The sequence below is a fragment of the Benincasa hispida genome, chromosome 11, assembly GCF_009727055.1.
Source record: "Benincasa hispida cultivar B227 chromosome 11, ASM972705v1, whole genome shotgun sequence".
Taxonomy (NCBI): Eukaryota; Viridiplantae; Streptophyta; class Magnoliopsida; order Cucurbitales; family Cucurbitaceae; genus Benincasa; species Benincasa hispida.
Genome location: NC_052359.1, coordinates 58,335,891 through 58,407,979, shown reverse-complemented (window position 1 = coordinate 58,407,979; position 72,089 = coordinate 58,335,891). Strand labels below are relative to the sequence as shown.

General features: G+C 32.0%; 5 protein-coding genes across 6 annotated transcripts; 3 read left to right on the top strand and 2 right to left on the bottom strand.

Annotated features, from left to right (window-relative positions):
* The first annotated feature begins 28,170 nt into the window (after window positions 1-28,170).
* Window positions 28,171-29,289, top strand: LOC120091500 (zinc finger protein ZAT5-like). The gene has a single exon (XM_039049567.1). The coding sequence runs from the start codon at window positions 28,390-28,392 to the stop codon at window positions 29,128-29,130; it is 741 nt and encodes a 246-aa protein (XP_038905495.1). The 5' UTR covers window positions 28,171-28,389; the 3' UTR covers window positions 29,131-29,289.
* A 2,854-nt stretch (window positions 29,290-32,143) lies between these two features.
* On the top strand, window positions 32,144-34,983 carry LOC120091366 (poly [ADP-ribose] polymerase tankyrase). The gene is made up of 6 exons (XM_039049366.1): window positions 32,144-32,417; window positions 32,972-33,066; window positions 33,156-33,234; window positions 33,349-33,443; window positions 34,491-34,586; window positions 34,672-34,983. Exons 1-6 carry the CDS (start codon window positions 32,243-32,245, stop codon window positions 34,756-34,758), a joined length of 627 nt encoding a protein of 208 aa, XP_038905294.1. The 5' UTR covers window positions 32,144-32,242; the 3' UTR covers window positions 34,759-34,983.
* A 1,430-nt stretch (window positions 34,984-36,413) lies between these two features.
* On the bottom strand, window positions 36,414-38,671 carry LOC120091236 (ras-related protein RABC2a-like). Its single transcript, XM_039049175.1, has 6 exons — window positions 38,305-38,671; window positions 37,981-38,049; window positions 37,689-37,754; window positions 37,262-37,383; window positions 36,896-37,024; window positions 36,414-36,805 (listed from the first exon to the last, which is right to left on the bottom strand). Exons 1-6 carry the CDS (start codon window positions 38,441-38,443, stop codon window positions 36,698-36,700), a joined length of 633 nt encoding a protein of 210 aa, XP_038905103.1. The 5' UTR covers window positions 38,444-38,671; the 3' UTR covers window positions 36,414-36,697.
* Window positions 38,672-50,431: 11,760 nt separating this feature from the next.
* LOC120091860 (splicing factor 3A subunit 2) lies at window positions 50,432-53,437 on the top strand. Its single transcript, XM_039050010.1, has 7 exons — window positions 50,432-50,696; window positions 50,788-50,957; window positions 51,437-51,513; window positions 51,648-51,713; window positions 51,821-51,895; window positions 51,985-52,059; window positions 52,822-53,437. Exons 1-7 carry the CDS (start codon window positions 50,545-50,547, stop codon window positions 53,230-53,232), a joined length of 1,026 nt encoding a protein of 341 aa, XP_038905938.1. The 5' UTR covers window positions 50,432-50,544; the 3' UTR covers window positions 53,233-53,437.
* Window positions 53,438-53,869: 432 nt separating this feature from the next.
* On the bottom strand, window positions 53,870-61,768 carry LOC120091859 (phosphatidylinositol 4-phosphate 5-kinase 9). 2 transcript variants are annotated; one of them, XM_039050009.1, is made up of 10 exons: window positions 61,409-61,768; window positions 60,967-61,119; window positions 59,316-60,718; window positions 58,711-58,878; window positions 57,236-57,401; window positions 56,991-57,101; window positions 56,552-56,739; window positions 55,725-55,882; window positions 54,818-54,983; window positions 53,870-54,545 (listed from the first exon to the last, which is right to left on the bottom strand). In XM_039050009.1, the coding sequence occupies exons 3-10, from the start codon at window positions 60,575-60,577 to the stop codon at window positions 54,266-54,268; spliced, it is 2,499 nt and encodes an 832-aa protein (XP_038905937.1). In that variant the 5' UTR covers window positions 60,578-60,718; window positions 60,967-61,119; window positions 61,409-61,768; the 3' UTR covers window positions 53,870-54,265. The 2 variants fall into 2 exon arrangements, with proteins under 2 accessions (XP_038905937.1, XP_038905936.1); XM_039050008.1 differs by lacking the exon at window positions 60,967-61,119.
* Window positions 61,769-72,089: the final 10,321 nt, after the last annotated feature.

Genomic DNA, 72,089 nt, shown 5'->3' with positions numbered 1-72,089 from the left:
GTACATTTATCGAGCAACTCCACATTTTCTTACTTTCCTACTTTTTACATCTATGGAGGAATTCATATTCCATTTTATCTCCACTTTTCATATTTATCAATTTTTTTTTTGTTTACATTGATTGAGAAACTTCATCTAACAACCTTACACCCCAAACACAAATTTATCAACTCAACACATTAACTCCATTAAGTGGGTACGCAACCGTTTAGTCTCTAAAATTTGGGATAATTTTTTTTTTTTTTTTTTGGTCCCTATTGTGAACAGTTTTGCCACACCAACAACTTAAAAGAACCAAATATTATAACCCTATTAGCTTAATAATAATAATAAAAAATTAACTTAGTTAAGGACCAAATGTGTTAAAACAAAAAGAGTGATTTTTTTTTTTTTTTTAAAAAAAAGATATTTATTAATTTAAATAAAAGAATATACCCTGACCTAAATGAGGTTCAAAAGATCCTTTCATCCCACCATGTTGTTGATGAGGTGAGGGTAGTAGGTATATATTCAATGGATCATTATTATATTTTCTGACAGCTAAGAAAGAGCAATCCAGAAAAGGAGAGTGAGCTCTAATCTTTCGTTCTTTCTTATGGATGTTTCTTACTTATGTAGCCCAGTATGAAGTTTCTATTAAAGTCCTCTTTCTAGAAGCAATTCTTTTGGTTATTAATGAAACTTGACTGTTTTTGGTTCGATTATCATGCTATTGTGAATGTGAAGGAAGTTTGTAGAAAAATCCATAGCGACTGCCTTGTTCCAACATTCTCAAGAAGTTGTGTTAAAAAAGAGGATTGAAAAAAACATATCATCACAACATCGAACATCAAGTGTCCACCATTGTGATGTCGGATCTTTACAATAATGTCACTCGAATTTCCTTTTTAAGAAAATTTTGTGCGAAATTTATCTTCGTAAACTTTTTTTTCTAATGCCAGTCGACCATCTACTATTTTAAAAAATATGTTCACATGAAAAATAATTTATAGGAAGCCCAATTCCAATTCAATGGACCATCCTATCTCACTCCTTAACTAATATATTTGGGCCCATCTGGCTCTAATTCATGGGACCTCTCCCTCTAATCACTAATAACTTATTAATAAACCTATCTACCTTTTTTTTTTTTTTTTTAATTTTATTCTATTTTAGTCTGATTTAGTTCATATACTTTCAATAAATATCATATTTAGTATCTACTATTATTTTGTTATTGTTTTTTTTTTCAAAAATAAAAATATAAATTAAAATATTTACCATGTATTAATATTTCCTTTATAAATTTTGAAAATATATTTCATTGTCTTTTTTTTCACCAATTTTTGATAGAAATTAACTTCAAATGACTAACTTTAATGTTTATTTAAAGTAGGTGGAATTAATTTTGAGATTTATTGAAAGTACGGATACTAAAATACAAAAAGAGCTCTAAATATATGCACTAAAATAGTATTTTATTTTAGTTATAATATTTTATTAATGTTATAAATTATATTAAAAAAAATGTTTAAATCTTATTTTGGCCCCTCGACTTTAAGATTTATTTTATTTTATATTTAAATGATATTAAAATTTCTACTTTGGTCTTTGAACTTTTATTGTTATTCCTTTTTTATCCATGAACTCAATCAAAAAGTTGTCATTTTGGTCTTTATATAATGATAAAAGTAGCTGTTAAAAAAAAACAAAAACCAAGGAACTAAATTAATAGTTGTTATAAAAGTTGAGAAACCAAATGAAATAAATATGGTTTTTGAACCAAAATAAACAAGTCTAAGGTTTAGAGACTCAAATATAATGGTTTTATCCATCCTTAGGCCATTTATTCCCTGGTTGGTTAACAGAAAATATCAAATACCTTAACAAGTATAGCTTCTAACATCACAGGAAAGACAAAACATGGGATAACTTATCAACAATAACAATAAGATGAAAGGGGAAGAAAAGGATCAAAAGTAGAAGTTTTCCATCTCTCCCTCTCACCCTAACATAATTGAACCTCTTCTTTTCTAACTTAACAATCTTTTATGTCTAACAAATTTGTAAGATCAGGAATCAACATAGAATTTGTACTCAAAATAAAAAATGTGGGTATAATTTTAACACATGTGTTTGTGCCAGGTTTCTAAAGAAACGTGATTCGTGGAGTTGAACTTGAATTTATGTAGATTTATCCATATATGATTTATTCTCAACTACTTGATCATCTGATTCTCTCTCGTGAATATGTGTACACTTCATAATTTGAATGAATAATCTTAAAGTTGAAGTTTTGGAAGAAAGCTTAGGGGGTGTTTGGCTCACTAACATGAGTTAAGTTGAGTTGGTATATTATACAACTCATTGTTTGGCCTATCAACTTTAAATATTGGTAGAGTTGAGTTGGTATATTTTACTAACTCGCCCAACTCACTCCAACTCATCTCAACTCACCCCAACTCTCCATTCTTCCCATGTTTTCAATGACTCCACCCATCGACCACTATCACACTCCGAGAACTAACTCTGGGCTCTGACAACCACCTCTGATGACAATTCCAGCGACCAACCTTGAGCTTCGACAACCACCTCCAATGACAACTCCAACGACTAACTCCGAGTTTCGAAAATCACCTCCAATGACAATTCCGACAACCAAAATCTAGATTTCGATAACCACCTCTGATGACAGCTCCGACGACCAACTCTGAGCTCTAACAACCTTTGCACGCCAACTCTGACAACCAATTTTGACCTCCGACAACCACATTTGGTGACCCAACTCCAACGACCACCTTTACGTTACCAACACCGACGACCAATTGGCCCCGACAACTACCTTCGTAGGCTCCCAACAACCACCTCCGACTACAAACTTCGATGAAAATCATCTTCGATGATCACTTTTGAGTGAGCAACTCCGATGGTTAGCTCGAGGCTTCGACAACCACCTTTGACGACAAACTCCAACAACCAACTCTAATACAACCTTCATGCGACTAACTTCGGACTCCGACAGTCACCTCCGACTATAATATCCAACGAAAATCATATCAGATGATCAAGTTCGATGACCACTTTCGCTGACCAACTCAGGATTTGAAAACCACCTCCGATGACAAACTTCGACAACCAACTCCAATACATCTCCATGTGACCAACTTTAGGCTCCAACAACTACCCCTGACTACAAAATCCAGCAAAAATCATCTTCGATAATCAATTTCGACAACCACTTCCGACTACTATAAAATTGATGACTGTTAAAGTATGTTGTAGGGTTGTTGATTATATAAAAAATACTTTTTTTGTCTACATTAAGTATAATATTTATACGTAATGAATTCACATATCAAACAAGTGTTAAGAATATTTAGACGAAAAGTATGTATATAGTTGAAAAGTATGTAATATATAACAAAAAAAAAAATCATAAAATAAAAATTTTTTCCTGGAACATTTTTCAGCAAGAATTAGTGAAAAATAGAGATTTGTTCTCTGATGATCCTCTAAATTTAGAGGAAATGAAAGTGAAACTGTTGAAGAAACATGGTGACATTCCATTGGTTGTTGCGATGATGAGGGAGATTTAATTAAAAAAATCATGACGTAGTAAAAATATAGAGTAACAATAAGAAGAAGAAGAAGATAATAATGAAATTCATGGAGAAAAATGAGCTAGAATAAAAAAAAATTATTTCGCTTTAGTTTTTTATTTTATTTAACCATATTTCTACCAGAAATGTAATGAGTTAATTGTTGTTCATAGTCCCAAAAAAGAAAGAAAAAAAGAAAGGAAAGTTTAAATTAAAAGGAAAAAAAATTATATTCCATATTTTATCCAAATAAAGATGGGCAGAATTATTACATAAAAAAGTTTCAAAACAAAAATAGTAATCATAAAAGCATATTATTTAGAGTTCAAAAAACTGCATCAGATACTCAGATATATGAACTCAACTCTATACCCCAAACATAGACATATAAACTCAGACCAAATAACTCTGTATCTCAAACACATACATATGAACTCTACGGATACATGAACTCCACATACATATGAACTTCATACATTCTTTCTCAAATCAGCACCCCAAACAGCCCTTTAGTGTCTTCAAAAGACTTAAGGCTTCAAGGATTGTTCAGTCTTATGGAGTTTAGTGTCAAACGCAATCATACTTCCAATGGTCACATCTTCATGAAATTGTAATTCTTCCACATAATCACTTGCCAACAACAACTTTACTAGTAAAATCAACTTTGCTCTTTCTCACCTTGAAGGAAGTCCATTGTTGTATACATCCATAAGTTTCTAATGACCCTCATCGACTGCTCGTCATCTTCCCTTGCATAAAGGACCATATTGAGTGGTTTTTAAATTTGCTTCTGGAATGTTTAGATACCATGTATTTGTGGTTCTAGAATGTCTAGGTAGAGTGTATTTGTGTTATTCAAGTTGTTTTTTAAGCAATATATCTTTGTATTTTCATTTGTACTTAATTTTTTTGTTTTAGGGTAGTTTTGTCATTTACTAATTAGTATTTTTTATTATATGAATTCTTTTTGCTATTTTTGTAATTTTGAAACTTTTTGTCATTTTTCAAATGAAACTTTAAAACTTGTTGTTTCTCTTGTCAGCCCTAAATTTTTTAACACCAAAAATGAGGAGGAACTCTTCTATTTATGGAGTTCACATGAGGTCATGTGTGGGTTTGGACTTGATTTGTCCATGTACTTGACCATTAGGCCCAACTAATTAGATTTTGGGCTTAGCCTATCTTTAAGACAAAAGAACCTATTTTTTAGTTCAATTGAACTTAATATTATTGTTTTGTACTATGGTTGACTGATTTTTTACAAGCAAAAACTTGGGTACATGTCTTGTATTGTATGTGTTACTCTTTGTTGAGCAACTTGTGTTGTGTCGCAGATTTTGTCTTGAGATGTTTTTCTTATTGGTTGGAGTATTTAGCACGAACTCGTTGATTTTCTTTCTTATTCTTGCATAAGATATTTTCTTTCTTTGAAAGTCTTTTTCAAGGATGTTTTGATGAGCATATATTGTGCTTTTCGTTTAGTTTAGGGTTAGCCATTTTGAATTAAGAAGGGTGTGTATAGTAAGGGACATTTAGAGGTTATTCAAACCTCAACTCTTATGCAACTTCATATACTTTGTTGGTGGGCATGCTACCAACGATCGATTATATATAATAGTGAATTTAGTAAATCACTTAGGGAGTAAGTGAGAAATCGGTATGAGTAGTTGATGTTATATTGAAGAGATCTCATTCAACTCGAGAGAAGTATGTGTGTATGGAAGTGAGGATAGCTTAAACTTAAAGGAACCTAAGTTGAAACTAAAGAGGGGGCTTTACAAGAGAGGCTGGAGAGGGAGTCTATCGGTTAAATTCTTTATGTAATTGTTTAGCTCTTTATCTAGTGAAGTATCTTTCCGTCGGACATATAACCCCCAGAGTATGCGACATTATACTAAACTGGGTTATCAATCTTTGTGTCTCTCTAATCCTGTTGTTATTGTTTGTTACTAAGTTACTTGGTTTTATCAATTATTGTTACAACATCGTGTTTGACTTATGTATGTTTCGTGTTAGATTCACTTTAAAAGTTAAATTATGACTCAACTGGATCCAAATAGCTTATTCAATCAAATGGTCGTGAGGAAGGCACATGGTACTATTGGTAATTTTTATCTTCGATTTCAATTTGGTACACATATTGACTTTTAATTAGTCTCAAATTTAATGATTAGTAATTTCGTCTTTGATTTGAGAAATGATAAGACAATTTGTGATTTGTCCAAAATTTTTTATTCAACGATATTCTGGTAATTAAACCCATATAAACTTTTGCCATCAAAGAAAAAAAAATCACGTTAGATCAAAATGTCCACTACAAGAATTTTTGGCTTTAGTGTCAGTTTAAAACCGACATTAAAGTCCTTTAATGTCGATTTTAAAACGACATTAAAGCTCAGAATTATTGTCTGTTTTTTGTAAATACCATATTCGTTTTTTGTAAATACCATGTCCGTTTTTCAATTATTGTGCAAAATTATTGTCCATGTATTCGATATAATTATTGTCCAATCCATTTTAAACGTCGGTCACAAAATTAAAAACAACATGTCCCTAAAACCAAGGTAACCAACCTGTACATGCACAAAATAAATTTTTAATTGTTTTCACAAATCCATAATAATAAGTTACAAAAGAGGAATTGGAGATGATAATTTAACTCTAAAACCAAGGTATTCTACAAATTACCAAAACTCATATTGTCATTATATAGTGTTTTCCAAACAATCTTTCAATTGCTCATTCATTATGTTCTCTCCACCATCCACCACAATTAGTACAAAGTCACAATGGTCAAAATCCAACACACAACAAGAAAAAGAAAGAATTCCAAAGTTTATATTAGAATTAAACAAGATTGACCAAACAAGCTGAAACAAGCAAACAACAATGATTATTCAAATCTCAAAAGTTGTATATCAATAAGCAAATTTATACCTCAAAAAACAGAATATTCAAGAATACATATATCAATAAGCAAACTTAGCTCACAATGTACTTCAAATCCCAAAAGTTGTCACAAAAACAACAATGATTTACAAAAACTCTCCTTGTAGATTTGTTCAGACATTCAAACATAAACAACAATGATTTAAAAAAACTCAGATCTGATTACTCACTTGACTTCAAATCTCAAAAGTCGAAACATGATCAGGCTTTCAATCTTATATCTCCAGATTCATGGACTTAGTTCCTATCAATGAAAAGAAAAGCCAAAAACAAAAACTTAACAAAGTTCAAAATTCTATCAATCCAAACAAATATCACAATAAACCACCAAATCTACAGAAAGAAGTGATTTCAAAAGCCAACAAACACAAGTAGTTAGCATAAGAAAGGAGAACTCTTAAGAACCATCTATCAAATAAGAAATGAGAACTCTAAAAATTAATTTCGAGATATATTTCGAGACTTGTGTCCTTAGAGTTAGACTTTTTCTATAAATACTTCAAGAAAAGCTAACAATGAATAAAATACCTAACATATAGAAACATATCACAAATCTAACATGTAGTTCTTTGGAGCAATAACAAAATCTAAACATCCAACAATCAATCAATAGATCAGGATTTACACATAACTAAATTAAGAAAATACCTCTCTCTTCTTGCATTTCTCATAAACATCAAAATGATGTTCTTGACATTTGCTCTTCTTCGAGCGATGTTTTTCAAGACCTATAGTATTTGGAAAAAGAGATTTTCTCTAATACGAAATTAAATTTTGTTGCTTCTTCAAGTTCATAAATTGTTCTGAAACAATAATAGAAACAATAACATTACACTTCTATTTCTCAAAAATTACGAAATGATTCTACAAATCCCTACACTACTCTACGTGAAGAATGTCTGAAGAAACCTACAAGGAGAGTTTTGAAGTACTAAATTAGAACAAAAATCTTGAAGTAAACAAACCCAAATACCCATTTTGCCTCTTTCTTCTTCACTTGTTCAAAGTGTCCCTTATAGAAACAACCTGGAAACAACAATACAATAGCAAAAGTATGAGTACAATCTTAAATCATATAACATTTCAGTTTTAGGTTCTGAAAGTTGCTCCCAAGTGAAATATTGTGTTTGGAATAACTTATAGAAAAAAAAACCTTCAAATTAGATAATTTTTCTACAAGTATCTATCAAAAAATCAATAGATAAAACATTACTAATCTAGTTGGATGGCTCATATCAAAAGATTGGGAGTAGAGACCATGTAGAAAAATGGCTAAAAGCTAGCATATCGAGTAAAAACTTATATCTTATATATAAAATACCGACAATGATATGATTTACCATATTCTACATTTACATGGAGACAACCAAGTAGCAATCTAGACATTCAGCGACTTTATAATGATATAGAAAGCCCATGAAGCTAGCGAGATTAACAATGTATAACATTCAAGAAAAACGATAATTCAAGAAACATATTCAAAATCTTGACTGAGTTCAAAGTGAAGAAAACAGAAACACAAAGTTTGATAACATTAATCTAATACTTCGAATAACGCCACAAGAAATATCAAAATTAATTTGGAAACAAAATCATAAACTAAAAGTTACCCAATAATCTAAGCCAACTTTACTGAAGTAATCGGGATGGTATTTCATCTTTCATCTTTCATCTTTTCTTTTTCTTTCCTTTTTCCTCTCCACTACTCTCGTTTTTCTTTTTTTTCTTTCTTTTTTTAATGCAACAGACGAGATCCACCCACGAATGATGGTAGCACGACAAGAAATATCAAAACGGAACAAGCAGCGGGTTGCACGATGGAACGAGTAGCATATCTGGGCAAAGAACGACACATTCAAGAAATATGACATGGCCTCCGAGCATTTTGATTTGGGCCCAGATCCACAAGAAACCCGCTGCTCGACAAGAAATATTACCAGATCTGAACGAGTAGCAGAAATCTCGTATTTCTTCAAAATCTTGGTGGAACGAGCAGCAGATCCGGGTGACTGGGTGCGGCGCGCAGGTTGCATAATGAAAAGACCTACACGGAGGCCAGATCTGTACCACGACAGACTCTTCACCCACAATTGACGGACAAATGGCAAGGGTTTGGAAGAGAGAAGTGAGAAAGAAGAGGGTCTGAAGAGGAAAGTGTGAGAATGAGAGGATAAAGAAAATATTGAGAGAGTGAAGAGGGCAATGAAAAAAATGGGAGGAAAATAGAAAGTGGGATAAATTAAGTTGGTCTTTAATGTCGGTTTATCTACTTTTTTTAAAAAAAACAAAATTGACATTATACATCCGATTTCATTTTTTCCAACCAACATTAAATTCCAAAATTCTTGTAATGGTCACATATTTTTTCAGAGAAATAAATAATAATAATAATAATTTTTTTTTTATACATATTCTTCAACATGCCATCAATTCCTCAAACGCTGTTGTTTAATTTTTTTTAATAAACGAAAATTTATCCCTACACATGACAATGCAATTCAAATTTCAAAAGCAGTCTGTGAGATAATCTTAAGTTCTGAACATAAGGAATTTGAAAGCTGTTAGCATTATAAAACTCGGTCGTTTTGATAGATTTGGATGAGGCAGTGTGTGAACAATTTTAATTAATCAATTAATTAGTTAATCGATTAAGCATTGGAGTTTTAGCCAGGTTGGATTAATTAGAATAATCAAACCAACAATAATGTCACACTTAACGCAACATTATTTAACCTATGACCTACTCACACGCTACTTGAGTCAGTGGAGATTAGATGTAGACTTTGCTTTTATATATGTAAAAAAAGAAAAGAAAAAAAAAATTATACATTTTATGAACATTAATAAAACTTAATTCAATAAATAGAGTAAAATATACATGCATTTAAATTCTCCATCTTCCCTAAACTTTTAAAAGTTTATACACTTGAATAGAATTTTGGGGACGAATTAAAATGATATAAACTTAATTATATGGCAAGAAAAATGGGAGATCTAGACTTAAAATATATATCAAGGAATATTACCTTTTTAGTTCTCAAGTTTTTGAAGAACACATGCGTTTGATCTCTTAATTTTAAAAATGTACCTTTTTAGTCCTCGGGTTTATAAGAGTAGACCCATTTAGTCTTTAAGTTTTCAAAACGTACCTTTTTAATCTCTGAGTTTTTAAATAGGTTTAGAAAATCTCTCAAATAACTCTATACTATTATTTTGAATAATTATGTTACATTTTAAATTGTGTTATTAAGCCAGCTACGATCACGATTGTGTTATCTATGGTTATTTCGTTTGGTTGGAGTGTTAGACAGCTAGATGTGCAAAGTGCTTTTCTTCATGGCGACCTACAGGAAAAAGTTTTTATGAAGTAACTAGCTGGTTTTGTGAGTATACTCAGCCTAACCATGTCCTTTGTCTTCATAAATCTCTCTAGGGTTTCAAACAAAGCTCACGTGCTTGGTTTTCCAAGCTTAGTTCTTTCTTGCTTAGTTGGGATTTCTATGGTTCCAAAGTTGACACATCTATGTATATTTATAAGGATGCCTCTTCATTGATTATTTTCCTTATATGCATTGATGACATCTTAGTTACTGGAAACAACACAATACTTTTTCTCTTAAAAACCTGAGTAGTTTATCTTATTTTCTGGTTATTAAAGTTGTTTACCAAACTGGATTTATGCATTTGCCCCAAAGCAAGTACATTAAGGATCTGCTACAAAGAGCTGAGTTGACAAATTATTGCAAGCCAAATAACTTGCCTATGATGATTGGTGAGCAGTTGTCAATCAGTGATGTGCAACCTTTGGAGGAACACTCTTCCTATCAGAGTCTTGTTGGTGCATTGAGATATTGTATACTAATGAGACCATGAAAGACACACGAACATAAAAACGGAAGTGAATAGAATCAAGAACACTCTAATTACAATTAATTTCATGGATTTTGCATGCAAGTTCATGATAAACATAATTAGGGTTTATGGCATAATCTTTGAAGATTCCCTAGATTATTCCAATCCTTTGCAAAGTGCTTCAAGTAACCTTTACGTAGACAACCACAAGAGCTTCTCAACAGGAACCCAAATTGAGAAGAATTTGGAGGAGTTTTGAGCTTGAAGAGAATTGGAGAGAAAAACCCTTTTTCTTTGCAAATTTTATATTTGCATGAACCTAAAAAATAAATTAAAATTAGTTACTTATACAATGAGATCATGTAAATTAAAATAACCACAAAATGACACCTAGTCAAATAGTGGGATTATAGGTGTTTTAATATAATAACTAAAAATTTAAAATAGGAAAAGTTGGATTTTTCCAATTTCTCTTATTTTTAATTATTTAAAAAATGATTTTAAATAAAATCAATTGTTACTTTAAAATCAAATTTTAGCTTAAATAAAATTTACATTAATTAATTTTATTTAAATAATTATTTAATTTAATATCTAATATTGTATTAATAAAACACTCATTCCAAAAAATAATCATTTATTCATAAAATTTTTAAATCAAATTTAAATATTTTAACTCTCCAATTTTTGTTTACTTCGATAACTAAACATTAATTATATCAAATATAATAATCCAACTCCTAATCCGAATTCAAAAATTTCAAACTCTCTCAATACGTTATTCTAAGGTTTAATCCATTTATGAGCTAATAGAGGAACCTAATGAACCTACAGATCATGAGCTCTAACGATTTGAGATTTAATTGGCTAAACTCTTTTAACTGATTTAATCAATATTTGTTAACTACCGAGACACTCCATTAAAGTCCAATAGTCGTACTATCCTCACCGTAAATATATTTTTGTCCACTTGATATAATTATAGTCAGTAAGTCGATCCTTCACAGATTGTTCGTATTTACAGCCAGATCAAAATTATCGTTTTACCCCTGTAATATATCTTGCTTCTTAAGTCTCCACCGATCTACTAATGAACAATTAGTTTATGATCCTACCAATAAACTGAGTCCTTCGTAGACATAGAGAGGATAGAGCCCCTTGTTCAATACTAGGAGTTAGTACTTAAGGGAACAACTTATCTACTATTCTTGAAGTCGGGTATTAGTGAATCTGAATTCTATCTTGCAGGACTATATTTCCAGCTATCTACCCGCTCTTACCCCTAAAATGGGAGGTTTATCGAGTGGTGATGATGAACGACTCTCAGCCATGCAGATTAAAGGATAATTCCGAATAAACAGAAGTTCATAGTTAGCTCAGGATTGAGATCAAGTTACGTTAGGTTATCAGATTGAAATAATCAGTTTTAACAGTAAAGGGCGTCATAAAGAAAAGTGATCACTTCTTGGTCTAGTCTTATGCAAACATCTTTTGCATAAGATGCTCCCACTTGCATTTCTCTACATGAGCGATTTAGGATCACATCGTTTTTTTATATACAAAGTGGATCGCATCCATAGTGTTTCCAGGTTAACGTACTCAACTCTAACCTTATACTTATCATTACAAGAAAAAAAAGCTCCCTCGACACCTAAATCAGCCGTCAGGAGATCAGTCGTGTTAGGATTGGTGTCCTAGTTCTCCCGGAGTCTCGTAGTTTGTAATATATACACATTGTTATGAATAAAATAAGAGTTATTTTATCCGACATTTACTCATATCCAATAAACAAAGCTCCATGGTTATTGTATGCAAACTTAAGCATGTATATGAGATATACAAGTGATCATGCCTTAGTGATAACCTAAATAGGTCTGTAGTATATGGATTAAGGAGGGATTCCTAAACCTGGTGACACTATAGATACGACCCGCTTTGTAGAGGTTTGCAAGTGTTATGAACTACTACAGATGGTAGATCTTGACCATTCGTGGAGACATGTGAGTGAGGGTGTCCTATACAAAGAGTTTGTATAAGACCGGACCACGAGATGATTAGTTTCTGTATATAATACTGTTGATACTAGAGACTTACATCTCACCTAAACGACCATAAGTGACATGACCTCAATCCTGAGTGTTTTGGAAACTCCTGCCTTTGAGGGTGGTCATTTGATCAGTATGGGTGAGAGTGGCCAAATTTCCAACTCAACATGCCTACCTTTTTAGGGACTTGTATGATTTGGGAGCTGAGAACTCAGTTACACAAGATGGAATTTACTCCTTCCACGAAGCAGGGGTAAGTAGATAGATTGCTCCCTTAAGGGCTGATTCCGGGGCTCGAACATAGTGGCCACAATTTCTCTTTGAAAGAGAGGACTCAGTCATAGTAGAACTATGACTTATGTTCATTAGAGGGATCAGTGGTACTTAAGGAGTTGGATATAACTATAGGGCATAACGGTTATTGGCCCAACTATACATACGAGCGATATGTGAAGGGTTATCACACTATTGATTGGTTGGTATGGAGACATAATATAACTGTAGTAAGGAAAGTTCAGCTGTTGGTCTTTAGTGGAGTGCCTGACAGTCAACGGATGGTGAATCCCATGACTAAAGAGTTTAGTCAGTTATTCACGTATCGTTGGAGCTTCAAGCTACAGGTCCATAAGGTCCCCTTAGTAGCTCAATGGATTCAAGTTGAGGATCAGTTCTTGGTGTTGATTTAAAATGTTCAAATTGACAAGAGGTAATTCGATTATATGATATGATTGGTGTGATGTATGAGATACATCAAGTGGAGGATTAATGTAAATGAGATTTACATTAAATACCATGAAATAGAAAAAGAGCTATGGTTTATATGTTTCATGAGATGAAATATTAAAATTATAGGTAATAAATATACTATGGTAAGTTGATTATCATATATATTTATAATAATATTAATTATTGGATAATTATCTCTTTTTCTCTAATAACAAATTGAGAGGGAGGTTATCGGTAGTTTCATGGTAACCGTGAGATAAAAGGAAAAATGTTTTTCCTAAATTTAGTAGTTGATGATTGAGAGTTTCTATTCTCGGAAATGACTCACGATGGCTGTCAAGTGAATAGGATTCACTAAACGATAGCTGAAGAGAGACTAGACGATTGTGGAGTGACTCTACACGAAGTCACTTAGCTGGCCGGCTAACGATCGTGCAGCTTTTGCTAAACGATCATGGAGCTTCTTCTAGACGATTGGGCATCGTTTATACGATAGATCTTGTCATCTCCTACTTGCTCAATCGTTTACACAGTTGTTAATCCGGTCTCATCCTCTAACCAAATCCACATAGAGCCCATAGTTATGGATTCTCCAGAATACCAAGGTAGCCATTGTGGTGGTGTCGTACTCAACTCGACATAATCGAGGTTTCTTTTAAGGTCGTTTGCTGCGTTCGTGGTCTTGGAGATTGTTGTGTTCGTGGTCGTTGTGATCGTGTGTGGCAGTCTTGCTGATAGATCAAGCGTTCGTAATCAAGGGTGTTGAAGATGATTCTTTAAAGATATGTATAATTCTTCCCTTGATTTTAGTAAAGCATACGGTAATTTCATTTTATGCATAGCCTGTATGTTTCCATTGCTCGATTCTAATTGTTAATGTTTATATACCAATGAAATTTGGAACTATCATTCCACTGCTCATAGAAATCCTCATGTCTGATTTCCTTCAGGTTGTCGAGAGATAGGATATCTCCTGACGACATAAGGGACCATCGGGAGATAGGTCCATCGTTGATAACCGTCGAGAGCTCAGATCTGGTATAACACCCAGATCGGGCGGAAGCCTTTCTTCTTCCCCAATAACCCCAATCTGAAAAACCCTAGCTGACACTCCCCTCTCGATCCGTTTGTCACTCGCTTACCGTTCATCGCTCGCTTGTCATTCGCTGCTTGCCTGTCGTTCGTCGCTCCCCTCTCGTTCGCCGCTTCTGTGTCCTTCGTCGCTCCGATGTCCTTCGCAAGCTTCAAAAGGTTTTCCCACATCTCTTTCATTTAGTTATCATTTTCAGTTCAAAAGTTTCAAAAGGTTCTCCCACATCCGGTGTTCTTCGCCGCTCGGTGTCCTTCACAACCCAGGCTTCACTCTTATTCCTATAGTCGTTTAGTTATCATTTTCAGTCAACATCTTTACTAACAACTTAGTAATTCTTATCAGTGTAACCCGCTATTTTCAGATCCTATAGGACGGTATGAATTTGCCTCCGAAATAGAAGAAAACATCCAAGACGGAACTATAAGACCCTATTCATTTTACTGAAGTCTGGGTTGTTCCGAATCCTATGTTACAGCCCTCCGTGGGGATAGCCATCGCTAAACGACTAGCAAAAGGCGCTTAAAGCTAACCAGCAGACGCAACATAGGAATCTCACGGTTCAGACTAATGGAGGAGGTTGCAGGATATATTGACATATATCTTTCACCCACTTACCATGAACTACTTTCCATAGGGAGGTCACTCTCAGGGTGACACGAAGCGTCATATGAATCTCACGATGTAAACTATAACGAGACGTGGTAGTTGAAATCTATTTATCGTATAATAGACTTATATTTGAACAACTTCCTCTTATTCACCAAAATCTAGAATTAAGCTAAAAAATACTCTCCGTAGGGAGGTCACTCCTAGGGTGACACGAAGTACTGCTTAAATCTGGATTGTGAACTCTTAGAGACGTGAGAGCTAAAAATAACGTATCGTATATGTTATTAATCTCCCACTAAAGTTTTCTAACAACTCTATCATATAGAAGTTATTAAACTGCCACTGAAGTGTTCTATTTTTGGTAGATTTATACTTAGGTTCTTTTCGGCTAATAAAACAACCCTAAGTCTATGTGGTTTGTCCAAGTATAACTCTTATAATTGGATTTTAACCTACGATGTCTAGGTGATAAATCATTTTATTACCTTACATCACTCACGTATGCTCATAAAACCGGTTATCAACGCTAAATAATTCGACCATAATCCCCAGGTAGGAGGTGTTCCGTAAATCGTCAACTCAAAAACCCCCAGCCTTAGACAAGATTATATACCGGTTGAGTTTTGTAACCTTGGTTTTATAAATTTTAATAATTAAAACAAGTGGTCAACCTACGTGAGCATGGAACTGTTGTTTATGGATTTTAAATGTCTAACCCAATTTTATAACAACTTATAAAACTTTAGACATGCTAAACACCCACAACATACATGAGGCATTCAAATTTAATATAACATTTATATTAAATACAATAAACCTTAACATGCATACTATATATTATAACAATTATCACATACTTTTAATGCATGTTACATGCTTCCTATGGTGGGATTTAAAATCTAAATGGCATACTATATGCACATACAAGACTTATTTAATTATAACATACATCAAATGCATAAATAATTAAACACAGACTAATATGGTTTTAGTTTTGGCAAAAACAAGCAAACAAAACCTAATTATTACAAAACAGCTTCCAAACCACTCCTAGACCGCTCGAACCGCTCCAAAACGAACTCAAGTAGCTTGTTGTCTAAACCAGACCAGCCAAGAACCATTCGAAGTTGAACCAGACCAGACCACAAGAGAACCGGTCAAACCGGCAACCCTTGCACATGTTCAGCATCTCGCTAAGTCTCATCGTTTAGCAATGACGACCATCGTCTAGCATTTTGCCAAATCGTTTAGTAAATGCTTGATCGTTTAGCACGTGAAAAGGTAAACGATCGTTTAATGCCATCGTATAGCATTCAACGCATCGCCTAGCTCTAACATAAAGGTAAATGATCGCGTAGTGCTATCGCATAGCAACTCGACGCATCGTTTAGCTCCCGATCAAAGATAAACGATCAAAGTAAGCGACCGCTCAAGGCTATCGTATAGCTCTTTATCACTACCGCTTAGTTCTATCGTATAGAACCAAACGATAACACAATCGTCTAGCGTTGCATATCATCATTCAGTATCAGTCGTGTAGCTGAACGATCGTTTAGCTCCATTGTATAGAACATCGTTGCGTCGTTCAGCATCGTAGGTAAGCAATTTGTTTAGTTCTATCGCATAGAAACTTCAACGCATCGCTTAGCACTTCGTCTATACGATCGCTTAGCTACGCATCTAAACAATCGTTCAGCACTTTCACGTAGCACTTCATCGCATCGCTTAGTATTCATCGTTGCTAAACGATCACATAGTACCATCGTATAGTAAATTCAACGTATCGTTTAGTGCCCACGTCAAAACTAAACGATCGCTTAATGCTATCGTATAGCAAATTGAACCCATCGTTGAGCTCCCACAGGTACACGATCGTCTAGTGTTCAACATCACAATGACCAACGCTCATTGCCATACGATCGTGTAACTTTTCTTCACATCGTGTAGCATTTGGAGCTAGACGATCGTTTAGCAACTGGAACCTCAGCGACGACAAGAATAGAGGCTGATTTTTCTGGAACTGCAACTCGGCCTTTTCGCTTGTTTCTTCGATTTACAGCTTAATTTCAACTTTAATGACTCTACATAAATTACAAACTCTTGGGAACACATTAAAGCTCATCAAGAAAAAGCCAATTACAAATTTAAATGAGAAATTAAAGAGAATCAAACAACTAAAACTCAAAAACCCATATGAGTGCACGAGTTTCATATTTCTCATATAAAACACCCACCAAACCAAAATTAAACCGAATTGAATGCTTATTTGATGTTCTAATACCAATTGTAGGATTGTATCAATTGCATCAAAAGTACAAGGATCATCTAAGCATTCAAATTCACTAATTTTGGCATAATATAAAGCATGCTTCTACAGAAAAATGGGTTTCAAGACATACCTCTTGTAGAACTTCTTCAAAGCTTCTTCTCCAACTGCAATCTTCTCCATATCTTGTTGTAGACCACCAAGATCTTCCCCACTATTCTCTTGGTGCTCTAGATTTGAGTTGTGGGACTCAAACAAGCTTGGAATCAAGGGATGAAGAAGAAAAGCTCACTGCAACAACCTTTGTTGAAGAACCTTTCTTCAAATTGAATTTTCTCTCAAAATTCTGTAGAATTACATGTTCGATTTTCACTCCAATCTTCTCACTATATTGCAGATCAAATGCAAAGAGAAGAGTTGCATGAGTTGCAGCTCATGCTTTGGAGAAGACAAGGCAAATATATTGCTTCATGAGTGAGCCAGTTCAAAGATGGATAATGGGAAAAAAAACCCATTTTTCATTAAGGTGTTTTAGTTTTTCCAATTTTCCTTTTTCAATTTTATCTAAAAAGCAAATTTTGATTTAAAAAATCTATTTGATTTTAGAAATGAAAAATTACTTAATTTCATAAATTAATTAATGAATAAATTAATTAATTTAATATCAAATATTAAATTAATTTTAACACATATCCATCTTTATATATTTAAATCATATTTAAATATATATAAATTCTCCTATTCTGTTTAATTCTAAAATTAATTATAATTATATCTCATATAATTACAACTTCCCTTAATTCTAATTTGAACATTTCAAATTAACTTATCACGCTATTCTAGAGCTAGCCCGTTACGAGCTAGTAGGGGGACCTCGCGGACCTACGGATCATGGGCTCCAACGATTCGAGATTAATTGGCTAAACTCATTAGACTAGATTAATCTTCATTCGTTAACTAATGGGTCATTCCACTAAAACTCATAGTTACACTCCCTTCACTGTAGATATATTATGTCCACATGATTTAACCATAATCAGCAAGTTGACAAGGTTGTTTGTAATAACGCTGGGTCAAATATCTGTTTTATCCCCGAGATTACGTCTTATTCCTCAAGTCCTCACTGATCCTCTAATCAACAACTGGTTTGTGATCCAATCACCAAATCAAACTCTCTCAGTCCAGTGAGAGAGTGGGGCCCCTTGTTCAAGACCTGGATTCAGTACTTGAGAGAACAACCTTTCTCCTATCCCTAAATCGGGTAGGTGTGAACTTCGTCTTGCACTCTATGTCCCCAGCTATCTATCCGGTCTTACCCCTAAAATGGGAGTCATATTGAACCGGCGCTGTTGAGCCAACCCTCAATTATGCAAATCTATGGGTAATCCCGAATAAACAGGAGTTCATAGTTAGCTCAAGATTAAGATCGAGTTATGTAGGTCATCTAGGTGAAATAGTCAGTCTTAAACAGTAAACAACATTATAAACTCATTGCATAGGATACCCCCACTCCTCATGTCATAATATGTACGGATTAGGATCACATCGTATGTAGCACTTTACAACTCTTTGTAACTACAGAGTAGGTCGTATCCAACGGTGTTACCAGAATAAGGTACCCAACCTCATTCATGTACCATAGATCATTTGACTATTTACTCGAACCCGATCCACTCTTATGTCTCCACATAAGGTTCAAGTACTCATACAATAGTCATGAGTCTTAGTTTATTGGATTTAGACTTTCATACAATTTATGAGATCAATAACAAGTATATTGATAATAGAAAATGTTTATGATTTTACAAATTGCGAGTTTTTAAGACATAAAACCCAACAACCATTTTATAGAACATCAAATGCAAAACTCCTTCAAAGAATTTAGAGCAGATTTGCACAAACATTACAGGAAATGTGGCAATCTTCAGCAAGCATGTACCAACTTGCCTGGCTGGCTTAAAAATAGACCAGAAGATTGGTATTTTTTGTGTGACCGCTTTAAGAGTGAAGCGTTTCACATTAGAATAATTTAGAGTGTGTATCATTTACTTCATTTACTATTATAGAATAGTTGTTTTTTTAAAAAAAAAAAAAAAAAATTGTTCGAATGTTGGAAATGTCGGAGACAAACAGGAAGAATAGAGAGATTATCGTTCTACTACGTAGGTGGGTCAAGTCGTTCCTGCAAATTCAATCAGAGTTGGAGGCAAAGGAAGGTCGAGAAATAGGACATGTTGACCTATTTGAGGAAACACACTCTAAGGTTAGCAGCTCATTGTGTTCATCATCTACTCAAGGACTGGAGAGGGAGGTGAGGGAATTGAGAGCCAATTTTGAACAATCTCAGTCGAGGATTAAGGAACTTGAAGATGTTAAAAAACAAATAAGAGAGGATCATGTAAGATAAATGGAAAAATGAAAAAAAAATAATTGAAGACATGATACGATCATAGTGAAGAGGGCCATCGAATTAAGTATGATTACTTCATTCTTTAGTTGTCTAATATGTTGTTATCCTGCAGTTATGGTAGAAAATTAGTTATGTCTTAGTAGCTTTATGATAAAGAATTATTGGCTATCCTGCAGTTATGGTAGCCAAACAACTATATTTTGATGTGTTTTTTGTCGTTATTGTGTGTGGGGGTGGGTCAAACTCGAAGTTTTTGTATGTTTATGTATGTTTATGAAGTTTGAACATGTTGTGGGGGGTGGGTCGAGTTTGGTTTAGATTGTTTTGGGGAAAAAGTTGTTTTATGTGTATTCATTCTTGTTTATGAAGTTTGAATATGTTGTGGGGTTGGGTAGAGTTCGGTTATAATTGTTTTGGAGTTGAACTTGTAGGTTTTTGTGTGTGTTTTGATGTTTATGAGAAGTTTCATGTTTGCCATGGAGGGTGGGTAGAGTTTGATTATACTCATTTTGCTTGTTTTGTCGTTGAACTTTGAGTTTTTGTGTGTTTATGAATGTTTATAAAGTTTAAACGTATTATGGGGGGTGGGTCAAGTTTGGTTTAGATCATTTTGGGGAGAAAGTTTGAGTTTTATGTGTGTTCCTTCTTGTTTATGAAGTTTGAATATGTTGTGGGGGTGAGTAGAGATCGGTTATAATCGTTTCGGAGTTGAATTTGTAGGTTTTTGTGTGTTTTTTTTATGTTTATGAGAAGTTTCATGTTTGTCGTGGGGGGTGGGTAGAATTTGATTATACTCGTTTTGCTCGTTCTATCGTTGAACTTGGAGTTTTTGTGTGTTTATGAATGTTTATGAAGTTTGAACGTGTCGTGGGGGGGTGGGTCGAGTTTGGTTTAGATTGTTTTGAGGAGAAAATTTGAGTTTTATGTGTGTTCATTCTTGTTTATGAAGTTTGAATATGTTGTGAGGGTGGGTAGAGTTTAGTTATAATCGTTTTGGAGTTGAACTTCTAGGTTTTTATGTGTTTTTTTTAATGTTTATGAGTGTCGGGAATGTCGTGGGGGTGGGTAGAGTTTGATTATACTCGTTTTGCCATTCAACTTAGAGTTTTTGTGTATTTATGGATGTTTATGAAGTTTGAACGTGTTGTGAGGGGTGTGTTCGTTTGGTTATAATCGTTCTTGTTTATAAAAGATTATGACATGTGAATGTTTTTTTTTTTTTTTGTTTTCTTTTCTGTATTTATTGGCATTGTTTTCATTTTATTTCTTCCATGTATTTTTGAAAACAAATTTCTTTTATTTAGTATCGACTTTGTTTTATTGTAGGATCTTGTAACTTTTCATTTATTTGTTATATTATGGACTTTGTTTTATTTATTTTATTTATTATGTGAATCTGTTTGAGTTGATTAATGATGTTTTACAAGTTATTCAGATCAAATTTTAAAAAAATTACAAATTAAAAAAATTTAAAAGTCAATATTCAACCAATGAAGAAACTCCCTATGCATATTTTAGCGTGTCGGGAATTTCCCTAACTCCCGATGAATAAAAAAGGCCATCGGACGACGCATAGAAGAACGCGTCGGGAGTTCCTAGAACTCCCGATGCATAGAAGAGAGCGTCGGGAGTTTTTAGAACTCTCGACAACGTATACTAACCATCGAACTCCCAACGTGCTCTTCTATGCGTCGGGAGTTCTGGAAACAACTCCCGACGGACCTGAAAATGTGTTGGGAGTTCCTCTCCCGACGGATTTTTCCCAACCAAACTCCTGACGATCCGTTTGTCGTCGAGAGAGGATCTCCCAATGCATTTTTCAGCATTTCCCAACGATTTGGGGCATTGAGAGAAGTGTGATTTCTTGTAGTATATAGACTGTTTTGGTTATATACTCAAACTTGATATATTTTTATGTCTATATAAAGTTCAAGTATTTAGATTATAGCCAAAGGTTTGTTTAGTTTATCGGATTTAGGCTATATACAAGTACAATTTACATGTTCAATAACAACTTTAATGAATAAACCTCAACAACTTTATTAAAAAATAGAATAAATTTAAATATTACAAACTACAAATTTTAGGATATATAACCCAACAGACTGGACATAAATTTTGTGGTCAACAAGCTTTGTAAGTTTTTTACATGCCCCAAGATCTTCACACATGCGGCAACTACGTTATCTAAAGGGTACTTCTTCCCTTGGTATCTCTTTTTCATCTTGTTCTTACATGTTACACAGATACTGATTGGGTTAATTGCTCTAGTGATTGTCGAAGCACCAGCGGGTTTTGTATGTTTCTTGGTTAAAATTTGGTTTCTTGGAAATCATCCAAACAGCAAGTTGTGTCTCGTTCCAGTACAAAATTTGAGTATTGAGGGATGTTTAATGTTGTAGCTGAGTTGATTTGGGTACACTCGGTTCTCTCTGAGATTGGTCTATGTATTCGTGCGCCTCTCACATTGCTCTATGATAATATCAGTGCCACATACAACGTTGCCAACTTAGTGCTCCATAATCAAACAAAACACATTGAAATCGATCATCATTTCATCAGAGAATGTGTGGCTCGAAATCAATTGATTGTTTGCTATGTCCCTTCGGATGATCAGCTGGCTGACATATTGACCAAGCCTTTGCCTAATGCTTGTTTTTCAAGCTTAAGAACCAAGCTCAGAGTTCTTGCCAAGGCCTATTCACTTGTGGGGGAATGCTAGAAGATACTGGCCTATTATGTTTTTACTATTTTATCCTCTCTTTTATTGGCTTTATAATTCTGTTGTGGTTGTTACTTTGTACCCATTTCCGGACACCTGTCTATCTTTTGGCAATTTATTGAATACTCTGCCTTTGTATCGGAGCTGAGAAAAGACTTCACAAAATTATTTTTCTTACTGTGCTTTATAGAAGCATAATTTTGAAAAATCACATCCTATCTAAAATTACTTTTCTCTACTTTTAAATATCATATAATTATTTTTAAAAAATCAAATAAAAAAAATACTTCAATGACCTTTTAAACTTGTTTTTATAAATTTGAGGACTAAAAAGTTATATTTTGAAAATTCATGGACCAAGTAGATTTATTTTTATAAACTTGAAGACTAAAAAGATACATTTTAAAAATTTAAGGACCAAATGTACATATTATTCAAAACTTGGAGACTAAAAGATTAATTTTCCCTTGTATTATTACAAGATGATATTGTTTTACATTCAAATATGTCGGTGTGTTGATTTTGTGTTTAGACTTAATTTTCATATTCTACTAAAGGTAGCCCTTGGATGAGGGGAACAACAACTGGAATTTTGACCCTTATCAAGGTCGTGTTCAACATTTTGCACATAAAAAGTCTATGCTCAAAGTTATTAGAAATACCCCAAAGACAAAACAATTAAATTATTGAAAAGAAAGAAATGTTAATTACGAAACCACAAAAAGTATTTAAAATTCATTAAAAAAATTTTAAAGCATTTTATGCCACATGAGCTGTGTATCATATTAATTACTTTCTAATTCGAAGATAGGTTAAAAATTAAAATATCATTTTAGTTTTTATGTTTCGATATTTGTTTAATTTTAGTTCATGTGCTTTTAAATGTCAAATTTTAGTCTTCTTATTAGTTTATTATTATTTTTTCAAGAATCTTTTGTTATCTGTTTACATTTTTCGTATAAATTTTGAAAATATATTCATATATTATATTTCTTTGCATTAAAATTATTTAATTGATTTGAATAAAAATTAACTTTAAAAAATTAAATTTAATATTTATTAGAAATATATGAACTAAAATTGAGTTATCAAAGATACGTGAATTAAAATTGAATAAACCTAGTTTGAGACCGAAATAATAGTATTTTAAGCCCAAAGAAATTAGTTTGGATCTTGACTTTGATTGGTTTGCTATGAATTTTTGCTCATCTGATCCCTTCTCCAGCTTGTGCTTATTGGGGGCAAAAAAGTCTAACAACTTAGCTTATGTAACTTCATGTTATGTTGATCAATTCAATACATGAATACATATATTTACAAAATGGAATGTATTGATTTATTACATATAATGAATGACAATTAATGATAATGAAGTTGGTTACTTTTCTTAAAAGGAGTTTTACTTTTTATTGTTATTATTTCTTTTACTCTTAAACGTAGTTCATTGGCTACAAATGTAATTTTAAAATTTTGAGAGCAAATGAGATCTAAAAAAATATATAAATTGGGATACATGGAGATACTTTTATCTCCCAATTTTGTCTATTTCTTTTTTACTTTTTTTCTTAACTATTTTTAATCCCTAAACTTGTATAAAAGCAATAATTTAGTCCCTAAACTTTGATTGTAACGATTTAGTCCACGAACTCTACTATGTAACAATTTAGTCTATTTACTTTAAGATTTATAACAATTTAGTCCCTATTGTAGAAATTGGTGTGAAGATATGGTGAGATTTCTGGTCTAAATAAATCGATAAACTAATTAGAGACTTGATTTTTTTTTTATAAAATACAAAGTCTACGTCATAAAATAATAAAAATTCACATCTAATTTTAATAAATTTATTTATATAAGGGACTAAATTGTTATGAATTTAAAAGAACAAGGACTAAATTATTGCATACAAAAGATTAGAGACTAAATTGTTACAAAATTGAAAGTTCAGAAATTAAATCGTTACCGACCAAAATTTATGAACTAAATTGTTACTTTCATAAATATTTAGGGATGAAAAATGGCTTTTAACCTACCATTTATTATTCAAAAAGTTAATTCGAAGCATGAATGTGATGCAATATGAATGAACCTAATACTTTAACTTTCACAAACACTATTATACTATACCCTAACTTAAATGTAAAAAATTAATTGGAACTCTTCCACAACCATTCTTTTATTACCATAACTTGAATGCAAATTTACCTTAATCAACTTCAATAAATCTTTTTTTTTAATAAAGGTATTAGGTTAATGCACGCAGTGGAAAAATCAAACCTTTGACCTTGAGATTGAAGTTGATAGTATAAATACTATGTCAGTTAATTTTAACTTTACTTAAATTATTGGAAAAATAAAATATATTATTCGATCAAATCATATAATCTCCACATCTAATTAAAAAGAAAAAAATAAAAAAAAAAACTATATTGGATAATGGTGTGACTGTGGTTGGTAGTGTACTACTGCAGCAAAGTATATAGGTTAATTCTACCATAAAGGGGAAGAGAAACATACCAAATTTGACTCCCAAATAATGGAAAATTGGATAGAAAGAATGAAAAGGTAAAATAATGGGTGTGGAAATTAAAAAAGATGGAGTTGAAGGAAAGGATGAAAAGTAGATTTTAGGTTTTTTTTTTTTTTTTTTTTTTTTTTTTTTTTTTTTTCTTTCTCTTTTCTTATTAATTCTAAATAGGGGGATTAAGATTTACTTTAGTTTTATTTATTTATTTATCTTCATTCTAATTTATTTTTAGTAAAATAGAGGTGGGGATTCGAACAATATATATATTCGTGACTAACATATCTTATGCATTTTTTTAGTATAATTAGATGTATAGAGATTTGAAGTTCAAATTTCGTTGTTACTAATATACTATCGTATGTGTCAATTGAACTATGCTCGATTTGATCACCAATATATCAGTTGAACCATATTCGTTTTGACATTTTCCTTATATTTGATATATCAAACTTTGAATTATTTCTTTATGTTTCTTTTAGAAAGAGATACAAGAAAGAAAAATGTCCCCTTTCATTTTTTTCTACTTTGAATTATTTCAATTATTAAAGTAATGACCGTTAACTATTTCATTTTTTATTTTTGAAAACTAGACTTATTTCTTCTCCATTTCTTGTAATTATTTACATTTTTAAGTTTGAATTCTTAGTTGAATTTCAAAAATAAAAACAAAATATCAAAAACTTTTTTTTTTTGTTTTTTAAATTTGGTTTGATTTTTGAAAATTTTGATAATAAATAGATAAAAAAAAAGTAAAAAAAGAGAAAAAAGAAATTAAGATTGAAGAAGTGTTTATAGACATCATTTTAAAAAACTAAATGAATACTAAATTAGATTTAAATAATTTTTTATGACGGTTGCATGCAACACGTTAAAAAATTTTAGGATAATCTTTATGATAAGATTAAAATTTGAAAACACTTCATTGTTTTCTTTAAATTAAACCCAATTAACCTGGAAAATTCCAATACCAAAATGAGATTCAAATCAACGGATGATTTATTAAATTTAACAAATATACTTATTAAATTTATTAAATTTCATACACGTTAAATTGTCGGTGTTAATTTTTTTTATGAATATTTATTATAATTCTTTGCGCTTCAAAGTTTAGTACTCTAAATTGTACACTGACATGCCCTCAGTAAAGGGAAATAATATAGTTATGCTATATATATATATATATTTTAAATAAAGGCATGTTCAACCTTTTATGCTTTTTTCAGGTAACATCATGCTGGTGTAATCCAAACTTGTATAATATATATGTATGTTTAATGTGGGTTTTTTTAAAAAAAAATCTTAGGTACAAATTAATTAATCTCGTTAACTATTTAAATCTATTAATCGAATATTGAAGATTCTACGTAATAAAAAAGAGAGATTTCACTTGTTTGTAAGATGGTTGAGTTACTCATATTTGAGATGAAATCTTACGTTGCCTAAAATGAAATCGAAGAATCACTTTGAAAGGCATGTTAAGGATCCTACATTAGAAAAATCAAAGGGACCTCATACTTTTTTATTAGATAGATAAGTCACTCTTCTCATTATAGATTGATTAATTTTGAGATGAAAACTCATATTATTTAATATTAAACTAAACTCACATTCGCTCTAGTTGGTTAGGTAGTGTGATTTTCCTTCTTCCTTGTCAACCAATCTCTATTGATCAAAAAACTTAAATCTAGCTCACAAAAGTCCATCTCATAAATCTTGAAACCAAACATTGCACACACACATATATTTTAAAATAAACTTCATTAAAACCAGAAACCAACAACAAGAAAAGTCCTCATTAAGGATATAGGACATACAATTAAGGTAGACATTATCCCAACGAGCATCATAACCTTCCTTCTCAGATGAAGGCCCTTGAGAATCAAAAAGATTTATACCAGCATGCACCAGATGATGGCTGACACAAAAACCAAAAGAATACATTATCTAGATACTTGAAAACCACAACATTGTTATCCACCACGTTTTTTATTTAAGAAAAATCAACTTCCAAATCGTTTAGGGCTTGAATAATATTTGTTGAGTCTGATCCACCAATAAAGATCGACACTTCTTCCTTTTCAGTCAAAGAAGGGAATAAAGACCAACCTGAATAGTCTTCCCTTCTAACGCCTTGATAGGTCACTCCTACCGAACCTTTTGAATTCAATCTAGATAGGAGAGTCATGAAAGTCACAAACTACCCACTTCAACCTATAAATCATTAGTTCACATATTCGCTCAAGCAAGTTTTTAAGTGTACAATTCAAATGCAAAATTTTACAAATTAAGGTTTTAAATTCAAAACTTCATATGATATAGAGTTATTAAAATCATAAGCCAAAAACATCCTTCCATACAAAAGTTGTAAAAAATTGAAAATTTTGAATTCCAAAAACCAGAAAAAGAGCTCATTCACAACTAACCAATCAATCAATACCCAAATCATTATCAATTTGATATTAAAAAGACCGTTGGAAAATAAAATTGATAGCTCTAAATTTTAATAATACAATATTTTGTCCAAATTCACAATATAGAAAACAAACCCCCCATAATATATTATATAAACTTCTCGAATACACAATTTCTTTCTTGGAAGTATTTGTTAAAGGAAGTGAAGAGAAAGAAAAAGGTACGTAGTGGAGAAGTAGTAGTAGACAGCAAAGTCAATTTAAAAATCAAATTAAATTAAAAAAAAAACTATATATTAAAGAAAAAAAGAGTTGGAAAATGAATGGGATGCTTTACTTAGTGATGCTGGTGCGCCACACACCCTTACGTGCCATCGCCACCAGGCCACCGCCCTCCCACCGCAGACTCTCACGCCAAGTATAATCCTTATCTTTCCCTAACTCTTCCTCTTCTCTCTGTTTTCTTCCAACTAAAAAGATTGAAACTTTCTCATCTTTTCCACTTTTTAATCACAACCCATTTCTTAAACTAGGGTAATTTTGTTAATTTCAGCGTCTTTTTTCAAAAATTAAAATAAATCAGAGGAATTAAATCACCCAACCCACGTTGTGTAGTGTGTACTAGTATACCCCAATCATTGGGTGGACCGTGAAAAGATGCTTAGTTAATAATTGGGTTTGGAATTACATTTTTTTGTTTAAGTATAGTAGCCGCAGCCGGCGGGATTCAAGTGGGTGGGGTCTTCTTTTTTTTGGGTCAACCTTCATCCCATCGAGAAATTATCCACTTTGAGTAGTTATTAAAGGGATCGAACACATTGTTTCATGTGGTTAATTTACCATTTCAACCCAAATTAAGAAATTACTCAAATGGGTCAGTTACAAAAAAAGGGCTTGATAACTTGATATGAGTTACTATAAATCACATAAATAAGTAGTAAGTAAATTATAAAGAGGGGTTAAGGGAATAGCGCAAATTCTGTGGTTCCAGGCTTGCAAACTAATCCTACAGAAAGGAATCGTGGGAAAAAAGTAATGGGTGGGGTTTGCTTCAAAGCCAACCGAATCTCACTCGTTTTCTAGCCTCCTCTTACTTACATTGCATCTTCTTCTTCCTCCTCTTTCTATATATAACTTCCAATCTTGGGAAAGCTTTTTCATAATCAAATCAAATTCCACTTTTCTTAACTTCTTTCAAGAAATGGCTGAAACCCCAGATGAAAACCAGGCTCAAATCATCAAGGGGAAACGAACAAAGCGGTTAAGACCACTCTCTGTTTCTTCCACATCTTCAAGTGCTGATTGTTCTAGCTCCTCTGCTGGTTTAACCGAAGAAGAAGAAGAAGATCAAGATTTGGCTAATTGTTTGATTCTTTTGGCGCAGGGTAGAAGTAGAATAACGGGGGATTGTTCCTCTGTTTTGGTTGAACAGAAATTGGTTGCTAATGATGCTCTGTGTCTTTATCAGTGTAAAACTTGCGATCGTTGTTTTCCTTCTTTTCAAGCCTTGGGTGGTCATAGAGCTAGCCATAAAAAGCCCAAATTCAACAACATTGTTACTAATTCCGTTGAACAACAGCAACAGGAAGACCCCCATTTTACAAACTCCAATTCTATTCAACTCTCCTTGCAATTGTCCACCACCAACCGTTCTCCGCCGCCACCGCCCTCCGCCGGTGACCTCATCAAACCCAAGGTTCATGAATGTTCAATTTGTGGAGCGGAATTCTCCTCCGGCCAAGCCCTCGGCGGCCATATGAGAAGACACAGAGCGTTGACGGCCACCACGACTAGAGCTATTACTACGACTCCGCAATTCATAAAGAAAGAGAGGAATATGTTGGAGTTGGATCTTAATCTTCCGGCGCCAGAGGATGACCGGCACCGGCCACCGGTGGCTGTGTTCTCCGCCGCATCGCCGTTGGTGGATTGCCATTACTGATTTTTTTTTTTTTTTTTTTAAACTATTAATTGTTGCAAACGTCGCATCATTTGCACCAAATTAGAACTCCCCAATTGGAACTTAATTAATTCCTTTTGTGGGGTTTCAATTTGAATTATTATTCATTTTATAACCACCCAACAAAAACGATTCGATTTTTATTGTCTCTCTATTAATTTGTCTAACTTCAAATTCATCAATTCATCAATTCAATTCAACTCAAAGTTACCAATATAAATTCTCTTCTTCAATTATTTTTCTAGAATAATGTTACATCTCTACCTAATGTTGTAAGTTTAACAAATGAATCCTGCATCAATTCTTGATGGTAGTATAAGTCTTGTTTGTGTGGGGGGAAAAGTGAAAATTTGGGTTTGGGTTGGTTTCTTGTTAGGTTATGGATTAAACCATTTATGTGTAAAAAAGCCTGTGAGAAGTAGAAAGAGGAAATTAGATTAGGTTTTCTTGGTTTCTTTTCCCGCCTTTTAACTTAATCTTAAGATTAAGACTTTTTTCTCTCATAACTGACTGTTCTGCATCATTGAATGTATGAGAAAGAAACTGTAAGAAAATACTTCGAACTTGTATCAAGTGGTTATTAGGAGACATGTAGAGATCGATAACAATCACACGGAATAATTTGATAAGAAATTATTAATTAAAAAAAAGGAGAAAGAAAAACGGGCGGCAAAGGGAGTGGACTAACTGCCCTGTTTTTATGGATCTAACTTTAATGGAGAAGGAGAAGAGAAGAAATAAAAGGCAATGGGCAAATGGGATTTGTTTGTTCATTCATGGAGTCTCCACCTCTAAACTTGAACCGTATGTTACCAATTTGCAGGTTCAATGTTTTATCTAAAATTTTGGTTAAGTATGGGTAAATGCATGTGTTGGGAACCCAAACTTCTTCCCGTGTTAACAGAATATTTTCACACACGTTTTCTCTCTTTAACAATAATGTTACTTTTAATACAACGTTACATGTGATGAGACATTGACATCATATTTACCAGCTCCTAATTTTATAATGCACTCTAAGTTTTTATGTAGTCTATCCAATCTCTCAACATAGATTTTGTTCATTTCCATCGTTTTTAAGATAGTTTGACGATCTTCCTTCACTTTGAAATTCTTGATTTTAAAATATATATAATTTAAATAAGATTTTTTTTTAGTGAAAAAAAAAAAGAGAAATTTTCACAAATAAAAAAAAAATCAAACTATTTACAAAAATTGTAAACAAAAAACACTAGTAAATGTTGATAGACGGTTATCCACGTCAAACAATGACTTAGAAAAAAAATTAAATTGATAGACATTTATAGACTTTTATCGAGCTTTATCATCCTCTATCAAAGAAGATTAAAATTTTGTTATTTTGTGTAAATAGTTTCCCTTATTTTTCTATTTTTAAAAATTCTCCATTTATAAATGTTACAAAGTTATCCTTGAAATACAAATATATTAGAACTCTAGATAGGATTGGGGATTTGAAAACATGTAGTGCAGATGACTTGAATGGTGTAGTGATTCTCAATTTAGTTCTAAGTCATTGTCATATCATTTTAAGTCTCATTTTCTATTTTAATGGTAGTTTGAAATGTTCATGAAATATTGGAAATATTGTAACTTTTAAAAGAATATGAATATTTTGTAAATCAAGTGTAAAATTTAAATACATTTTCTCCGACTTAATTTTAATATTTTTCTTAAAAAAAAAAATACAACATTAAAAAGACGAGAATGAAAAGTATATCTTGCTTGACAAGAGCAAGTAACCATAAAGTAATTTCATCATTCTCTAGTGTGCGATCAAAATATAATCATACATAAGTTCTAAGCAACTTTTCAATTTATTATTTTAAAAAATATATATATATATATCTTTGCAATTTACATGAGGAAAAAAAGAGAGAAAAACTTAGTGCATTTATCAATTATGTTATATGGCAGAGAAAGGAGGGAGCAAGGAAAACAAATTAAGAGAAAATATAATTTATTTGTGTAGGAAAAAAATGTGCTGCCAAATCAAATCAAGAAATTTTAGTAGATGAGATAGTTCTTTCTCTAGTTGTAACTTGTAAAAATTGAATAATGTTGTAAACAAATTGTACCTATGTGTAAAATTAAACATCAACAATTTCAAAATGAAATATTTAAGAGAAGACTTCAATTGAGTTGCTTTATAATGTTTAGGCTTATTTTTAATGATACTAGTCCATAACTTGTGTGATACACTTATATTTTATAATTTTTTTAGTACATAGAGGAAAAAAGTTTCAAAATAGTATGATTAATATATCAAATTATTTTTCACATTATTTTATTCGAATAATTGTAACCATTGAAGAGAAAAAAACAAACTAGGAATTTATATGAAATTTTAAAATGCAAAAGAAGTGATTGTCCATTCAAACGTATCCCCATCATTAGATATTAGTATTTCATATCTATGGTCTAAATCACACTTGTATATGAGATATATTACTTTTGACTTGAATAATTATGATGTGCTTAAGGACGTGATTGTCTATTCATACACATCTCGACCGTTAGATCATGATTTTTTATATATATCTATGGTCAACAACACACTCCTAACGAAAAGGTATACCATTTCGACCCAAATAGTTGTAACCGAAAAATGGTGACGATTATTCAAACATGTCTCAACCATTAGATTGCAGTGTTTCAAATTTATAGTATAAATTACATTTGTACCTAAAAGAATATACCACTTTATGTATAAACTATCTTGACCCGAATAGTTATGATGGAGGAAAAAAATAAAAAACTATAAATAGGTGTAAGAGCAAAATGAGATGTAAAGTTCTAATGGATTCAATATAGAAAGTTGAAATTACCCAATTGTCCTTCGAGACTAAAAAACTGAGCATAGATTGCCCATGGTCCATTATGCGTAGGCCCAATACGTAGTATGGCCCAATCAACTTCTCCAGTAATGAAGTCGATGTTCATAGCTGGGCCGGCCGACTTTTATAGGTGAAGAAGAAGAAGAAGAAACAGAAATAAGCATGGTGTTTGTATTTTCTTTTGGGAATCTCCGCATCTTTCTCTGACCTAGAGACCTTCGGAAAAAGCTTGAACGTCGATGGCGGTTCCCGGCAGGCGCAACGGCATGGTAGACGAAGACGACTACGAGGAAGATAATGCCCTCTTTGAAGAGGATGGTGTCATTGAATTCGATTCCGATACGCCCCCTCACCTCCGCGCCCTAGCTACCGCCGCCCAGCTTGGCGACGTTGATGGCCTTCGCACCGCTCTAGGTTCAACTTCTTCCATCTACTCTCGCACTGCGATTCTTTACCAGTTCTGTTGCTACACTTTTCTGTTAATCGTACTGGGGTATTCACTGTCCTGATTAGGTCGAGATCATCTTTTTTAGATATTTCGATTCAATTTATAATGTGATTCTGCTTATTTATCTTCTCATTACTCAACTACTCTACTCTGTAAAGTTGGTAGTCAGTCTTAAGGAATGCATTGTTGGGTTTCTTGTTCATCTCAATTGTGGTGAGAAGGAGCTGTCTTAATGGGAATTCCTCTTTTGGTTTATGAAAATTTGCATCTCAGTTAGTTAATATTTGTATCTCTTATGTTTGAATTGATGCAGAACCAGTTGCATGTAGAGGAAACTACTTGTAATTCATTTCATGGAGTGGTTTGCGTTTTATGATATTCTGATTTCATACCATTCTCTTTACTCTAAGCTATGTGAATGAAGGCCTCTGGTTTGAATTTTGTTGGAGCCCTTTTCTAGTTTTGAGTTTAATGTTCATGTTTTAACCAAATGTTGCCCCACTTCTCGGCTTTCTTGCAGATAACTTAACGGTGGGAAGTATAAATGACGCTGTGGAAGATGGGGATACTGCTCTCCACCTTACCTGTCTCTATGGCCATCTGCCATGTGTCCAGGTTGGCCCCCCTATGCACACTTTAGCGTATTTTATTTTGAATTTTCTATGATTTGTGACTTACTTTAAAATAAATCAATCTTGATATAGTTGCTGCTTGAAAGAGGAGCAGCCTTGGAGGTTCAAGATGAAGATGGTGCCATTCCTTTGCACGATGCTTGTGCAGGGGGTGAGTAGGCTGTTAGAAGTAATTTGCCCTTTTCAGCACACAGTATTAAAAAATTTATCTCTTCGAAATTTTGTTAAGTCATTTTTTTTTCTCCTCCTCCAATGATCTGTGCAGGTTTTGTAGAGATTGTTCAACTCCTTATAAACAGTGCTAATGACACAGAGTGCGTGAAGAGGATGCTAGAATCAGTAGATGCGGAAGGTGACACTGTAAGTAGTTGGTCATCTTCAATGTCTAAATTGTATCTTTTTCCATAAGAGATAGCTGAAGCCTCTTTTAATAACCATATAGACCCTTTGATAACTATCTAGTTTTTCTTTTTTCCTTTTTAACAATTAAGTTTCTTTATTTTGTTATCCATTTTTTTACCAATACTTTTAAAAACCAAACCAAAAAACAGTTTTCAAAAACTTGTTTTTGTTTTTAAAATTTAAACAGTTTTCAAAAACTTGTTTTTGTTTTTAAAATTTGACTAAGAATAATCATAGTACTGAATTGTGGAAAAAACATACTTAGATTTATAAAACTAAAAACTAAAAATGGGATCGTCATCAAATGGGGCCTTATTTATTTATTTTTTTTTTTTGAAAATTAAGTGTATTAACACATCTTCCTAATGTTTTTTTTGTTTTGAACATATGGGTTTTTTCCCCTACATTTTGGGTGTTTTCAAAATTCAAACTGTATAAACATTCTATTTGTTTGGTTTTTTGAAGCTTATAAACATTGCGTTTTTTCCCCTACATTTTGGGTGTTTTCAAAATTCAAACTGTATAAACATTCTATTTGTTTGGTTTTTTGAAGCTTATAAACATTGCGTTTTTTCCCCTACATTTTGGGTGTTTTCAAAATTCAAACTGTATAAACATTCTATTTGTTTGGTTTTTTGAAGCTTATAAACATTGCTTCCTCTATTGATTTTTCTCTGTTTTCTTATCTTACTTTTTAGGAGCGTTTTAAAAAACTTGAGAACTTAAAAATAATGGTTTTTAAAAAACTTATTTTTTGGGGAATTTGGCTAAAATTTAAAATATTTAGTTAGAAAAGAAAAAAGTGGTAAAGAAGTGGTTAAAAAACTAGCACAATTTTCAAAAATTAATAACCATGATATTTAAATACAAAAAATCAAATGATTAATCTTAATCTTTGAAAACTTATTAGAATCTAGAGAAAACTTATAAAACAGTTATATGGAGTAGTAATCAGTTCCATTAATCTCATTGCTACCGAGTTGATCTTGAACATTATTTGTACAGCCTCTTCATCATGCTGCAAGAGGCGAGCATGCCGCAGTTGTAAGGTTACTCCTAGCTTCAGGGGCATCTCCCACGAAGGAAAATGTATACGGGAAGGTTTGCATTATGAGTGGATTCTGAAATTTCATCTTCCTGTATTTGGCGGTGCCCATTTTATAAGTATTGGTTTGTGTGTTAACAGGCCCCAACTGAGCTTCCCGATCCAGGGACAGAGGCCAGAATGATTTTGGAAGCTGCTTCTGCCCACATGGCGGTGGGGTGTCAGTAGGCTCCATCTGATAGGTTCTTCAAAATGACAAATAATTTTTTGGACCTTGCAGTTTTGGTTTTAGTTTGTAGCTTTGTTGATAATGTTTCAGTTTTCTTTGTCTCAACCTTGTTCTACTATAATATAGAGTTGCTTTAATGTTTAGATTATGAAATTATTTATCATACTGATGAAGTAGACCTTGTTATTTTACAACCTCTATGAAACTTCTTTAATATTTGTTTCCTTCCTCTCTCAATTCTTGTTAAGTTCTCTTTGAACTCTTCGTCTTACGCCGCCCTCCCTCCTCTCTCTTCTTTTTCTTCGATGGCTGCAACAATGTGCAGACCCTTTGCTATTAGAGTTTTCTTTTCTTTGGTGTCGTCTCTTCTTTTCTTTGGCTCATCACATTTTTTGACAGTTCACGACGATTAGTGGCAATGTGGAAGTCTGATGAATCCGGTGTAGGAGTGAGAGTGTAAGCGTGAAAGGGGAAAAGTAGAAAGAAAATTAGACTGGGTAAAAGGATAGAAAACTTTGTTTTGAAAAAGTTGATCAAATTTTATTAGACCATAAAATTTTTAGGTCATCTGTCAAAAAAAAATTCAAATAGTTAAATTTAGACTATAAGATTTCAATGATGTCATTGATTGACTTCAAGTTCAACATCAGTTCACTTGATACCAAATGTTGGTTGTTTATGAAGATTGTTCGACATTGTTCAACAACCTTAAAGTTAATCTTCATTCAAAAACATGAAATGATCGTCTCCTTGAAGCCTCATGCCATTCCATAATAACCATGGTAAATCCTAAATTCTGATCTTTTAAACTTTATGGAACTACTATTTTGTAAAAAAGAAAAAGAAAACAATAAAATCAAAGATCTTGTATGACAAATATGCCTTTTTTATCTTATTTATCTCTATAGCCAAAGTGTCTAAAATCAAAAACAAAATATTAATGAAAAAGATCTTTTTTTTGTGGGGGCCACATCTGTCTTTGTTAAAATTAGAGAAAATGACTAGGAAAAAGAATGGTTGTTAAACTAGCAAGCATGATAGTGAATATTACTAAGATCATGTCCTTCTATAATATGTCAAAAATTAAATGAACAACATACATTAAAAAAACAATTCAAAATTATCCCATAATATCAAAAAACAGATCATTGCTGGTTGGTAGTGAAACTAATAAGAAGCAGTGGATGGGTAACCATTAACCTTCTTTATGAAGCAATGTTGTGGTTGGGGGAGGAGTTTCTTGTCATTGCATTTCCAACATGAAGGGGCCAAGCACTTCCATTTCTCAATTTGGTTGCTTGTGTATTTTTGTAATTTCACCCCCTTTTTTAGTTTCTTTTTCGAAAAATCTTTCTATATCCTTCACCATTACAATCACTTTCACTAACACTGTTCGTGCTGGGAATCCATTGAACACAATACAAAAGGACAGAAAATTATTGTGAATGAAGCTTTTCTTTCAAAAAATTTTAAAAAGATATAATGTGAAAGACAAAAACCAAAACTTGGTTCAAAGTGGGTTCTTTTTACTCTTTTTTTTCCACCCTCAATATTTCATTTTATTCAAATTTGTAACAGTTATTCCAGAATCACAATTTCCTAGTTCGAAATCGATGCAGATTTTTGCTTCTTTAGGCACGAGAATTGTGATACATTGAATGAGTAATGTGTTGATCATATGATACAAGCCGAATTTGTTAGTATAGATAGGTACAATACAATGCCAAACAATCCAAAAGATAGGGAAAAAAACTGGAAGAAAGAAAAAAATTACACAAGTGGATGGATGGATGTATTTGATTTTCTTTTTCAACTCCCAATTACAGTCATTTAAGCAAACAAACAACTCAATGACAAGGAGGAGCAGTAGGAGACATGTACAGGAACTGTCGATAAAGGAGAATCGTGCTATCGTATCGATGTTTCGTACTGGAGTTTTCAGAGGCAGCAACTTGGAGATGCTGCAGGCTGGAATTCCTGCTGCTTCAGAATGTTTCTTTTTACAACAGTGGAACCCTCTTCAATTAGACTAGGAGCCTCCATTATCTGTGGACACAAAAGAAAAAGGTTCATACAACGAATGAGTCGAACGGTTTTTCGAGGCTAGTACTTGAAATTGATTTGATAGGAATCTACCTTCAATGCCAACTCTTCAAAGCATTTCTCCACATTCTCTCTGGTTTTAGCACTGCATTCAAGAAAATAGGATCCAAGCTCCTTTGCTAGAGCAATACCCTCCTCTCTGCTCACAACCCTTTCAGATTCCTATTGTTTAACACACATTAAGTTCTATCATTTTTCAAGACTACTCAGAAGTATGTGAAAAATCCTGTGATGGGGAATGGTAGAACAAAACTTCAAGCTGTATAACATAGATGTTAGAAACATTCCCTAAATGATTATTGCTATTTGCTAAGACGCTCCTGTCAACAAATCATTCAGACATTCAATTTATAGATCTTGAGGACTGTTCTTGAAAATACCAGAGAGAAGGAAACTTACTCTGTCAACTTTATTTCCAATAAGCATCTTGACACAGTCTTTATTTGTCGAGTAGAGTTCCACTTCTTTAGCCCATACATCGGATAAGTTTGCGAACGTTTCTCTCCGTGTGACATCATAGACTACAACAAGATAATAAGCATAACTCAGCTGAATATACTGATTGACAAATGAAACAAACAAAATGTTGATGAACAAAACCAATTGTAACTGCTGTTTTAGGTTGCAGCACAATTCAAATTTGAATCAAACTTATATTCCCCCCCACAAATTGTCCCCCATTTGGGTTCAAGTTAAAAGTAGAGCATTTCAGGATGAATGGAAACCACAAAACCCAGAGAAATATTAGCTCAAAAGACAACAAAATACTAGTGAAACATCCTTCAGCATCAGGTTTTGAAAGATGAGATCAAAGTTTGAAGCATACCAAGAATGATCCCTTGGGCACCTCTATAATAGGAGCTTGTTAATGTTCTGAATCTCTCTTGTCCAGCTGCAAGAAACCAAGGCTTAATCAAGTTCAAAAGCAAAGGAATTGATATTGGAAGCAGTGAAACAAATTGAGATTCCAATGACTTTGTGTAAACTTTCTTTTTCGCACATCTTTTAGAAAAGGGAACAAAACAGAAGCAGTTAGAGCAAAACTAAAAAAATTAGTTCTTAAAAGTTCAGATACCAAAGGAAGTGAAAATCTCCAGAATTTAAAGCTTATTCATTACCTGTGTCCCAGATTGTGAGCTTCAATCTCTTCCCACCAACCTTAAGCAGCTTGATCTTAAAATCCACACCTAAAAAGAAACAAACTGTTTAATAACAAAACAAAAACAAAACAGATCCAAACACAGAAACCAAAACACCACAAAGAAGGGAAAAAAAAATGAGAAGGGCATCTCCAGTTCATCATTTTCCTTCATTTTCTCCACAATCAAACAGATTATGAGCAGAAAAGCACTTCCTCCAAACAGATTGTGAGCAGAAAAAGCAGTTCCTTTATGCAAAAGAAAACGTGGGGTTTGGTTGGTGTGGGGAAAGCAAAAACTTACCAATCGTAGGGGCAAGATTATCAGCATTAGTAGAGATGAAGCTGAGAAGAAGACTACTTTTGCCGACACCTGAATCGCCGATCAACAAAACCTTAAACGACAGATCGTAATTGCTACTCTGTCCAGAAGAAGATCCCATTTTGACGATCTTCTTCAAGAATCGAACAGAAGAGCAGAGAATGGAAAAAGGGGATAAGTAGAATTTGAAGAAAGACTGAAAATTCTATATAGCCATTTTTATTGATGAAAGAAAAGAGAAGAATAACTTCCAAGAAAACGGCTATGTGAGAACCAACAGAGACAACAACGTATTTGTTCTTTGCCCTTTCCCCTTTTTCTTTTCTTAGATGTTATGTTATGTTATCAAATGTTATGCTTCTCTATTATATTACCTTTTTTTGGTGGAATTCTATGGTTTTGTCCTAACTCCACTGCTTGGGTTGCTGTTTCAGCAAAGGAGTTTCTTCTAAACTAAGATTTTTATTGGAATAAAGTTTAAATCTTTCTTATGTTTTCTTTTTGTAAATTCAAAATGGGGTTTTTATGATTAGGTTATTCCTTGCAAAAAGTTTTCAAATTTTGAAATAAAGCTAACAATTTTCTGTTTTTGGAGCAACTGTTCATATGCAATAATTCTTCACATTTGCTTAAAAATTGTTTTAGAAAATTCTTTGCGGTTAAATTATGTTTGTAGTCTTAAAAAAGCTTGAACAAAGTTCTTGAATTTTGAATAGTGATTTTACACATGTTAAGAAAATGAGAGAAGAAAGTAGATGAATAGGCATCAGATTCTACAAAAAGGGATTTTATATTATTGCCTTTTTAAGAAAATAATAATATGTTGCACATATTTTTATTTTGTCTAATTATTCACTTTTTTTTTTTTCATTTGTTTGTCATGTCATTTCATATTAACCAAGATATATCTTATAAACGTGTCATGTTATTATTTAGTTAACAATATTAAATACTAAGTATGGGTCGAAAGGTTTAAGTCTCCTCTCAACTTCATGTTCTTTATATAAGATATATAAAACTACTAGCATAGTATCAAAACCATTAGGAAAATTTCACAAAATGACCAAAAAGTCAAAAACTTTTCTACCAATGACCTCTTCTTAAAAACTTTCCTACCACTGACTCCTCAAATTGCACCATATTTCTTCTTCCAAAGATTTCTTCAACTCCTCATTCAATGTGCATTCAATACAACACCAACATTCCACACAAATATTTATTCCCGACTAATATTCTACCAATGGCATTGAATAACATTGGTATGAAGAAAATGGAAGGTCACTCTCAGTATTCACTTTTTATCGAACTCCCCACAAAATTCCCTCATTGTTTTCTCGTAGCTTTCTCTCAGAGTTTCAGTCCAACATCTTCGTTGATCGCTTTCATAGTCATATTCAGAAACGGAGAGAATGTAAGTGATATTCTACGATTTCTTGTCCCAGATCACTTTTATAATGTCGTTAGCATTAAATGAACGATTGTATAGTAATATATACACAATTGTTCGTTACAATATAAATAGTCGTTCATAAATTACTAGACAATCGTTTGTTACAATATAGACGATCGTTCATAAATTACAATACGATCGTATAGTAAATTATAAACGATCGTGTAGTAATTTATACACGATTGTTTAGTAAATTATAAACAATCGTACAGTAATTTATCAACAATTACATAGTAAATTATAAACGATCGTGTAAACATTTATAAACGATCGCATAGTAATGTATAAACGATCATTCACGTATCAATGATTTGCTTATCCCATTGTAGATTAATGACGCTACTTCGCATCTTTGTACGATTTGTTGGGGATTGGGATGAGTCCGGAAGAAATTATGTTGTTGGTCATATAAAAGGTCTGAATGTCAGAAAGGATATAACAGTAAGTAAATTAGTGAGTATGATGCACCAACGACTAAATATTGATCCGGATATGTTTGATATACACATCAAATGTTGCTACAATCTATTGGTTCTGGCTCCCTCAATTGACATAGTCGACGATGAAGATCTTAACTTCTTTTTAGAAGGTAGTGATGCATCTCGGATGTCGTTATTTGTATCAGTTACACCTTACGAAATTCATGGAGTACACATGAACAATATATACCAGCATTGTAATCCAACCGATCAACCCATTTCAACCAATCAAAATTGTGGGTTTTCAACGATTCTGACACACAATATTCATACCATGTCTTCACTCGATGATCATATTGAGCCATAATTTGAGGGATGACCGAAGTGAAGCTTGGTTTGGTCAGAACAGTGAACCCAGATGTACTTTACGATTCGATACTGAACATGGATATGGACAATCTTCAGGACTACAAACTTCTCCAACACCTAACATCCATGTTCCAACCCTACCTATTCCCATCCTACCAGTTGTGATGCCTTTAGTTCTAATGCCTTCCACTGTTCCAACTGAACTATTTGTTGATATACCCAGACCACCAGAGGGTCCATCATATGATGACCTCATCACAATACCTCATGATTGTCTGAATGACGAGAATATAAAAATCGGTCATATTTTCTTTTCAAAATATGATTTGTCAGTTAAATTATCGATGCTTGCAATAAGAAAGAACTTTAACTACCATGTAAAAAAGTCAACAAAGAGCTTGCTAACTATCCGGTGTCGACGAAGTGTTCAACCCCTTCAATCCTCCTTTTTCAAACAACAGGAACCATATTAAATCCTTCAAGTCAGTCCTCCTTGTACCTTAACTCCTCTAGGTTTTCTTGTCTTTTCCAATCATCACCGTTTCAATGAACAGTGCCAATGCAACCTTGACGACATCTTCGTCATTAGTAAAATTGAAATTCTTGAAGGCGATCTCCACATCCTTGCAAGAACTATCTTTTCCATTTGGGTCATTGGGTCTAAGAATGAGTTCTCGCAGTCTTTCACCACTTGTTTCTCTTTCTACCGATTCCTTGGTCGGCCACAACCCAATTATGAGGTTAAAATCCTCTTGGAAGAATGTTACCTTCTTCCCTAAAATGTTGAATGAAATAACATCTAGGTTCACATCTGCTACCTTCTTTAACAGAAAGTGGTGCAAAAGTTGTCCAATGAAAACAAGATCTATATCGAACAGAGGACTAAAGGTCGTTTGCCTATACAACCTCATTTGTTCTTCTATCAACTTTTCTTAATGACAGAGGCAATTTTGTGGACTTGGCAAGCGACTGTAGTAGAAAAATATTTCTCAGTAGGGACGGTCATCTTACCAATCTGAAAATCGTGTACATTACAAGAATTAGTAAGTAATCGCATAACAACAACTAAACAATCGCATAACAAAACCTAGACGATCGTATAACAAAAACTAAACGATAGCATAACAAAAACTATCGCGTAACAGTTAGCTAAACAATTGCATAACAGATGTCTAAACGACCGCGTAGCAGTTAGCCAAAGGATCACATAACGGATATCTAAACGATCGTGTATCAGTTAGCTAAACGATCGCATAACATATGTCTAAACAATCACGTAACAGTTAGCTAAAAAATCACATGATATAAACCTAAATGATCCAATCGCTTAGTATTTTCTATACAATCGCTTAGTAATCTCTATTTGATCGCTTAGTAATATCTAAATGCTCGCTTAGTATTCTCTATTCGATCGATTAGTATTCTTTCAATGATTGATTACGAACGAACACACGATTAAACCCTAAAAGATAGTCAAACCTCAAATATCAACATGCATTCTTCAAGAAAAAGAGTCTCATACCTTTCAGATCACGACGACGGTGGCAAGTGCGTAGAGACGATCGGCGAGAAACCTGCGAGGAGTGCACGACTTTGGAGAGAAAATGGGAACAAAATCGAGAGAAAACGCTTCGAAGAGAAATGCTTTGAGTAGAAAATAAATGAAATGGAGGGAGACCCTATCGTTGTAAAGTATTCGTAGAAACGCGCGTTCACCAAATGGTCTGAATGTTTTTTTAAAACTGAGGGTAATTTTAGAATTTTGCATGGGTAAAAGATCAGTGGTAGAAAAGTTTTTAGGAAGAAAAGTTTTTGGGTTTTGGGTTTTGGGTCATTTTGTGAAATTTTCCAAACCACTCGTTAGTCTAGTGGCAAATTGGCCTTCTAGTTTCTTTTAGATCTAAGTTCAAACCTCATTCATTACGTTTATTTTTACTACATTATATAAAACTCCTATCAATGAAATTTCTGGATTCGCCACTACATAGAATTGTAGTTTAATTTTAAAGAAACTTAAATGAAACTAACATATTAAAGTTCAAGATTTAAATAGATACGACCCTTATCAATTACATTGGTAAATCTCTTACTTTAATTACAAATGGCCAATTCTCTTTTTTTTTCCCCTTATCCAAAATGACCTTAAAAGGTATTGAGATTTAAGACCATCTTGGTTAAAATTGATAGTCCAAAAGAAATGAAATGGATGGTTTCTAATAGTAACAAAGAATGCTTGAAAAGTGAATAACATTATGAATGTGTTGTCGATGTCCCAAAACAAAGAGCTGAAAAAAAAATGATAAGTAAGATTAGATTGTGTGTTACATGTTTAGCAAAGAAAATATTAGTGTTCTTTTCCAAAAAAAAAAAAGAAAGAAAGAAAAATAGTGTTGTGTTTATGGGTCAGAGTGGACCATTTAAGACACCCAAAAGCAAAGCAAGCCAACTCTCATCTATTAATTTATTTAGGTCTAGTGGGAATCAATCATCATTAAGAAGGATAATGATGGATGATCTTAAGCTTTTGCATCATTTTTTATACAACACTATTCACACACATACACACTAAACCAGGTGGTTGGCCCATGCTATAATCTTTCACATCTTTTAAAAATTAGTTTCTTTCCACTAACTAATATGACTATAGTTAAATTGATTAAGAAATATGTTATCGATTAGAAGATTAATTGTTCAAAGATCTTATTTAACATATTGTTAAACTAGGAAAGGCAAAATTTTAAGATTGGAATCATAAATCAATTCCTTGTTTAAGAAAAAGGTAATCTTTTTTTTCGTATCTCGAATGTTTTTAGTATCATGAAAAATAAAATATAATTATTTGTTTAATATTTAATTAACTTTGAAAGGTTAATTACTATTGTTTTTTAGTTCAATAATATTTAGGAATGATTATTTGAACCTTCAATATTTTTTACCTTTGATATAATGTCTAATTGTTATGGTTAATGTATAATAGGGTTAAATTATAGGTACCATTTTTGTGATTTTAGACTTGTTTCAAGTAGATCCCTACTTTAAAGAGTGTTAGATCAATCTTTGAACTTTTCATTTGTATCTATTAGATCGGTAAATTCTCATAAAAATTCTAATAAGTTTTTTATGTTTAACAAAGTCTTCGTACTTTCAATTTTGTGTCTAATAACTTTTTTGTCTACTTGACAATTTTTTTAAAAAAAATTAGAAATTTATTAGTCACAAAATTGAAGTTTAATGTTTTATTAAACACGACAAAGTGAGTATGATAATTAATATGTACTTTTTTCCTTAAGGTTATACTTTCAAATTATCGTATTACCCTTTACTAAACAAATGTCTTATTAGACACAAAGTTGAATTTTATATATTGTAAATTCAATAATTTTGAAAAATATCAAACATTTCAAAAACTTATTAAATTGAATATGTCATAAACAAAAACCTATTAGATATTTTTTAAAAAGACCATGATCTAATTAAGTGTCTGAATAGATTATTGTAATTTTTTTAGTACAGAATGGATAGAGAAATTCAAATCATAGGTATTTTGGTCAATCCATCGCATCGTTTATTAATATTTGTAAGTTCAATAACTACGAGAGTGAGGGATGAAATCATAATAATAATAAGTGTCATTATCTGCCAACCTAGGAGAGGATACTTTTATTTCTTTTAATGAAATTAAAAGGGGCTGTGGACAGATACTTATATAGTTCCCAATTTTGGAGATGCGAAAGAAAATTTATTTTATTTTTTTTTTTATTTTTTGGACGGTGAAAAATTAAATTTAATTTTAGTGAGATTAAATTATAAAAAATATTTTTGGATTTTGTATAAAAAAATATCCCTAAGTTTTTAAAAGTTAAGATACCCTTAAATTTTCAAAAAGAGTTAAAAAAATATCTTTGTCGTAGTTTTAGATGAAAATTGTTTAAGTTTTGTTTAAAAAATATCTCTAAACTTTCAAAAATAAAAAAATATATATTCTTAACTTAAAAAAATTGAAAATACATTCATCATTTGTATATGAACAAAAACCGCTAATACTTTGTTGCAAAAATAACTCCAATTTTTATTTTTTAAAAAAAGTTTTAAAATGCTCCTAGCTACCGTTAATATAGGGATTAGTTTATTTGACGTTTTCTTAAGTTCGGAAAATCAAATTTTAAAATAAATTATGTAGATATTCTCATTTTTTTCATATAAATATTTTTATTTTTTTCTGAATTTTTCAGTTCTTAACTTACATCAATTTTCTCAACAACCAAAATTTTAAGTTAAAACATAAAATCGCACAAAATTTCAAAGTCAAAATCTCCCTTTAAAACTTACAAAAATGATTAATAGTCAAATTAAAAAAAAAAATGTATTTGGTTATTAACACGCACTCAACTACTAACATACAACTTTGTTAAAACATTTAAGTCCTAAAATCCCTCGGTGCTTTCATTCTCTTTGGGGGCGTTTGGGAGCAAAGAATTGATTATTATAGTCCCAAGTTATTATAGTTGGGTTATAATAGTTTGTGTTTGGGTATAGATTATTTTAGTTTGTGTTATAATAATAAGTGTAGTTTGAGAAGAAAATAGCAAGTCCTGTAGTAATGAATTAAAAAATGATGAATGTAAAATAGTAAAAACTGTAGCAAATAGTAAATATGATATCAAATTAGGGTTTTGAAATAGTATTGGCGGTAGCTAATTGTGGAATACAAGATAGTATTTACAGTAGTACGAGGTGGTTATTATCAATTTTATTTATTTACCTATTTTTTATAAACGAATGTTAACAAAAAGGGGAGTAAGAGGGATGGGAGAAAAGGAATGGAAAATAGAGAAGTAAGACAGGATTAACCGTTTCTGTTCAAATAAAGTAAGGGTATTTTTTTTTTTTTTTCCCTTTAAATTTAAAGGTATTTTTTAAGTTTTTGAAAATTTAAAGGTACACAAGATATTAACGATTTTGATCTAAAATGAATGATAAGGATACTTTTGAATTCATTTTAGAAATGATATTTTAAACTCAAAGTATAAAATTTAGGGATAATTTATATAATTTAGCCGTTAAAGTGAAGTTAAAATAGATGATTAGGTGTGTTTAAATGTTAAAGCGTGAACCACAAGACAAGTCCACATGAAAATTATTACTCTAAGTTGGAGTTTGGACAAGGACAATTTCTGCCAATTCTCTTTTCAAATTAATAGCCACGTGGCCTACAAAAATAGTCAATTACATTATTCTCTGACTCGATGCACCTGAAAAATGTTTAATTAAATAAAAAAGGGTTTTTCTATAAATTTACTTTTTTACTTGAATTATAAAAAATGCACTTAAAAGTTTCAAAACGAGAATTCTATTTTTTAAAATCTATGATATCATTATATGGAAACTTTAAATTCCATTTATATAAATTTTTTAATATCAAATATGAATTTTTATATCTGAACGATGAAAAGTAAAAATATAATTCATTACTATTCATTTTAGTTAATTATTTAAATATAAATATATTATTTAGACTTAATAAGTTTCAACTAATATCTTTACCATTAATATTTTATGTTATCTTAATTATTTAATACAAATTATTATCTTTAATTATCAATATTCTAATGAATTTATTTATTATTTTAGTTATTTTTAGTGATTAATTTAGTTATTTAATTAAAAAGTATTTATTTCTTTATTTTATTAATTAACATTTAATTCATCTCTTACATTGCATTAAGTAATTATGTACTTTTAGTTTCTATATATAAATTATTGAATTGAACACAAATATTTAACTTCAAGGCATAAATTATTCTGTATGTCCAAATACAAATATTAATTATGCTCAGATATTTAAAATCCAGACATTTAAATTCCAAATATGTAATATCTGTACCTATGAAACAATATATGCATCCAAAAAACAGTCCCTAATAATGTTACCCTCAAACTTTTATAAACATTTCAAAAAGGAGAATACATTTTTGGTTAAAGATGTTTGGGTTAGATGTCTATTAGTCCTTAAGATTTTAAAATGGTCATTTTGGTCCTTGAGGTTATTTGTTTTAAAATGTTCATAAAAATTGTTTTAAATGATCCTTGAGGTTATTTGACTGCTAATTGACTAACGAAAAGATGATGTGTTATGGTTGAAGTGGCGACCCTTTAAATGATGTAGCAAAATTTTATTAATTTTATATTAATTTATGTTGACGTATCATTTTATTTGTTTTATATTATTTTTCTCTTTTTCTCTCCTCCTCCCTCATCTTTCACCATGGCTGTATCAACGATCGTCAATTTTTCAGGGTAATACTAATACTTCATCAAAATGTGGCTTTGATTTTGAAAACACTCATAATTTATATATATATATATATAAACTAAAGGGGTCTTTTTAAATATAAAAGATATTTAAAAATATTTACAATTTATAGCAAAAAGTTATAAAAATACAAAGCACTTTTGGATTTTTTTTGCTATAAAGTGTTAATATTTTTTGAATTTTTCTATTTATAAGAATTTTCCTAAACTAAAAGATGAAAATGTTATTTGTAGGTTTAATTTTCAAACATCTAAAACAAAAAGTAGTTACTAAACAGGATCTAAATGACTTCTAAAATATATAAATATTTAGAAGTGTTATTGATATAATTGAGGGGTTTCCACATGGAAGGCCTAAAAAAATCCTATATTTCATAAATGTCTTAAAAATTGATTTTTTTTTTTCAAAAATGACTTTTAGGGTTAATTTTGGACAATTATATCTGATGGAATGTACAAGCATACAACGGAAGCAATCAGAATCAATAAGTATTCTAATTACACTTAATTTGTGTTTCAAATGTATGCGAAAATAGAATTTCAAAAAATAGGGTTTCATGAACTTATACCTTTGGAAAAATGCACCAAATCCAAGCTGCTCTCCACGAATTTGACCTCCAAATTAACAATGGACCACCAAGAGATCTTCTCTACTATTCTCCAACTTGAATTTGAATGATGGAACTCATAGCTGAAGGGAATTGAGTATGGAACAAAGAGGGTTTTCATAGAGAGTGGAAAAATCTGCAGAATTTTGCAAATTCCAACATAAAATCTTCTACTTCATTTTTGAAATTTTAGCTCTTTCATGTATCAAATACACTCGAGCATTAAGAGAGAATGTTGATTGACACATCAAAGGCCACCAACCAAGTGATATAGGAGGTGTGCAAATGTGGAATAATCTACTTCAAACTTGTTTTGAATTAGATTTTTCACTAAAGCCAATAGATCCTATTATCAATTTTTTAAATATATTTAATTCACAATTAAAAAAAATATAATGAAAAATTCAATTTCTTAAATTGAGTTTCTCACATTGAAATTGATTTAAATTAAATAATTAATTAAACAAATTTAATTAATTAATAAAATAATAATTTAATATTAAATTAATAAAACACCTATTTCATACATAAATTCTATTCATGTAATTAATATCTAAATCAACATTTAAATATTTTAAACTCTCCCATTACGTTTATTTGAAGAAAATTAAATGTTTAATTATATCAAATATAATTATCCAAACCCTAATTTGAAATTGAACAATTCAAATTCAAATCTTAATTTAAAATTTGAACACTTCAAACTAAATTCTCAAATTGAATTTGAACACTTCAAAATCACTCAATATACTAATCCAAGATTTACGTGCTAGTAGAGGGGCCTTATGAACCTACAGATCATGAGTTCCAACGACTTGAGATTAATTGGTTAAACTCTTTAAACCGAATTAATCAATATTCGTTAACTACCGAGACACACCACTATAGCTCAATAGTTGCACTCTCCTCACTGTAGATATATTTCTATCCACTTAATTTAACCATAATCAGTGAGTCGACCATTCACAGGTTGTTTGTAATAACGTTCGGGTCAAAAGCTATTTTACCCCTGAAAATACATCTTACTCCAAGTCTCACTGATCCTCTAATGAACAATTGGTTTGCAATTCAATCACTAAACTAAGTCCCTCTCGGGGCAATGAGAGGGTGGGGTTCCTTGTTCAAGACATGGATTCAATACTTAAGAGAACAACCTCTCTACTATCCCTAAATCGAGTAGGTGTGAATTCCATCTTGCACCTTATGTCCTCAGCTATCTACCTGGTCTTACCCTGAAATGAGAGGCTTATTGAGTCGGTGCTGTTGAGTCAACCCTTACCTATGAAAATCATCCCGAATAAATAGAAATTCATAGTTAGCTCAGGATTAAGGTCAAGTTACCTAGGTCATCAATTTGAAATAGTCAGTCTCAAACAATAAATAACGTTATAAAGTAAGAGTGACTTATTTCTTGGTCCGATCTTTTGCAAACTCATTGCATAGGACGCCCCCTCCTTATGTCACTACATAAATGAACCAGTATCACTTCGTTTGTAACACTTTACAACAAATTGTAACAACTACAGAGTGTGTCACATCCTTTAGTGTTACCAGAAAAGACACCAAACTTTATTCATATACTACAGACCGTTTCGGCTATTTACTCGAACTTGGTCCATTTTGGATCTTAGTTTATTATATTTAATCTTTACATATGAACTTTTCATATTCTATAACAGTTTTATTGAATAAATGTCAATAACATCTTTATTGATAATATAATATGTTTAATATTACAAATTGCAAGTTTTAGGACATACATCCCAACAATACCCTTTTTCATTTATTTATATCCGAATTTTTATATATATTTCCTTATTTTTGAAGCCACTTTAATAATGAAAAGAGAAAATACATTTATTATAGAGAGAGCAAATGCATTTAATATAATTTTTCTCACTTATTAATTGGAGAGAGAAAATGCATTCATTGTAATTTTTTTTTTCCATTTTTCAATTTGGAAAAAAATGCATTTAAAGAATTTTTTTATTTTTTATTTTTTATTTAAGTTGGTTTTCACATATCAACTTATTGGTTTTTTTGAAGGATTCATGGTTATTTTAAATATACCTTAGAATATTTTGTTAGGTATTTGAAAATATTCTAACAAATATATGAAATATACTATAGTTTATAAATTAAAGATTAACTCAATGCTTGACATAAATCACAGTATAAACTAATATATGAAATATATCATAGTATATAAATCTTCATAAATTTCATTTACATCACAAAATATATATCATATATACCATTTAGGTAGTCAAAAATCACAACAGCCAAAATTTGAATATATCATAATACATGAAGTCTAAGTCTAAAAAAAAAACACTATTGTTTATATCAAATAAACGAATACATATATCACAGTATATATTAAATTTTCTACCAATGCTAAAAAAACAGTACATATATATCACAATATGTATGCAAAGTATATAAAAAAAAAACTAAAAGTTGAATTGGGTCCGCTATTCGTCTGCTTCGGGTCTATTGTCACCGTTCATTTGCTTCGAGTTTGCCATTTTCGTTTCTCCGCTTCGAGTCTACCACCGCAATTTTTACCGTCCCATGCTCGTCCTGTCGCTAGATGCAACTCACATGCCAGAAGGAGAAAAGAGACGAATGGAGAAGGAGAAAATAAAGAGATGAAGAAATGACCTGGAAGCATGGGGAAGAGAATATATGCATGGAGGATAGATAATCAATAATGTATATGGGGAGAGAGAAATGCACGCCAAGAGAGAATATATATATATATATATAATAGGTGAAAATAGGGAGGTAAAGAGGATTTTTTTTTTTTTAAAAAAATGAAATATTTAGCCTTACTTTGATTAAAAAGCGGTTGCGAACTGGGCCATTTAAATCGGGCCAATAATTCGTAAATGAAATGGGCCTTGGCCCAACTTGTCGTTAATATTTCAGTACGGTATTTTCACCTCGGCGATTCGCTTAGATAAACAGAGAAAGGGGGTTTTTAGGTCGCCGGAAGGACGAAGAAGCTTCGACAGTCGGAAATCGGGATCCAGTAAAGAAGCAACGCTGAAGTTCGACGGCGATGGATAGAGAGTGGGGGTCGAAGCCGGGAAGTGGAGGAGCGGCCTCTGCACAAAATGAAGCTATCGATCGTAGAGAGCGTCTTCGACGGCTGGCTCTGGAGACCATCGATCTCGCCAAGGATCCCTATTTTATGCGCAATCATCTTGGAAGGTCCTTCATTTCTCTTGCTTGTTCTAGGTCTATCCGTTCTTTGGAAATTCTTGAGTTGAATTGTATTGGTTTTTTTGGGGTGTTTTTGTAGTTATGAGTGTAAGCTTTGCTTGACTCTGCACAACAATGAGGGTAATTACTTGGCGCACACGCAGGGGAAGCGGCATCAGACTAATTTGGCCAAGAGAGCTGCCCGTGAAGCTAAGGAGGCTCCTGCTCAACCTCAACCCCACAAGCGGAAGGTCTCTGTTCGCAAAACAGGCAAGCTTTTGCCCTTCTCTTTTATTTATTCCACATTAATTGTTTGTGAGGGTGAATAATAAGTTCATTATTGCTTCTTTGTAATCCTTCTGAAGGGTCACTGCCAAGTTAACTTTAATTTGCTTCTCGATAGTGAGGATTGATATGAAATGATTTTGGTTTAGGTCGACCCTTCGCAATTGGATTGATGATAATACTGTTCATTTGACCGTTGTTGCAATTTAGAATTATATTGACGTAGTGACCCCGTTTGTTCATTTATAACTTAAGCGTGATAGCTTGCTAGGACACTAGGAACAAGGTTAAGATCCCTGCTTTTAAGTCAAGTTAACATTCACAGTTGGAAATGGCCTGTGTCTCAGGGTAGCTTTGAAATTTGAAGTGTTGGTCGAAATTTGCTGGATGTGTTCCTTATTATATGTTTTTGTACTAAAAAATGGAGTTTGTGCTAATTAGCTCCTTTTCTGGCATGCTTTCAGTTAAAATTGGAAGGCCCGGTTATCGAGTAACAAAGCAATTTGATTCTGAAACAAAGCAGAGATCTCTCCTTTTTCAGGTATGCCTTTGTGGTTCATACGACAGGCTTCTTTAATATCTGTTGAAGATGATATTTCTTGAATTATTACTCAATCGTGTTATGTCTGATTTGCCTGCCCCACTTCTTTACTTATATATGGTAACTCCATGCAGATTGAATATCCGGAAATTGAAGACCTAGCAAAGCCCAGGCATCGTTTTATGTCCTCTTATGAGCAGGTTCTCTAAGTTCCACAATTCACATGTTTCTGAAAACATGATATTGCCTTTTATTGGAATCTTCGCTTAGAGCTAATTTTTTCATTGTTTCTTGTTACTATGTTCAGCGTGTGCAACCTTTTGACAAAAGATACCAATATCTTCTGTTTGCAGCTGAACCATATGAGATAATTGCATTCAAGGTATTGTAGTCATGATATTCGTAAAATATATTGATTAAAGGTTTAGTTGTTAGTTCCTACTTAAAGATCTTTACTTGCATGCATTTTAGGTTCCAAGCACAGAGATTGACAAATCTACTCCAAAATTCTTCTCACACTGGGATCCGGACTCCAAAATGTTCACGGTTTAGCTCTTTTCCTTTCCTTCTTTCTATTTTTTAGAATACATTTTTCTTATTCATTTGAAACTCTCATTAGCCCGTTACTTACGTTTCATCTGTATTTTAGAAAGTTAGGATTTACAGCTGTTCTTTAACCTTTTAGTGAATGAATTCCTTCCATTTTGAATCTATTTTGTTATTGAACCAATCTATTGTAGTTTGGCTTGCTGTGACTGTGAGTAAGTATTGTATACAAAATATTGATTGAATAGATTGCATCATGATTCCTTTTGATTCTTGCTACTTGCTTGAATTATTTTGGCTTTTGGGACCCAAGTATCTGTACATTTGATATGACCACCTGATGTATGGTATGTTTGGGAGTGATTTTGACACAAACATACTTCTAATCTTCAGAATCCTTTTGATGGTATGAAAATTACGATAAATTGATTTTGACCGATTAAAGGCATGGTTGAGAGTGATTATGAATATGACAAAAGTGATTTTAAGTTTTTAACCATTTCAAAATCACTTCTAAACATGCCTTTAGTTGTCAACTCTTCATATGGTAGTTTTTTGTCTTTCATATTTAAAAATTTGGCTGCTCTCTTAGTCTTACCATATGGTTAATGATTTAATACGTTTAATCTTGGAACCAACAACCTAAATGGCTTTTAACTTGCAAGCTGATCATAGGCTAATGATGTTACAGTTTACTGTTGTACCATTTGGTTTTTGGGGATCGGCTCCTCTGACGGCTATATTGAATATGAAATTTTGCAGTTGCAACTGTATTTCAAATCCAAGCCACAAGAGGCAAACAAGCCACCACCTGTACCTGCAGCCAATGGAACAGTGCCATCTGGTGCACCACCTAGGCCAATGCCGCCGCCACCACAAGCTCCAGCACCACCACCTCCTCCACCCCAGCAAGGACCACCTCCGAGAGTTCCTCCTCCTCCAATGCCTGGGTCCTTGCCACCTCCCCCTTCTGTAATGGCCAATGGTCCTCCTAGGCCAATGCCTCCAGGTGGGGCTCCGCCGATCCCTCCGCCACCTCCAGTTGGTAATAACACAATGGCGAATTTCACTCCTGGTACTCAGATGAATAGACCTCCCATGCCGCCTCCCCCACAGGGCTTCCCAGGTCAGGGTATCCGGCAGCCACCACCACCACCACCCAATATGGGATAGTAGGCCACTTAGTATCAGTCAACGCAAGGATTGAGTGTAAAATTTGATACTGAACGTGCAGTGGACTTTGATTGTTAGCCTCATTGGTGAATTTTGATGCACTTTTCCGTTGTATGATCATATATTTCGGCATGTAGAATCTTGACATACCTTCGATTGTTGTATCTTTTCCGGCAAAATGAAAGAATTTTGTTAATTGTGCCTATGTTTTCTTGCAGGAGATGTTTTGTATTTCAGCCAAAGATGCTTAAACCATATAATTATCAAAAATAGAAAAACAACTTTTTTTTTTTTTTTTTTTTTTTTTTTTTTTTTTTAAACAATAGAAAAACAACTATCACATTTGTGGAAGGTAAAATATAATGTATTGTTTATTTGTATTTCGTACCAATATTAATATTTGTGGAAGGTAAAATATAATGTATTTTTTAAACAATAGAAAAACAATACAATACTTGGTACAGGTTAATTTGTAAAAGACATCTACAAGAAAAATATAATGAAATTTGATATAAGGTAGAGCTATGACGAACTTGTTCTGCAACTCGTGCACAAATATTTTAGGGAAAAGTAGAAATAGGAGCCCAAAAGCAACGGAAGATGAAATTATCATAGGAAATGAAGGGATCCAAAAATGTAACGTGAAGAAAAAGTAAATTCATTTTGGTGGATTATTGAAGGGTAATTTCCCTTATTTCTTTTTCAGCAATTGAAGAGTAAGGGGAGAGAGGAAGGTCGTAAGCTCAACATGAATGGAAGTATAAATTAAGACTCTCTGGGAGAGGAACTGCAAAAGTTGATGTTAGGACGTGGAAAAGAGTACGAAAATAATCTACAAGAGAACGCCTGAGAATGAATTGTAAAGCACTTGCGCAACCCGAGTCTCATCGCCATTTGTCACCCACCACCCTCCACAAATTCCAAAACGAAGCCTCTCCGATCTTCAATCTTTGTGTAATCTGCATCTCTTGCATCAGGAAATCTTCCGGAGGAGAAACTGAATTGTAAGGATATACATGTGGAGCCAAATTTCTCAGCCTGCGCGAGCATTTTGAGGGAACACTCTCTGATTAATGAACTCAAGAAAACGTTGGGAATAGAATGTAGGATCCACAGCAGAGATGGACAATGAATCGAATTGAATGGATTTGTATGCATGTTCGATCTTCTTGCTCATGTTGTACTCTTGTAAAATGTCGATGATACCCAGATATAGAACCACATCATAAGCCTCGTGAAACATCTGCTTTTCTTCTTTTCCTGGAATCTGCTCTGCTCTTGCTGGCATGTTCACTCCAAGTTGGATTTGGAGTCTGCATAACGAAGTGTGAAAGGACTTTCTCAATAGGATTTTCTTTCTGATAGATATTTTCCAGTACCAGTAATTGCAAGAAGAGTATGGAGTAAAGATTAATAAGTGTGCTATGGGCGACAAACAATAAGATGTGCTTGAAGACATGTCTCAAAATCTTCAAGCTATAATAATGATCAGACAGATTGATTCTTGAGATAATCTCCTACTATGTATCCATGATTACACAAGTGGTTAGGAGAATAAGAATTTTGTGGGGATGAAAAGTAGTACCTTGCAGTACCAGGCAAGAGAAGATCCACTTCCTCATCTCCAGAAGCAGATGACGCTCGCAAACGGCTGCCTCTGATGTGGGGGCCGACAACAACACTGTTATCATCTGTGCGAGGTACTAAGACAAGGCCTTGTGGGTAGGTTGAAATGTCTTCCTCGAAAGTATCTGCCATTTAACATTACCAGCTAATTGTGTCAAGTACTTCAAATCAAATCAAGAAATCAACTGGGCCATTGGCTAAACACAAAATTATACTAATCTAATAATGATAAATTTATGACGTTGAAGTATGACACCGCCTAATGCATAACATATGAAATTTAGACGACCACAAGGATTGAGATGGGTAGATTCTTCCAATCTGAAGCTCAGTCCCAATAGCTAAACAGAATAGGATCCTAGGCGGGATAATCAGCAAGTCATCCGTCAAAATCAAACTAATGTTTCAAGTCAAGTCATGACGTAGCATATCAATAGCCAACTTGTGGAGATAAGAGTGATAAACGTTGTGCTGGATATGGAAAACTAATTGAGATAATTTTGCAGTTAGATTCATAAGAACTGTCAAATCAGAATTTCTTTAAGTACTTATAATTTCATATGAAAATGAAAAGTAGTTTGCTGCAGAAGTTTGAACATTGTCTCAGATCCATCAAAGTTGCTTGCTAGCGTTATTGGTAACCAACAAATATCTGATTTTCAATCACAAAATATCAACAGCTAGCAGCACTTTAAGTTAAGGGACCCCCTTTCACTTCGTGATTTCTTCAACTCGTGTAATCTTTTTTACCATATAAGCTTATCCTATTATGTATATATTATATCCTTTTTAAAATTTCAAGCCCGGAGATTATAGATGTTAACTGGAACGACCAAAAGATATAGATATTCACATATGATACTCACCATCCTCCGCAAGAATTCCTAATCCGTCAGCCCTCATGCTTCGACTATAGGAAATATGGGATTGCAGCTGCTGTGGGGCACGATAGTGCACACCCAACAAAAGGCTATAATCCATGATATTCTGCACTTCTAGGAATTTACTGTCAATCTCGATCTGCCTGTATTAAGGAGAACGTGTGATTTAAAAATGAGATACACACACATATGCCTTTCAATGTTGAAAAATGCTTGTCCAGCAATAGTTGTTTAGTAAGCTAGAGTTAATTCAATCAAGTATTGCTCCATGTCAATCGTATAACATGCTTACAAGAAAAAATAAATTCTATGACATAAAATGTTGGACCTAGTAGGTTTAACTTGACGAGGATAGCATTCCAAGAACATGTTGGGTACTTAAATATCTTGGAGAACCACACCCCAAAAGCCAGCTATTGAGGTGGGAGAGCCAGGCCACTCAAGTACCCACATGATCGTCTCATTCTAACCAATATAGGATCGAGGTAGCCTATACTACCTTGGTTCCTAATAGTACCCCATCCCCGGAAAGCCGACGTCCACGGCTAGACCGACGGTACTTCATTCAGAAACACCCAATCAGAACCCTCTATCGGTACTCCGGAATGTCGACAACCGACTCTGATACTATTGTTAGGTACTTAAGTACCTCGGAGAACCACACCCCAAATGCCAGCTATTGAGGTGGGAGAGCCAAGCTACTTAAATACCACATACCACATGGTCATCCCATTCTAACTAACGTGGGACAAAGATTAGCCCATACTGCCTTCGTTTCTAACAGAATAGAGAATAATTTAAGAACGACTTACTTTAGTAAAGCCTCTCGCCAAGTAGGTTCCAAATAAAATGAGTAGTTCAAATCCAAATCCTTGAGTATAGTGTTTTCATCTATTTCAACCTTATCCGCTGAACGTCCAAGGGAGGATCCCTTCAAGTCAAATCTCCGATGAATTCTTAACTCCGTGCAGAACATATTTCCCATTACAACAAAGCGAAACTGCACAAAAGCAAAATGTTAGCTGACAAACATTGGTTGTTTGGAGTTATTATTTAACAACATGAATTACAAAGCAAGTTTGAATAAACAGAAAAAATCATGCGGTCACAAGAAGGTAAAAAATAACACGATTTACCAAAATTATAATTTTCTAACAATATGCTAGATCCTGCACATCTAAAATGCATATGTGGAAGAACTGGAGAATGCCACAGGCTAAGATAAAAGCTCCAAGCTTTGGGGTCTAATACCTTCTGACCGCTGGATGGCTTGATTCTATGAAGACCAAAAAATTTTGTAATCAGTGTATTCTCATATGACCTCACATGATGATGATAATCTGGAAGCATCCGCAGAAGAACCTGCAGCAGAACATTAGTTGGTGTTATTTGCTATAAAGGAATAAAAACACATGGCAATTTCTATGAAAACTTAATCATTGCATGTAGGGGCGTGCAACAATTTGTATGATCATTGCAAGTAGAGACAAACACACCTTAACTTCAGATTTTCGGAGAGTTTTAATCATGAAACGATCATCTTGGGACAGAAAGAAGACGCTACCACTCTTCCCAGGTGAAGATAGCTCTCTAAGAGCATCATTTCCACAAATGGACATCATGTAGTCAGCAGCATCGATCTTAAACATCTCCCTCAGGTTCCTATATTGAAATTTTATAGAGACCAGAATCAAGAGGATGCAGATAAACCATAAATTCCAACAATATCGTGCACATCTCTTCTTTTTTGAGAACTGCATTTCATCTTTCTTGCAACCTTAGAAAATGCAAGTCAGAATGCATAACAAAATTATGGGATTAATCAAGTACATACTCCCATCCTGAAATTTAATAAAATTTTGATTTTCCAAATAAGGAAGATATTTGGGGTGGAAAAAACCGATTCTCCAGAAGAACTACATTAAGAGATATTTAAGAAAAATAAAGTATGACTAAAATGAAGAGCATCGTTCATAAATAATCTACATCCATTTCATATCTACGAGAAAAGAGATCAAGAAGTTTACTATGGATCAACATAGAAACTAAATATTGTAGAAAAATCTATCTATCACAAAAGAATATATTCATATGTATAATGAAAGGTCAATAACTAATAGATAGTTGACCTTTGCCAAAACTTTTGTACCATGTATTTGCAACTTTTCCTGAATTAGGAAAATAGAAGGGAGAAAGAATGTTCTTCTCATTGATGCTGACATAGTGCTTCCCAACAAGAACTGAAGGATTAAACCATGCTCAAGGTACATGGTAGAGATGCCCAGATAAAAAAGACCTCCAAATGGAGGAAATTGAGTTCATACTAAAAATTTGAAAATGTTGGACGCTTTTACACCAAGGGCCAAAAAGGATAGTGATACTAAAAAGCTATTAAATGATTTCTTCTTATCCTTTGAGATATTGATCCCTTCCATGCCATATATAAGGCCATAAGAAAACCGTTATGAAATTCTCTCAAGTAGTATATATAAAGCTCAACGTCAGATACACCAAGAAAAAAATAAAAAAAAAAAAAGAAAAAAGAAAAAAGAGGACCTACAGAGGCATCCAGCCATAATTTATCTGGCTGTCATATTAGTATCTCCATTTCTGACCAAATTTCTCTATCAAATATAGGATATTTCCTTATGAAAATTGGTAAACAAGCACCCACACCTAAATCATAGTGCTCTAAAAGGGCAAGCATTTCCATATAAATGTCTACATTCCTGGAAAGTGAACATAAGCTCCTGAAATACAAAATATTATACACAACTATATAGGCTCAGGATGACTTCACATGCATAAAGTTATCAAGAAGAATATATCGCATCCTAGTGTATGAACGAATCAACGTTTGAATGTATCTACAAATGCTTTGCATCCTATGGCTCTGCATATATAAATGAATCAATGGATGAAAGATCTGTGTACATAACAACCATAAATGTTGTAAAGTATAGCATCTAACCTGAAGACCATCGGACAATAATCTTTCCACTTAAAATCTTCTGATTGATGAGGTGGAGTCAACTGGGAACCTTCTTTAGGGAAGTTCATCCAAAAGCTTGCTCGAGGACCGAAGTCTGAACTCCTGACTTCCCGCCTTTGTATGGGTGTAATTTTTCCCACAGTGTATCTGACCACATTCTAATGTATGTTCAACATTAACTTCTCAAAGTTGTTGACTGTATAAAATCATATAAATTCATCTTTACGGTCACAACTAACCAGTAGTAACTGGCAAGTAAATCAGGATTGTGAGTTCAAGATAAAAAAGTACACAAGAACGCCTCATCCCTCTGTCCTCTGAGTAACTGGTTTAGAATTTAAGCCCGTTCTCATTTAGTCATTTTCTTCAATAATCTATTTTCCCTGGTAACGTTATTTCTAAGACAGATGTGTTTAAATGATACTCGTGAATTTACGACTTCAATGCCAAAGAAAGAGGTTAATTAATATAAATATCAAAATCTAGGCACAAGCAGCAATCCGTGGATAAAGAAATAACTGTTTGATACTCTAAAAAGAAACACAACTCGGGAGTTTTGTTTAAATGTAGCTAAATGAGCATACCTGATTCCAAGTTGTAAACTGAGCATCAAGTCGTAACTCCTGTGACCTTTTATGATCATCTCACCTGGTTTCTTACCCTCTTTAACCAGCTTTCTCTGTCTTCGTTTTGCTCTTCTTGATGATGGGGAGGAAAAACTATTATCTATAACAAGTTCACTAATAAGTACACCTTGCATGTACTCGCGTTCCAAAATTGGGATTTTTGTATCTATTTCATTTCCACCCAATTCATATTCTGATAACCCTGATGAAGAGTCATGTCCAAGTACTTTTTCAATTGACACCTCAAGACTCCAGCGCCTTTCAAGGGAAACATTTTTAGTACGATATTGTTCCAGATTTAACAGACTTCCCTTTGAGATCTTATCAGATGAACCACGAGAGGATTGCTGGTTCTCACCAACCTTGAAATTTCCCATATCTCCTGAAGTAGCATGATGGATATGTGCATGATTTTTGTTTTTTAAGTCAGGTAATAACCCTCTTTTTCGCAAAGCCTTCAGGTAAATTTCTTGAACTGCTGGAAGGCGGCTTCCCTTTGGATAGAATGACCCTTTTCCATCCTTCAGGCCTCTAGTCCACGTCCCCACATAGCAACCTCCATCACTCCACATGTAAACCCCGAATCCATGCATCATGCCACCCAACCAGTTTCCTTCAAATGAGTCACCATTTATCCAAGTAAGGGTTCCTTTCCCTGACATCCCCCCTGCTTTCATATTCCCCAAATAAACATTTCCATTAGCCCACGTATACTTACCAGGCCCTTCCGGTATTCCCTGCATCCAAGAGCCTTCAAAACTATCTCCATTTGGATAGACTTGATAACCTAAACCATGTTTCAAATTCAATTTCCATCGTCCCTTGTAAGTCAAATTATCAGGACCGATATATGTTCCTGTACCATGCATATAACCACCTGAAAATTCACCATCATAAACTGCTCCAGAAGGAAACCGAATTTTTCCATTCCCATGCCTCATCCCCCTTCTCCACTCACCCTCATATATGCATCCATCTGACCAAACATATTTCCCTGTGCCCTCAGGGATGTTACCAAGGAGAGACCCAGAATACAATTCACCATTGACAAGCAATAGCTCCCCAACTCTGAAGCCAGCGGACTCAGAGGTATGAACAGTTTCACCATTTGTTATCGCAGATGTGAAGTCTTTGACAGAAATAGCATCAAGCGATTTCGTTCTCTCGGCAGAAGAAAGTGCCCCTTCCACGTTTTCAACGATGGTCTCAGGGCCAGACATGCATAATGCCCAAAAGAAGTCAATTTCTTATTAATATATTAATTTCCAATCCACACCATCCGCTATAAGACTGGCAGGATATCGTACAGATAATGTTTATCGCAGGAAGAAAATTGTTCGCTCCAACTTTCGTTCTTTGATCTATTGACAGCAGAAATAAGAGACTTCTTAGCATGATTATAAAACAAAGTCTTCCAAGAGAATAATACGGGTTTAGGGAGCATGATGAAATCACTTATTATTTCAAAATATGAACAAAGAACAGAGCATGGGAAAACAATTTCATATATTCACTAGTTTTCATGACTGATTTGATAACAGTAATATCATAATTGGTAAGGAAAGCAAAAAGAACAAAAACAGCCGATGTAGAACTCCCCATAACCTACTAAAAAAACTGGATCTGCCTCCATCTTCATAGCCAATACTTCAATCTGAATAAACACACACGATCAAGTTGTTCAAACGAAAACCAACACCGTCTTACAGATTGTCCGTTAGGTTGAATGTAGCGTATTGTTAGAATCCGTTTCGGGAGTAACCTGACAGGTGTTCGAAACTAATGGGAACGAAGCAAAGCAACGTTTAAACTCGATGATTAATTCTCAGGAAACAAACATCAGAATGAAATTAATAAACTCTTAAGTTCACCATTACATGGTTGACTTTCCTGAGTGAGTTTCCAAACATCAAGTACAGGAAATAGCAGAAAAAACAGGAAAATACTGTAAAAGAAACTAAGCAAGTGAAGTAAGGATTTGATGTGCATCGAAAGAAAAGAAAAACTCATAGTTAGAATGAAAGGAAGCGGAAATGAAAGAGAGATAGTACCTCCGGAGAAGAGAATCAAAGAAAGGGAGTAGGAGAAAACAGAGAGGAGGATCTGAGAAGAGGGAAATTGGTGGAGCAGAAACGGAGTAGGTGGTGATGAAAGTGGAAAAACAGGTTCAGAACTTTTCTGAGAATCGCTTTCGGATCGATCTTTTTCAGTTGGGATAGTGACGATTATGGATCAAAATCCTGCGACCTCATTACTTTCGATCAAACCCACCATTTTATCTTATTCTTTAGCCAGACATTGCTTCCATTCAAACCAACTTATTCAAACCCAAATTCCTCCTTTTTCATTCGCCTCTCTCCCCTCAATCTTCCAAAGACATCTCTGCCCTCTCTTTTTCTTTTTCTTTTTATTTTCCTTGTCCCAAAATAAAATTCACAAATTTAAATGATACCCTTTCAGAACAACAACTGAAGTTGTTTAGTAAATTTAGAGAGTTATTTAATTGTATATTTAGCAAGCAGTATAGGAATTTTCTAATCATAGAGTCGAGTTTAAGAATTCGACTACGCAAGAAGTGGAGTTGTCAACTTCTACTTCGACCGAATATGTTTTTAGAGATTATTTGTTTCATGGACATCCAATATTCTTACGGGGTAGCCATCTGGATTACTATATTTTTTTTTAGTGATATAAGATGTCCTAGAATCTAGAGACTTTAAACAATTCAAGATATCCTTACCAATGACATCTCAAGAGTTTTTGATATCCAAATATGAGTTTTCCATATTCACCCATACTCATTATTTGCATTTCATAATTAAAATAAATACATATATGTCACTTTAAAATTTTAAATTAGTATGGCTTGTTTCATTAAGAAAAATAACCTATATTATTTTATTTAGAAAAATAATATTAAACAATATTAGGAGAAATTATTTAAATGACAAAATTGCTATAAATATTATAAATAATAACAAAATATCACGGTCTATGTATGATCGATCGTGGTACACAAATAGATACAGATAGTGATCCATCGCAATCTATTGTAATTTATCACAAATATAGGATAAAATTTTACTATATTTATAAATATTTTAATTCATTTTTTTATATTTAAAAAAAATCTCACGAGACATTTCTTTTAATATTATCTTGATTTAAGACTATCTCCAAATTGAAATTTTTTTGTTTTCTTTTTTTAATCTTCCCAACTTTATTTAACTTGCGTAGATGCTGTCTTCCAATATCCATTCTGTCCGTTTCCCTATTTAAGTAATATTAATTCTTTTCAACAAAAGAAAAAAAAAAAAAAGAATAATCAATTTATCAATTTAAAAAAGTAAGTTGATAAGTATTCAAAAACCTTGCCTCGTTCCCTTTTTTTGTCCTATCCCAAATACATCACAATGCTGTACCGCTCCATATTTATCAATTATATTTTTATAGTTTTCTAATTAGTCAATTAAATTTTCAATATATTAATAAAAATACGTAGTATTTTACAGTAAGCTTAACATTCATATTGCAATTTCTTGATAGTTTATCCAAAGTTGAACCGTAGGCTTATTCCAATGGTTTATTATATTTTTTGAGACATTACAATTTAAAACACTATATTATATTGTCAAAACGAGTATAATTCAACTAATGTATCGATATATTTACGATCAAAAAGCTATATTATGGTTTACAATATAAATTAACATAAGATTGACTAGAAAATAGAAAATCAATATTGGTATAAATTGAAATATATATTTATTCCATGTCAGAAAGTCATTTTATTTATTAGTTTCCTTTTTACAATAAAGTTTTTTTATTGTAACATTTACTTAATTAAAAAAGAAAATAATTAAAAAATTGTTGATTTACAAATAATAATAAAATATCACAGTTTATCTGTGATAGACCGTGATAAACTAAGACACAGATGGTGCGATAAACAGTGAAATTTAACCATACTCATAAAGATTTTGATCCATTTTTTATATTACCAAAAGAAAAAAAAAAGACTTGAAGTAGTTTAAACTTGGACAATGATTGAACTTTGCCTAAAAGACTAAAGAGGGAGAAAAAAGGCTTCAATGGCTGATCAAGTTCTCAATTCAACTTTATATGTTTTTTTTTTTTTTTTTTCCTTTTCACCTCCCATTTCCCAAATTTAAAAATATATCTAAATATATTTATAAAGGGATTGGGACCAGTAACATATATATTATTTATGCTAACAAATGTATGATAGTGGGTATGATTAGCCTTTGATTACTGAGGGTTTTGATCATATTATAATATATAAATAAGGGTAGAAAAATGCATCTCATAAAGGATAACTTAAATATATCGAGAATGCTACCAAGTCTATATTGTTGTTCTATTCCTGTCATTTCTCTATTCATTAATGTAATATTACTATAATGTGCCACTTAAACATCATATATTTTAATTAATTGGTGTGAAATTATTAAGGTTGCTTTAATAATCATTTCGTTTTTTTAAAAAAAAAAAAAACTTGTATTGGTAACAAAATATATTTGTGCTTGCAATCGTGGCTCTAATCTTTTAAATTTGCATCTATAGCAAAACTTCTACACAATCGCCTCTAGATTCTCTTTTCTGTTTTAATTTTGTTGGTTTTTTTTTTTTGTTGTTATATTTGCTAATATATATTATTAAACCTCGTTTAATTATTTTGAACAATTATTTTGTTTTATTTTTTTCTCCATCATATCTCTTTTTTCACGGGCGAGTTTTAATTTCTAAATTCTTTTTCTTCTTTAATTTTTCAGATCTATCAATTTTTTTAGTATATCAACAATATATCAAAATCGTAAAATATCAAACATCAATCAACACATATTAATTTTCAATGAGTACAATCATTCGTATATCATATATGAGTTAGCAAACATATTAAATATCTAGTTCATCAACATACTATTAAATATCAACGAACAAAAAATATTAAATATTTCAAGTGAATTAGTGGTATATCAAATAAGAGCTATCAGTAAGTATATGAGTTTGATTTAAAAAAAAAAAACATGAGCAGTGATCAGTCAGAAAATACTTGAAAAGTAAAATATGGGTGTATCAACAATATATTTAATATCAATCAAGATTTCAAGTATATCGGTCAATATCCAATCAAGAACTTACTCTCAAGTAAAACATGCATGTTCCATTTCATAAACATGATATTCCAAGTGTATCAGAATATATCATATATCAATTAGTAAATACTTGAAGAGTGTATCAACAATATATTAAACATCAATCGACATTCCAACGGTGTCAGCGGTATATCTAACAACAATCACACATTTTAATAGTGTAGGGCATCTTGAACCTTCAGTTATTTCAATTGAGATGAGATTGTTAATTTTTTTTCATTTATGCAAACTTATAATTGTTGGGCCATGGGCTTAATTTCTACATTGTGTTTTATCAATACGAGCATGATTCATTTCAAGTGTAACATTGGTATGTCGACAGTACGTCAATCCAAATAAATTTTCAAGTATATTATTAGTGTGTATTAGTAGTATATCATTAAAATGATTGTCTAGCTGACTAGTATCATAGTGGGAATACATCAACAATCAACATATTAAAATTCCAAGTATATCACTAACATTAAGTGTCAATCAACAAGCATGTTACAAATATACCATCACACTATTAGACATTAATGAACGAAGGTATTTAAATTTGAAGTATATCAGAATGTATATTAAAATTTATTGGCGTTGAATGCTCGCATGCTAAATGCCTACATGTGTAGGCTTGGGCTTTTCTTGCTATGTTTGCAAAAAACATAAATTAGTTCACAATCCTGATTTTCAATTTCTTTTTTACTAAACCTGCAATTATCCCAGTTATTTTTTGTTTTCGAAAATTAAGCCTATAAACACTATTTTTACCTCTAAATTTTTTCCTTTTATTATCTATTTTTTATCAATGGTTTAAAAAATCAAGCCAAAATTTTGAAAACTATAAAAGCAACTTTTAAAATTTTGTTTTTGTTTTTGGAATTTGGCTAAAAATTTAATCATTTTACTTGAAAGATGCAAATTATTGTAAGAAATGAAGAAGAAATAGACTTAATTTTTAAAAATCAACGATAAAAGACGAATTGATTGTCAAACGGGATCTTAGTTATTTGTGTGTTTTTAATAATATCTTGAAAAATAGACCAAATTTATATATAACTTCGTCTATACATTTACTTCACTTTCACAAAAATAATAATAATAGTTTTTATTTATGAACTTAGAAAAAAAGGGTTGAATTTTCCAAGTTTTAGGATCTGGTTTATTTATTTGTAATACTCATTGATGATATTATAAATTACGATCACTAGGCTATACTAATTATAATTAAAGCACTGACTTTGCTTGGGATTTGCGAATACCTTTTCTTTTTAGATAAACGATAGAATAATATATAGTTCTTAGATAGTTTCTTTTGTATTGGAAAACTATTTCGAAAATAATATATTAAAACCAATCCACATGCAATATTGAAAAATATTAACCATTATCATATTAACATTTATTATTTTTTTTAAAAAACTAAAAGTTTAAACATATTTATTCTTTTTCCAATAAAAGTTAAAAAAACAGTTTAATATATAGTTCTATTATTGTTTTCCATTAAATTTTATACGTATGGTTCATAAATGTCCAATAGAATACTTTTAAATGATATTTAGAGCCATAACTTATAATTAGACATAGAATGTCACTTTTTCTAAAAAAAATTTATGGTTAACATTATAATTGATTATTTCAAAATTTGGGTGGCAATTTGATGAAAATTAAAACTTGTGAATTAAACTCATAAAATTACAAGTTAAATGATCAAAATTATTTTCCACCTAAACTTGATGAAATGGAAATTATCAGGATATGTCCTTCTTGTCATCTTGGTAAAAAAGGTATTGTTGGATTGTATATAGTGACAGTAAAATATTTGAAACGTAAATATAGATTTAATTGTGTATATTAAATTCATTGTTTAGAAATTTTTAAATTGAATTGAAACTTCATATTAATATAATGTTTCATGTACAAATTTAACATATATGAAAGTTAAATTTGTAGTTTATTCAACTTGAATGAGTTAGGTTTAATTTTTGTCAGTAACAACTCAATTGAGTTAAATTTGACAAATATTTCAACTTTTGTCTTTATTTGATTTTTATATTTTGGAGAGTTACTAAGTTACTAATCTATACATAACATTTGGTTCTACATGTGTAGCATCTCACTCAAAATTGAAGAGTTCTATCATTTCTTTGATTATTTCTTTCTTCGATATTGTCTTGAGTTTAGAGCAAGTATCTGAGGGTTCTACCAGATCCAAGTAGTTCAAGGTTGTAGTTCTACCAGAGTTAGCCATTGTATCATGCTGACATTGTTGAGACGATCGCTCTGTAGTCTGCTTGTAGCCCATGCAGAGCAAATAATTATATTCAAAATAATGTTTATCAAAAGTGTATCTCGACTACATTTTAAGTCTCTAAAAGTTTTGAAGTTCTTTCAAGTCTTTGATTATTTCCTTGTCTAAGCCTTACCATGTGGCTTATACATGTGGCTTATGTTTGAGCTTGAATATTATACATTAAGTGTAATATTTCTAGTCGAGGTGTAAATCAGTTTGTTAGTGTATTCAATTTATATATGTCATTTTCTCCGATATGTATATCATATTGCCTAAAAAAAACTATATTGTTATGGTATAATTACTACTCTCGTTCATTATAAATCATGTCAACGTCATTTAAAAATGACAAAGAATAGTCTAATAATATTAAATTACTAATTAATAAAAGTAAATTTGCAGTGTGAACAGATGAAATATGTTAGAAGTATACGAACAGGTGCTGTCGTGGACCTAAAATTTTTCATTCCAGTTTTTACAATTTATTTCACATTTTAATTTTTTTTTTTTTTAATAATTTAAGCATGATTTCAATTTTATTCTTATAATTTTGGAAGTTTTAATTTAGTCAATTTTAATTAAAACTTTACCAATAGTCTTTATTCTTATTATTTTTAATAACTTGGAAATGGCCACCATTTCTCTTTGTTTCTTGCATAATATTAAACCTTAATACAAAACCTAACTGATACACGCCAACTCATTGTCAATAATGTAGTAACGTATTGTAATGACTCAGATAATTTATGAGATTAAAGAAATCATGGGAAAAAAAATCTAGAGCTTTTAAAATCATATTGATCAAATTAAAATAAGAGAATCGGATAAATATCAATTTATACTCATGAACTTTGGATGTTATATCAAATTAAATCCTAAATTAATAATTGTATTGATCTAAACCTCATACTTTGGAATTGTATGAGTTTAAACTACAAACTGATAATTATATCAATTTAAATCATGAAATATTATAAGCGTATCAATTTAAACCCTAAACTTTCATAATTGTATCAACTTAAACCCTCCAATATGTTTTGTTTAAATACACTTAAGAAAGTTTAAAGTTTAAATTGATATATTTATGAAAGTTCAGGGTTTAAATTGATACAATTATTCATTTGCGATTTAAGTTGATACACCTTCAAAAGTTCAGTGTTTAAATTGATACAACCCTCAAAGTTTAGGATTTAAATTGATACAATTCTTAGTTTAAGATTTATATTGATACAATTTAAAATTTAGAGGTATAAATTGATATTTTTCCTAAAAATTAAATAAAAACTTAAAAAATATAGAGAATGAATTACTATATGCCCAGATTTCAGAGAACAACATTCTAGTTTAACTTTACATTTAACGTTAATTAATAAACTTAGTTCATGATTTGTTTGTTTATCTATTTGTGATTTTAATCTTTAATCTTCAAAACATAAATATATTTAATTATCATTATTAATACCATTAATAAATTCAAAAAAAAAAAAAAAAAGAAAGAAAAAGAAAAAAAACTACTTATTTATTTAAAATAATGCGATGATACAAATAATAGAGAAAAACAAACAACTAGACAAAAGTTATAAATGAAAATACGAATTCATTAGGAGAGCTAAGTCAAGTAAGAGACCGATTTTACTAAAGCTATTAATTTGTGATGTTATGTTAAATCAATCCATATTCAATATATAACAAGTATCAATATTTTGTTGAGTGACGACAAAAAACTAAATAGAATCATATATTTTGGTTATAAAGTAAAATAGTAAAGGAATAATTAAAGTATAGAAAGTTTAATGATTTGATTAAAAGTGTAGTAATTGTAGGTGGAAAAGCATAAGCATCCAAGTGAAGGACTTTCTAGGGATTTAAAGAATAAAGGCGGTGGGTACGACAAGTCGGAAATGTCCATAATCTTTCTCTTTCGACAAAGAATATTGAAAGAGAGATGTCGGTTCATTATTTTATGCTCATCGCCGACGATGCCGTCCCAACCCCCCAAATATTTTCCACCTTCCTTTTAATAATTTTATTACTAATTAAATTGCCCTAATCTATTCTCCTAATCTTGTAGGATCTGACGTGTACTTTTGATTTGATGCATGGACTAATTGTTCGCTATTTTTTTTTTAATTCGTTATATTGCAAGTTTTTTCGATTGTTTCAACTAATTGTGGTGTTTATTTATGCTAATTTGTCAATAAATTAAATACGTGTTGTGAATCTTGTGATATAGTTCCAAAATATAGGATTTTGGCAAAATATTGAAAGAGCAGTTACTCTTATTAAAGATATTTAACAAAGTGATAAATTTTTAGTACTATAAAATGAGTATATGATTTTGATTTCAAATTAAATTGTATTCGTTTAAAAGAATTTTAATTAAATTTTATTTTTGTATTCTTTAGTTTAAGAATTGGTTAAATGATATAAGTAGTATAAAAATTTTGAGAGAGTGTTTTAGTAATTGAAATCAGAAAGAAATTCGATGTGATTATAATAATTATCTATATGGTAGGTTTTTTTTTTCTTATGGATGGTGGTTTTCATTTGGGATTGGAGTTTTTCATGTCAAGTTTTCTATTTGATAATTTTGTTGTTGGTTCTTAAAATTTATAAAAATTATTTTTCATGTAATTTAATTCAGTGAAAACTTTTCTCTAACCCGAAATAATCCATTAAAAAATAATTAAGTTTTGTTTGTTTTCTAGAATGGGAGGTTTTTAACTTAGATGAAGGATTTGCAGGCAAAATCACTCGAAATTAAGAAATAAGAACCTATTATTATTATTTTTTTTAAATGAATGTATGCAACGATGTAAAATATAAACTAACAGAATCGTTTGTATTTCACTTTTAAATCTTCCCACTCAACTTTTTATTCATCCATATCTTTTTTTTTTGTCACATATTATGACAATTCTTATAATAAAAGGATAAAAGCGACAAAGAAAAGCAGAAACTACTACAAATAGATAAGCAACTGAACCGATTTGTTTTTGGTATAGTCGAGGTCGAGCCCACCAAGTTGGGCATCATAGGCTCGGTTATGGCCACAAGGGCTTCCAGAGATAGGCTAACATGGCCCAAAGCAAGATCATCTTGCTTGCCCAGGACTAGACTCGTAGGACCAAATCTTCTACACATACCAAAACCCTAGGCGGAAGAGAGATATTCGAGAGGATCTAAGAAGAAATCCTAAGAATAAAAAGGACACAAACACAATTTATAAATAAGGGAGAAAGGAGATGAATGAGTAAATGAATTATCCACTCATAACTTCAGTAACAGGTGAATCTTTAAACTTCCTAACTTAAACATCAGAATGTGTGTGATCGCCAAATTGGTGTGTAGTCTTTTGTTGGTTTGTAGGAGGGTTGTCTTCCCAAAAATACAAATTTACTGTTGTCGTCATTCGGGGGCCAATCCAATTGACGTGTCTAAAATTTGGTATCAATAGTACCATTAAAAAAAAAAAAAAGTAAGGCACGCTAGCAACTTGATCATGTCCACATATATAGATGTTTTTATTTTTTACCAGCTCAACGAATTTTTTAATAATAGAATCTGATTCTTACTTCATAAAAAGCTTACCGTTACATACACAAAAACGTATATAAACAACATCTATAGTATTGCTGTATTCTAAAGCACATTTATACCTTTTGTAATATAAAGTTCAATAATTGGCCATTTACACCAATTTTTGTCTGTTAAATAAAGTTTTCATGTAACGGTTTGCTAATATATCTTTGGGATAGAATCAAATACATCAATAAATTTTAATCTTAATATATGTTTTTTTCTTGAAAAAGACATCCCTTTCCCCCTCTCTCTTTTTCCTCGAGATAAAAGTGTTGCAACAAAATTTCAAAATTGGAATGAAGAGACAAAAGAAGAAGAATAAAGGTGAAGTTTTAAAAAGGAGTGATTCTAAAAATTTGGAAAGCTTAGGAATGTTTAAAATCAAACAGGTAGCCTTTCCAAGATGATTGAAAAGACAGATGGTTTACCTTTAATTTATATATATAAAGTATGTTTTCTTTTATCATTCTTTTCCAATAAAGAAAATTATACCTCAAATTACGCTATATTCCTAATACATTATAACTTGTACTAGTGTGATGGAAGAGAAATAAGCATAGGTTTTATGCCATGATTGAATATATGGATTAAAAATCACGTATTGAGAATTTTTAAATCTCGTTTTGTAACGATTTTGTTTTTAAAAATTAAGATTATAAATATTATTTTCACCTCCAAATTTTGCCATTTGTTATCTATTTTTTATCGATAATTTAGAAAACCAAACTAGATTTTGAGAATTAAAAAAAAGTATCTTTAAAAAATATTGTAGTAAAGAAAGGTGCAAATCATTATAAAAAAAATATGGATGAAATAGACTTAATTTTAAAAAATAAAAACCATTTAGTTACCCAATGAGGTATTAAGTTGTACATTTTAGATACAAAAAAGATTTTTTTTTTTTTAAAAAAAAAAAAAAAAGAAAAGGAAAAGAGCACACTTGCCCTACCTTGCTAGGTAAATGATCTACATTACATTTGAAGGATCATGTGCTTTGTACATAGCTAATAAGTGGGTGGAATTTACTTTTATTATTATTATTATTATTATTTTTGGAAAAAATAAGTGGGTGGCAACGGTAGAATAATAGGTTAGGCTTCTTCATACGTATAATTGCCTTATTTCTTATATTACGATCAAGAAGAAGAAATTCATACACAAATTAAGGGGCAATAATATATATATTTCCGTTTTTTCTTTTTAATCTTTTTCGTATATAATCTTTCCATTGTTTAGTTTTAGAAAGATGAATGAGAGAGTTTTAGTTTAAACATTTTTTATGTGGACAATTTTTTTTTTCTCTAAATTGAAATTGAAATATATTTGTTTGATGTGAAATGGCAAATAATGTAGCCTACTATAAACTCACAATAAAGCTTAATAGAAACTTGAAAGAAATTTATTCTCTCAATTTATCATCCGAAAATCTCGAATAAATTTCGTTATCAATCATAAGCGACATTATGAAAGGTTGTGATGTACAGATGCTCATCAATATTAAGGTTTAAGGTGCAAACTTTATTATTATTACAAAAATATCTAATCTTTGTCTCTCATTAAATATGGTGAGCCTCCATTTGACCCATTGGAATCCATTATTCTTTTGCTAATTAATTTATTATTAATATATGTCACCCACTCTACATCCCTATTTTTTCAATCTCCATCAAATACGTGTCGGCCGAATATATATACATTGTT

Bases quoted from the DNA above. Each gene is read 5' to 3' on its own strand.
- LOC120091500 (XM_039049567.1), top strand. From the start codon at position 28,390: ATGGCTGAAACCCCAGATGAAAACCAGGCTCAAATCATCAAGGGGAAA.
- LOC120091366 (XM_039049366.1), top strand. From the start codon at position 32,243: ATGGCGGTTCCCGGCAGGCGCAACGGCATGGTAGACGAAGACGACTAC. The intron at 32,418-32,971 runs GTTCAACTTCTT...GCTTTCTTGCAG, and splicing joins TGGCCTTCGCACCGCTCTAG to ATAACTTAACGGTGGGAAGT. The intron at 34,587-34,671 runs GTTTGCATTATG...GTGTGTTAACAG, and splicing joins AGGAAAATGTATACGGGAAG to GCCCCAACTGAGCTTCCCGA.
- LOC120091236 (XM_039049175.1), bottom strand. From the start codon at position 38,443: ATGGGATCTTCTTCTGGACAGAGTAGCAATTACGATCTGTCGTTTAAG. The intron at 38,050-38,304 runs GTAAGTTTTTGC...GTTTCTTTTTAG, and splicing joins TAATCTTGCCCCTACGATTG to GTGTGGATTTTAAGATCAAG. The intron at 36,806-36,895 runs GTAGATTCCTAT...TTGTGTCCACAG, and splicing joins TTGAAGAGTTGGCATTGAAG to ATAATGGAGGCTCCTAGTCT.
- LOC120091860 (XM_039050010.1), top strand. From the start codon at position 50,545: ATGGATAGAGAGTGGGGGTCGAAGCCGGGAAGTGGAGGAGCGGCCTCT. The intron at 50,958-51,436 runs GCAAGCTTTTGC...GCATGCTTTCAG, and splicing joins GGTCTCTGTTCGCAAAACAG to TTAAAATTGGAAGGCCCGGT. The intron at 51,896-51,984 runs GTATTGTAGTCA...CATGCATTTTAG, and splicing joins ATGAGATAATTGCATTCAAG to GTTCCAAGCACAGAGATTGA.
- LOC120091859 (XM_039050009.1), bottom strand. From the start codon at position 60,577: ATGTCTGGCCCTGAGACCATCGTTGAAAACGTGGAAGGGGCACTTTCT. The intron at 56,740-56,990 runs GTATTAGACCCC...GCTTTTGTGCAG, and splicing joins AGCCATCCAGCGGTCAGAAG to TTTCGCTTTGTTGTAATGGG. The intron at 54,546-54,817 runs GTACTACTTTTC...TTCGTTATGCAG, and splicing joins CTCTTGCCTGGTACTGCAAG to ACTCCAAATCCAACTTGGAG.